General features: G+C 41.3%; 2 long non-coding RNA genes across 2 annotated transcripts; both read right to left on the bottom strand.

Moving 5' to 3' along the window:
- Positions 1-36,821: 36,821 nt before the first annotated feature.
- On the bottom strand, positions 36,822-37,321 carry LOC118566082. The gene is made up of 2 exons (XR_004932781.1): positions 37,204-37,321; positions 36,822-37,095 (listed from the first exon to the last, which is right to left on the bottom strand). It is a non-coding gene; the product is annotated as an uncharacterized LOC118566082 (long non-coding RNA).
- A 4,356-nt stretch (positions 37,322-41,677) lies between these two features.
- On the bottom strand, positions 41,678-69,780 carry LOC118566087. Its single transcript, XR_004932786.1, has 4 exons — positions 69,145-69,780; positions 68,735-68,815; positions 68,390-68,508; positions 41,678-41,773 (listed from the first exon to the last, which is right to left on the bottom strand). It is a non-coding gene; the product is annotated as an uncharacterized LOC118566087 (long non-coding RNA).
- Between the last annotated feature and the right edge of the window lie 2,309 nt (positions 69,781-72,089).

Raw genomic sequence — 72,089 nt, 5'->3', positions numbered from 1 at the left:
CTAATTCAACTCATTGTTCATATTTTCTACAGTAATTTCTTGTCCATAGTATGCTTGATTTTAAGTGTTAATTAAGTTTGTAAGTTGAAATGTTAACCTTACCATTTTCCTCTTTGGTTTTTCCCATTCCTGTGTTCTCTTACTATCTTTGATACGGCAACGTTCTTCTCGTCTCCCCTTTATCATCAACCTGCAGGCTGTATTAGCAAATGTCTCAGCATTTTAAATCTCTGATTTCGTCATTCAAAGACTTACTATTGGCAATCCTTCCGCATTAAGTACCTTCAATGTCATTCACGTTCAGTTTAACCGGACAGTAGGGTTGAGTTGTTACTTAACCCATTTTATTTCAGAAGTGCATTTTAAATCCAGCGATTTATACCAATTGTTATGCCCTTCACGAGCTCTGCTGCTCTGGCCAGGCATTCATAAAGTATTCTGTCAAATTCTCTTCACCTACTTTCATCGTGCACTGCCACGTGCTACGTTGTGTGCCTTGTCTCGTGCCCTGTCTCGTACCCCGCTCGTACCTGTCTCATACCCCTGCCATGTGCCTGCCATGTGCTCTGCCATGTGCCCTGCCATGTGCCCGGCCATGTGCCTGCCATGTGCCCGGCCATGTGCCCGGCCATGTGCCCGGCCATGTGCCCGCCATGTGCCTGCCATGTGCCTGCCATGTGCCTGCCATGTGCCCCGCCATGTGCCCGCCATGTGCCCGCCATGTGCCCTGCCATGTGCCCATCTCCTACTCCTCATGTACTCTGTATGTGCCTGTTTCGTGTCCTTCATGTCATGAGCATTCATTCTTTCATGTCCCCATGCATCAGCCTCATGCATCAGCCCCATGCATCAGCCCCATGCATCAGCCCCATGCATCAGCATGCAGCAACCCTGAGCACCGGCCGAGCACCTCACCATTCATCTCACCTCATCTCACCATCCATCTCACCGTTCCCCTCACCTCACCTCACCATTCACCTCACCTTCATCTCCCATTCCACATCACTGTTTTGTAGGCCTTCGCGGCAAACGGCCCTGTTTTGTAGGCCTTCGCGGCAAACGGCCCTGTTTTGGTAGGCCTTCGCGGCAACGGCCCTGTTTTGGTAGGCCTTCGCGGCAACGGCCCTGTTTTGGTAGGCCTTCGCGGCAACGGCCCTGTTTTGGTAAGCCTTCGCGGCAACGGCCCTGTTTGGTAGGCCTTCGCGGCAAACGGCCCTCTCATTAAGCTACGCTGCTTCTCCTTTTCATTCTTCTCTGCTGTCTGGAGCACGCTTTCTCTGTGGTGCCTGAATTAGCACAATGTTCAATTGGTGAATCGTCTTTGCTAGGTTGGTGAGACTTGATTGGGCTACTGGGCAAAATGAAGATAGAAAGAGGCTAAGGAACTATTTGCAAACAAAACAAAGAAAGGACAAACAAGGGTGGTTGATCAGGATAACTCTGTGAATCCTTGTTCACTGAGAGTCTGATTCCAAGAACATGGAATGGAGTTGAGACATTTGCCATGTATTTCAATCTATTCACAATGCGGGGCCCAAGTTAAACAGAACATTATTTGTTAAAATAATGGCTCGGACATGTTCCCCAGGCGTTGAGAGCCTTTCCAGATGCTGAAGCAGGCAGTCGAGTCTAGCAGACCTTGGATCAAGCGTGGCTGGCCAGGCACCTTTCCCAGCTGCTGGCTTGTGTGTTGGTCAGGGCCGACCAGGCCTCATGGTTGGCCTTCTTTGTCTGCTCTGTGAGAGCTGCTAAAGAAGTCTGCAGGAGTGAGCTGAAGAAAGAGAGCTCTTTGTCTGTGGGAGGAAGGTTTTTATTTGTAAAGAGGGTTTTCAGCAGGACCCCGGTGGGAAGAAAGGCCGTCCAAGCCTTGAGGGTCTCATGTTGCAGCAGGACAGAATTCCTGTTACCTTCCCCATACCACAGTTCAGAATTCAACCCGAGATCAATTATTTATCATGCCGTTATTGTATAACATTAGTTTAAACTAGAATCGTTCAACTTCTGAAGAAGTTGAAGAAGGCGCCCGCCTGGTGGTGGGCGTGACCATCAAAGGCAAAGCTTCCGAGTTCCTTGGTCGTAGGCTCTCATCGCTTGGGGATTTTAAATCAAACCTTCTGAGTGAAAAGGATTTGTCTTCATCAAAACCTGCCGACCGGGAAAACTTTGCGTCTGCAGAGCTGCAAACTGCGTATATCGATCTGAGACGCAGCTAATGAGCTAATTGGCGACAGCCGACGGTCAACGATTCCCATTCATTTGCTACGGTAGTCCTAAACCACTACTGACATAATACACTTTTTGGCCACAAGCATCATTTTGGGGGCGTTGTTTCCACCTCTTCTCTTAGAGCCGTTTTTGATAGAAAGAAGAAAAGGCAAAAACGGTCCAAACAAAAGGTCGTAACGTTTACATTTGTAACCTCTGCCTTACATAAACACTAGAATTAAATCTTAATAAATAAAAGTATAGACAATTATTTCAGTAACTCAATTCAGTAAGTGAAATACACTATATACAGGAGTTTGACAATGAAACTGAAACACCTCTCATTTTAACGTGGGAGGTTTCATGGCTAAATTGGACCAGCCTGGTGGATATTCTTCATTAATTGCACATTGAACCAATAAGAGCAGAGTGTGAAGGTCCAATTGGCAGGGTAAGAGCACAGTTTTGCTCAAAATATTGCAATGCACACAACATTATGGGTGACATGGGTGAGTTCAAAGGAGGACAAATTGTTGGTGCACATCTTGCTGGATGTGTCAAAACTTTCTTCAAGTGAATAAAAACAAAACTGAAGTAATAATATTTGGACCAATAGAATTGAATTGAATTGAATAGAGGAGAGATCAAAGGTTAGCACACAGCTTCAGTCGCTTCAGCTAGGAACCAATGATCAGGCCCGAAACCTGGGTGTAGTGATGGACTCAGACCTGAACCTCCAAAAGCATCTAAAGACAGTTACAAGGTCGGCTTTCTATCACCTGAGGAACATTTCCAGGATTAAAGGACTAATGTCTCAAAAGGATCTGGAAAAACTAATCCATGCGTTTATATTTAGTAGAATTGATTACTGCAACGCTGTTTTCACAGGTCTGCCTAAAAAGTGGATCAGACAGCTGCAGCTGATCCAGAACGCTGCTGCCCGCGTCCTCACTAAGACTAAGAAAGTAGAGCACATAACCCCAGTTCTAAAGTCCTTCCATGGCTCCCTGTATCTCAGAGAATAGACTTTAAAATACTTCTGTTAGTTTATAAATCCCTAAATGGCTTAGCACCTAAATACATCACAGACTTGTTATCAGTGTATCAATCATCCAGACCACTAAGGTCTTCTGGCTTCAGCCTACTCTGCATACCTAGAACACGAACTAAACATGGAGAAGCAGCATTTAGTTCCTATGCTCCGCTTATCTGGAACAAACTTCCACAAAAGTTTGACTGTTCTAGTTAAACTGTTTTACTGTTTTTAATGTTCTTCTTTGTTTCTACATTATATCTCTACTTGCTTTTATTCTATTTTCTATCTACATTTTATTCCTACTTGCGTTTATTTTGCTATAATTTAATCATGTAAAGCACTTTGCATTGTCTCTGTACTGAATTGTGCTATATAAATAAATTTCCCTTGCCTTGCATCTGTGACCAAGACAGCAAGTGTTTGTGATGTATCAAGAGCCACGGTGTCCAGGGTAATGTCAGCATTCCACGAAGAAGGACGAACCACATCCAACAGGATTAACTGTGGACGCACGAGGAAGCTGTCTGAAAGGGATGTTCGGGTGCTAACCCGGATTGTATCCAAAAAACATAAAACCACATAATTCTACTTATAACTAACTTTCTGAAATATAAATTAAAGGTCACCAATCAGTTCTAAAACATCTTTAGATGAACTCTTGTTGAGCCCTGGAGTATGGAGGACCAAGTCTTCCATATTTAAAAATAAATACAGAAATAAATAAATAATTTAATGTTTTCTTAAAACTTCTGAATACAAATTAAAATTACATAAATTAAACAAATTCATTTATCATCATTCATTTATATCAATTGTTCAAGTTATTTAATTGTTACTTGTAAAAAAAAAACGAAAAAAAAAAATTTAAAAAATTGAGCCCCCCCCTCTATTACACCAGAGGGCCCAAGCGGCCCCTTAGTACGCCTATGGCTTTGACCGGCCCTGGCTGGCTCTGCTGCATGGAAAAATCCCAACAACTACAGCTCAATTTGGGGAGGGTTTGGGGTTGTTGCCGGTCTGAGGTGATTTGCAAAAAATCTATAAATCATACACCAATGAGGGCTACATTTCCTGAATCCAGACAAAAAGACCCACATTTTGATGTATAATTTGTCTACGTAGAGTGAAAATTGAGCGAGTAGGCTGAAGTTGTTCGGTCTTTTTTACATAACTTTGACTTTGGGGTTGTTGCCGGTCTGCGGTGATTTGCGAAAAATCTATAAATCGTACACCAATGAGGGCTACATTTCCTGAATCCAGACAGAAATACCTACGTTTTGATGTATAATTTGTGCACGTAGATCGAAAATTGAGCGAGTATGCTAAAGTTGTTTGTTGTTTTTTAGACAATTTTGTCACCACGGTAGGTGAAAATGGCGTGATGAAAAAAATCTATAAGTCCTACACCAATGAGGTTTACATTTTCTGAATCCAGACAAAAAGACCTACGTTTTGATGTATAATTTGTCTATGTAGAGTGAAAATTGAGCGGGTAGGCTGAAGTTGTTCGGTCTTTTTCGCATAAGTTTCACTTTGGGGTTGTTGCCGGTCTGAGGTGATTTGCAAGAAATCTAAAAGACCTACACCAATGAGGGTTACATTTCCTGAATCCAGACAGAAATACCTACGTGTTGATGTATAATTTGTGCACGTAGAGTGAAAATTGAGCGAGTCGTTTGGTGTTTTTTGGAGAATTTTGTCACCATGGTAACTGAAAATGGCGTGATGAGAAAACGATAAAAGATATGCACATTCCGTTTTCACTTCTGAATAGTTCAAAGATAATCTACAAACTGGAAGCTAAACGATGTTCGTAGGTGAAAGCATGACGACACAGTAGAGGGTTGAAAATGACAATTTTTCGGTGGTTTTTTGCGAATTTTGTTCCAACCGTAAGTCGAAATGGCGTCAAGTACAAAAAGCCCTGATCGTGGCGTCGAGATGAACGTTTCGATATATAGTATGTGGGGGTAGACCCTATGGTTTGGGCTGTATTAACGGTGACGGAATATTAATAAACAATAATAATAAAGAAATCCTTATTAGGTGCATAACATAAGGCCTCCGCCATGCATTTTCAATGCATAGGCGGGCGCCTAATTACGGATCCTGTCTGCAGACTGGTGAGGCTAATTAAACTAATAAGTAATGAAGATCATCAGTTTTATCAGAATGTAGTAAGAATCTAAAGTATTTTCATTTCAAACATCATGGAATGAGCTTAATAGCTTAATCCGTTCATGACGGCATTTATTATGCGCTCGGCAGTTTATGCATTCATGAGTTAAGCAAACATTATTATAAATTATGTCTTAAGTCATGTTACCGTCTTCATCCTCTTCATTCATTCATCTTGTGGTCACTTCCTCTCCTAGATCTTCCTTTCACTATTCTCAGTTTGTCCTTTTTTAAATTAAACCTGTCGGCCTGCAAATCGAGTTCTAGGTATTGATCTCAACTTGGTTCCAGCATGGTTCCTGCCTGCAGTTCAGCTCTCGAATTCACAAGATATCAGTCTCATCCCATATCAGTTATTTTCAACCGTCAGCTGCCCTCCTTGCTCGGTCAGCTCAATCTCACAAATGCATCACTGCCAGAGTCATGCTTTATTTCCAGGCAGCTAGAGTTCGCTAAATTTGTTCTTTCCTTCTTGAACAGGATACTCTGGTTGAGAGCTGCCGTTCTGACCGTCTGGTCTGCTTCTCGCCTGGATCGAAATATATTTCTATAATGCCTTTCTGTCGTGGATGTGTTTACAAATGTACGGATGCTGCCATCCGTAGGTTTTGGGGGGGGTTCTTTATAATTGTTTCACAGATTCCTGATCACTCAAACAATGGGCTATGGTCATCATCATCATGCCTCACACATCGTTGTGAGCATCCATTCATTTAGCTGCTCAATGCCCTCTCGGCTCTAAGGTAATCTAACTGCAAATACTGGTGGTGGATTGAACTTTTCACATGTCTCGCCAGACCCTTCATGTTTCACTCTTTCGAATTGAGTTTATCATTCATAATCATCACAGTCCGTAACTCTCCTATCATATTGTTGATCTTTTATGCTTCTTTCATATCATCATTCATCACATGTATACTTTCGTTCATATCGTAACTCATATCGTCAGTTTATCCTGTCACTCATTCTGTTATGTATCCTTTCATGCATCTGTCATGCATTTGTTATGTATCCTGTTGCACTCTCTCGTACGTCTTGTCGCATCTGGTCCTGCATCTTGTAATGTGTTCTCTCATGCATGCGTCAAGCATTCTGTTATGCATAAGCAAGACATCTTCCGCAAGAAAAGCATCCATGCTCACATCTTCCGCAAGGAAGCTTACGCAAGAAATCTTCCGCAAGAAAAGCATCTATGCTCACATCTTCCGCAAGAAAGCATACGCAAGAGATCTTCCGCAAAAAGCATACGCAAGAGATCTTCCGCAAGAAAAGCATCCATGCTCACATCTTCCGCAAGAAAACTTAAGCAAGACATCTTCCGCAAGAAAAGCATCTCCGCTCACATCTTCCGCAAGAAAGCATAAGCAAGACGTCTTCCGCAAGAAAAGCATCTATGCTCACATCTTCAGCAAAAAGCATACGCAAGAGATCTTCCGCAAGAAAGCATAAGCAAGACATCTTCCGCAAGAAAAGCATCTATGCTCACATCTTCCGCAAGAAAGAATCTCTGCTCACATCTTCCGCAAGAAAGCATACGCAAGACATCTTCCGCAAGAAAGCATATGCAAGACATCTTCCGCAAGAAAGCATCTCTGCTCACTTCTCCTTGTTCATTTCTTTCATTTCATTCACCTAATCATCTCCCATTCAAATCACTATCCCGTCACACTGCCTTATGAGTCAGGCGCTCTGACCTCGGCATTTTTTGGGGGGAACATCCCTGTTCTCATACATCTACTTATGCATATTAAAGTATAATTCAGCATTAATGTTCCTGCCGAGGTCTGAGCGCCAAAGACTTAAAATATTGTATCAATAAAATCCTTCTAATTGCCATTTCTTTCTCTGTGAGTTTTTCAGATTGAAATGAAGCTGAAGGCGCAAGTTCAATCGAAGAAACTCATCGCCTGCCTCCATTCAATCAGAGTCCGATACGCCTCTGATGTGAGCCAATCAGCTACGAACCGCACCTCCATGAAGCCAATCAGCATCCCGCGCTCATCTTAAAAGCAACTTCAAATCCACGTCTCAGCCTGCTAACCAGCAAGCGCAAACGGATTGCATGTTGGATTTCGAATCAGATGTCCGATTCAACCCACCCCCAACCCCTTCTCCACCATCATAGCTGAGTTCATCTAGCTTCCAAGACGTTCCTCCATCCTCAACCCATCAGAGTGTTTTCTCCCTTCAGTCTTCATCACTCCCTATCGCCTGTTACTGGTCCGGCAGAAGACCACCATGTTGGGCCCGGTTCTGCCAGAGGTTTCTTCCCAAAGGGGAGTTTTTCTTCTCCACAGTCGCTTCAAGCTTGCTCATCATGGACAGTTCATGCAAACCTGTGTTTATCAAGTTGGACATCTATCTTAAACAGATCATCATATGGACTGAACAAACTTCTTCTATCTCCACTCCACCACCAGTTTCAGACCTGGGGGGAACATCCCTGTTCTCATACATCTACTTATGCATATTAAAGTATAATTCAGCATTAATGTTCCTGCCGAGGTCTGAGCGCCAAAGACTTAAAATATTGTATCAATAAAATCCTTCTAATTGCCATTTCTTTCTCTGTGAGTTTTTCAGATTGAAATTAACCATTATTAACCGTTATTTTGTTTACAGTTCAGCTTGGATTTTATTTACTGCGCAGCATAGCTTTGCTGTGCGCACTGCTGTGCGCAAATGCACACGCGTGCAGCTTAGAGGGAACAGAAACAGTTTGTCGCGTCAGTCAGTTCGAAACAGTTCCTGTATCGGTCACGTGACTTTCCCGTGTCGATATGCGCATCGACACGGGTTTTGCTCTATAAGCTCGACACATGCGCCGACGCATCGGTGTTGCCGGACCCATCATTACCTGACAGTCCTCACTTGGTCAGCTGGCTGCCTACCCAGCATCTTTTTCCCCATAAAAACTAGCTGTTATCTTTCAGGCATCATCATAGGTTATCATAATCTCCTTTTAAAATTGAAAAATGAAAACAAATAGTACAACTCTGACATAAAAAGCAGCAGCAAAATCCCTGCATTGTAGTCCATGGAGCCAAAAACAAATGTTATTTTCTTGGACCAAGAACAGCTGCTGTGAACATGTGAGCTGCCATTCTCTTACCTGCTGCTTAGAAGATTTAATGTGAAAGTAGTCAACCCATCTAATCATATCTGAAATGAATTGTAAATATACCAAATATGTGTGTGTGTGTGTGTGTGTGTGTGTGTGTGTGTGTGTGTGTGTGTGTGTGTGTGTGTGTCAGTGATTAACTGTAATATCATTAATTTAATATTCAGATGCTGGTACCAAAGAGCAAGTTATATATTTCACCTACTTGTGTATCTTTAGATTATCCTCACTTGGTCTTAACCCTAACAGTCAGAATATGGAGCCAGAATGGTCTCGATATTCACAAATACACATATGTGATTCATACATACACAGGACAAGATCCACACATGCACAGCTCTGGTCTTTAAACTTCACTGCATTTGTGTGTGGATTTTTGAGACTCTTCCTGCCGTCTCTAACCTGACCTTAGCCAGATGTATTTCGCTCCGCCTAGCTCCACTCATCCATCTGGGACAGATCCATAGGAATGGCGTTTCAGAAGGCTGGGCCTTATCAAAAATCCTTGCATATGATTGGATAAGCCACTTGTCTGTCATCTTTATCGACGTGCTATTTCAACCACTCACACCGAAGCCAATCCGTGAGGCTGATGAGAGCGACGCTGGAAAAAACAATTTTTATTTTTCAAATGTGTTTGCGGCTCTAGTGGCACACGTTTTATTGACAGTGAGCTGACAGGAACGGGGTGGAAGAGGGGGGAAGACAGGCAGCAAAGCGCCATGGGTCGGAGTCGATCCCGGGCTGACCGTGTCGAGGACTAAGGGCCTCCTAACATGGTTTGCGCTAACCGCTCCGCCACGGGCGCGCCCCGGAAAACAAAACTTGCCAAATCTGGTCGGGAGAAGGGGAAAACATCGTTTCCACCAACAAAAGCCTTCAGAGTCGTTCTCTGATGTTCTTTTAATGAAACAATATTAGGTACATTGGACAACACGGCATCAATGTTAATGCTTGCTTCCTCGAAGCGAACCGCCATCGCTTCTCCACTACATCACATCTATGAAACACCAGCCCTGCGTCCTGATTGGCTGGACAATAAAATTGGTTGGAGAAATTACACTCTATGGGAGAGGTCCCAGATGTATGTAAGTGACGCTAGGCGGAGCGATATCAATCTGGCTAGGGTCAGGTTATGCCGTTTCAGGATTCACACAAGCATTTTTTTTAAACAGAGAAGGGTTTGCAACCAATCAGAAGCCTCCCTTGTATAAGCCAATCACAGGAAAGTACTCCACGTGGGGTGACTTACTCATAAGCCAATCACATTCAACCTGTTCAGGAAGTGCGTAGTATGAGCACAATGCACTTTCAGACCTCAGCACGGATTCTGACGTCAGTGGAGCGGTAGGTAAAACATATAACTTGATATGCTTAGCATGTTGTCTTTTTGGTATGATACTTTGTTTTATTATTAATTTTAATTGGTTTATTAGTGCAACTGCAGCATAGTTCCTAAGAGATTCAGAGAAAGAGATAGTTTCATGTCAGGCTTCAGCGGGCAGCAGCCATTTTTCTCCTTCTCTCTCCGCAGGTGGTTGCTGATGAGCGGGGAGACGCCGAGCAGCAGGTGTCCGCCTCCACCCACCGGACTCGCAGCCGACATCGAAAGCCGCCTTTCTGCTCTCTTCAAGTCGCTCCGGAGCAGAAAGGCGGCTTTCGACGTCGGCTGCGAGGCCAGAGGGTGGAGGCGCCTCCCCGCTCATGAGGAACCACCTGCGGAGAGAGAGGGAGAAAAACGGCTGCTGCTCGCTGAAGCCTGACATGAAACTATCTCTTTCTCTGAATCCCTTAGGAACTATGCTGCAGTTGCACTAATAAACCAATTACAATTAATAACTAGAAACGTTCAATTTCTGAAGAAGTTGAAGAAGGCGCCCGCCTGGTGGTGCGCGTAACCGTCAAAGGCAAAGCTTCCGAGTTCCTTGGTCGTAGGCTTTTATCATTTGGGGATTTTAAATCAAATCTTCTGAGTGTGAAAAGGATTTGTCTTCGTCAAAACCAGCCGACAGGAGAAGGTCTGCATCCAAGCAGCATGGAAAATTGGTGTTATTAAAACATGATTAAATACTTCAATGTAACATGAAAAAATGAAATATGTGAATAAAAATGTTAAAGGCATTACAAACTACTAAAGGAAGTATAAACTCTGTGAAGCAGAAGTTGGTGAGACCTTCCTAGAGCTACTTCCGGTTAGCAACATGCTAACTGTTAGCCGCTAACATGGTTGTGTCCATAGACATAATATAAGAGTAGACCCCGCATTGACTGTCGCTGCGCAGGAATTACGGGCGCCACCTTGGGGCGGTCGACTTGATACCTAATCCTGCTGATTCAAGCTGACACACTAATGATGCCTCAGCACTGTGCGGCTCATTTTTGTTTAAATCGAGGGATTATTTATGTCAGGGCTCGAGGGATAACTTTCACAAGCAAGATGAAAAGACATTGTTTATATTTTTGATCAGAATGTAAGTTTTCTAATACTAGGAGATACAAAGTTGTTGTTAGACATTAGTGAATAAACAGCATATATATATATATATATATATATATATATATATATATATATATATATATATATATAGTGAACCCTCGCTATATTGCGGTTCACCTTTCACGGTCTCGCTGCTTCACGGATTTGCATTGATGAGCCATTCATTACAGTTCTCATCAGGTGGCGTGTCGGTTTATAAGAATCTTTTTTGAAAAAAAGAGTGACAACTACCGATAAAAATGTGTTCTTCTCCCGAAAAAAAAAAACTCACCTGCACCGCGGGGTTTAGAAGAAAAAAACGCTACAGAGCGGAGTCACGGATGCAGCGCCTCAGTCAAAAGAGCAGTGAAATACACACGAGTCACTATTTGTCCTACTGTACTTTGTATTTTTTTTATAATAATTTTTAATTTTCTCCCGTTCTAATCCAATGACTCGGGTCGCGGTGGGCCACGCTGATCTCCGCAATTTGAAGCCTTCAGTTCGTATTGATTAAAATTATTATTTTACAGCTTATTTGTATATAATAATAAAAAAAAAAAACGTTTATATAGTACTTTCATTTGTTAAACAAATGCTTGGGCCGGTAAAAAGGTTTTGTTCTATGGTTTCAATATACTATAGTGTATTTAATTGTATATAATAATTGTAAAAAAAATAAAGGTTACTACTTTACAGATTTCGCCCATCACGGGTTCTTTTTGGGAAGTATATGTACATATGTACATGTACAAATGTGTTTGTTTATATAGCAATAAAAAAATTATAAAAAATGTGTGCGTGGCTGTGTTTTGAAACATACATACATCATGTCAGAATATTCTATTACTTTTAACCCCACTAAGATTATTTAAACGCACTGGACCATTTGTTATAATAGCTATAGTTTTAAAGTTTTAAGCTAAACAAATGTGAAAATTAGTTCAACATTAAACGAGTTATAGTTGATTAAAATTGATTCTGCACCTGGTTAACACATTAGACTGAGCGGAGTTGTCGACCGCCCCAAGATGGCGCCCCTAAATCTTGTCAGCGCCTATAGGCGAGAGCGGTCGATGCGGGGTCTACTCTTTATATATGTCTATGGTTGTGTCCAGTATCACCGGGTGATTGTACTCTGTTAGTTTGGTCCAAATCCTGTACTGGGAAGTTCCTCAAAAAGGGTGCCAATACTTAATGTCACCAAAGCTCACCAAAGGCCATGTGTCAGATGCTGACACCCCACTCACAGAAAAAACTCAGTTAAATAGACGGAATGGTTAGTGCTTGGTTTGTGCACATTGTGCCGTTAAAATTAGCGTTTGTGCTGTTTTGGTTTTGAAGATATTAAAGAATATTTGTTAAGTTCATCTAGAGTTCACCATCCCATCATTTTGCTTTGAATCCAACCAAGCTGGTCAACTTCTTTAGTGCTTCGTTTGTGCAAATTTGTGCCGTTAAAATTAGCGTTTATGCTGCTTTGGTTTCGCAGATAATATAAGTTTTAATTCCGGCCGGTGACGTCACCACAGGTCGCCGCTGCAAAATAAAGCGCTACATTGTTATTCCTTTGCTGGTGCTGAGCTGGAGCCAAAGCAAACCAGAGTGGTCAACTTCTTTAGTGCTATGTTTGTGCATCTTTGTGCCGTTAAAATTAACGTTTGTGCTACTATGGTTTCGGAGATATTATGAATTTTAATATTGTTATACTTTATAGGCTGACCAGTGTGATTTATTTTTTGCAGTTTTTCTGTTATTGATTTTAGTTTGGGTATGTTTTCTGCGTTATATAAGCCTGTATACTTTAATTGCCCTTTTGTTAGGTGCAGACACCCCCAAATCTCCCTATTGTAGAGCAATAAATGTTTGCTATTCTAATTAATTCAGAGGAGTAATGAACTATGACTACTAAGATCAACTATAACCAAGTTATTGTTTGAAAATGTTATAAACATTATACTCTCGAAGAAGAATAAACCCTTCTGATTAGGAAAAATAGACTTTATGAAAACAGTTGAACATTCTAATAAATGAAATGCCTTTTTTGGCAATGTCACTTGACATTGCTATCTAAAGTAAAGTTCTTTAAATGAGATAAAATAAATCGCAATATTTATTCAGGAATAAAGTACAAAACAATATAACACACATTTTACAAAAGCAGCTAAAACAACTTGCATGATAAAAGAAAAATATAAAATTAATAACTGCTTTCTTGAGAAAAGTGTTGAGACCAAACGGTAGATCTGACCACATCTTTTTACACAAATGAGGAACATCATTAAGGACGCCAGCCATCCTGCACAGAGACTGTTCCAGCCTCTCCCCTCAGTCAGGAAACTAAAAAAGCAAACAAAAACATGTGTCCCAAGAGATCTTTGCCAATAAGCAGGAATATATAAATCATTTTATAAGAATGCTGTAGGGGGGGGGGGGGGGGCTCGGTAGATGACACAACTTCATAGTAATGTTACTGATTTATCAGTAGAAATATATTAAAAAGACTTACGTTTTTTCCAGTGACGGCAATAACATATGATTTACCGTAGCACTTTATTTTGAAGCGGCGGGCTGGGATGACGTCATCGGTTGAAATTAAAATTCATAATATCTCCGAAACCAAAGCAGCACAAACGATAATTTTAACGGCACAAACCTGCACAAACAAAGCACTAAAAGAAGTAGCCCTAGTTTGATCGGATTCGAAGCAAAATGGGGAGATGGTGAACTCTGGATGACCTTAACAAATATTCTTTAATATCTTCAAAACCAAAACAGCACAAACGGTAATTTTAACGGTACAAACCTGCACAAGCGAAGCACTAACCATTCCGTCTATTTAACGGAGTTTTTTCTGTGGGTGGGGTGTCAGCTTCAGGCAGCTCTTCCATCCCTCAGTGCCGTGTAGCCTTGCCACCGCATTTCTACCATAATATAAAACCGACATTAAATAAACGACTCACCGTCACGTAGTTGCAAGGAAAACACCCAATGGAACACCCTTCGTCTGGGTAAATTGGACTTGATTCAACAATATCCTTCAGTAATTTAGGAAAAACGGCAGCACAGCACAGCACAGCACAGCAAGCAATAGCAGCCACAAGACGGAGGAGTTCACCTCTGACCCGGAACTCAAAGAGTACTGCTTGTTGTCTGCTCACACAGCGCCACTCGTGGACAGTATAGGAACTGCAGGAACTAAGTACGTCTTTTTCAGTAATCATTGTTGAATGATGATAATGCATTTTTCTAGCGATGATTTTTGTCACGAGGACATAATGCAGTGTTGTGCTGGCAGCCATCCCAACTAATAAAAATAAGATTTAAGATTAAAATAGTACATTATAGTAGTAAAATAAATACAATTATTGTGGTTTAAGGACAAGTTTGGTACCTGCATTAAGGTTAATTTCAAAAGGTACTTGTCATTTTCAGACTAAAAAACATTCTAAAAAGATGTTCTAATTCAGTGAATATGACTGGATATTTAAACAGAAAATAATAATGAAATTAATTATTCTTTCAACTAGCAGTTTTTGAGTATGACTAAAATTCAAGGCAGTGAAGGAGGGTAACTGATAAGTGATGGCTGATGGTGGAGAGCTTGCAGGCCTGGCTTCGGTGGAGAAGCAGCAAACAACTGTGGCAGGAAATGTGACTTTCATTTCAATGCAATGCAATGCAAAACTGGAGAACAGTAGAAATCAGTAGAGTGAGAAAAACTGGCCCCGATGTCCTCCAGTAGCCTAAGCCTGATTGTAGGATGTCCCTGAACTCTCGTTACATTACAAAGTTTACAATAATAAGGAGAGCCAGCGAAATGCTTGAGGCAGGATTATACAGGAAAAGGAGGAGATTAAGTATAATATAAAATAAATTAATAAACAATACATAAAATACTTTAATGTTTTCTTAAAACGTCTGAATACAAACTGTCCCAAAACATGTTAAATAAATTCCTTTATCATCATTCATTTATACCAGTTGTTCAAGTTATTTAATTGTTACTTGTAAAAAAATATATATATATTATTGTAAATTAGAAATGTCCCATGCTCCTGAATGCAGCTTTCTGACGCTCGGGAACGCATCACACTGGTCTGAGAACGCAGCGCGGAGTAGAGGCACGTTACTGCTTAAGACAAAGCTTTGCCGTTTGTAAAACTCATGTCGGCTGGCACGGTTTATTGTTCTGTGTGAATGACAACAGACCACAACAAAATTAACGTTTGTGCTACTATGGTTTCGGAGATATTATGAATTTTAATATTGTTATACTTTATAGGCTGACCAGTGTGATTTATTTTTTGCAGTTTTTCTGTTATTGATTTTAGTTTGGGTATGTTTTCTGCGTTATATAAGCCTGTATACTTTAATTGCCCTTTTGTTAGGTGCAGACACCCCCAAATCTCCCTATTGTAGAGCAATAAATGTTTGCTATTCTAATTAATTCAGAGGAGTAATGAACTATGACTACTAAGATCAACTATAACCAAGTTATTGTTTGAAAATGTTATAATCATTATACTCTCGAAGAAGAATAAACCCTTCTGATTAGGAAAAATAGACTATATGAAAACAGTTGAACATTCTAATAAATGAATGCCTTTTTTGGCAATGTCACTTGACATTGCTATCTAAAGTAAAGTTCTTTAAATGAGATAAAATAAATCGCAATATTTATTCAGGAATAAATAATTCCAGGAATTAAATAAATTCCTTTATCATCATTCATTTATACCAGTTGTTCAAGTTATTTAATTGTTACTTGTAAAAAATATATATATATTATTGTAAATAAGAAATGTCCCATGCTCCTGAATGCAGCTTTCTGACGCTCGGGAACGCATCACACTGGTCTGAGAACGCAGCGCGGAGTAGAGGCACGTTACTGCTTAAGACAAAGCTTTGCCGTTTGTAAAACTCATGTCGGCTGGCACGGTTTATATTTCTGTGTGAATGACAACAGACCACAACAAATGAGGCTGCTAATGAGCCAACAGCCAACAGGAGAAGGTCTGCATCGAAGCAGCATGGAAAATTGGTGTTATTAAAACATGATTAAATACTTCAATGTAGCATGAAAAAATAAAATATGTGAATAAAAAGTTAAAGGCATGAGGTGAACTGTATTGATTTAAATTGAAAAATCGTTTTTTAAGCCAAAGGGAAATGAAATATTGGGTGAAAATGTAATTCTCTAAAATTGGCACAGCTTGGATTCGAACTTTCGATCTTCTGCTTTGCAGCCCGACACCTAACCCACTCGACCAAAACACCAGTGTCGTGCTCAGCCGAGCTTTATTGAGAGGTCAATTGTGTTAAGAAGTGTTTTTTGCGAATTTTGTTCCAAATGTAAGTCGAAACGGCGTCAAGTACAAAAAGCCCTGATCGCGGCGTCGAGACCAACGTTTCGATATATAGTATGTGGGGGTAGACCCTACGGTTCGGGCTGTATTAACGGTACTATAATAATAATAATAAAGAAACCCTTATTAGGTGCATAGCATAAGGCCTCCGCCATGCATTTTCAATGCATAGGCGGGCGCCTAATAAAACAAAGTATCATACCAAGCAGACAACAAGCTAAGCATATCAATGTTACGCCACTTCAGGACGTGACAGTTTGCATTAGTTCGGGACATGACAAACTGCATTTCCCATGAGGCAATGTGGTCAAAATGGCCACCAACTTCCATCATGCAACATGGTCAAGACGGCCGCTGGCCGGGATAACGTTGCCATGGTGATGGCTATTTAACCCGGCCGCACACTCCAATCTGCGTGCCTGGGCAGGAGTAGGAATTTAGGTTAATGCTTGTTACTCCAAGATGGAGTTGTTTTTATTTGCTGAATATTTTGCATGCATTGTTGAAGGTGATTTTGGCTGTGCTGATTTTGTGGTTCACAAGTGACTCCGCCACGGGTTGATTTTCCATCTTCTTTTCCCCTCTCTCCTGTTTATATTTTTGCTCCCCCTCTTATCTAAATGTCTTTGATAAAACTTAGTTTGCGGTCTTTCTTTAAACTCCTCAGTCAGCCGCTCCCCCTCTGGCCGAGGCACCGGCCCACTTTAGTGTAATCGTTGACTGCATCATCAGGGCCTCCCCTCACGCATCACGCAAGGTTGTAGGCCCTACGTCATCATAGTCGCCATCTTGGGAAATTGTAGCTAGGTAAACTGAACGAGCTAGTTGGAAAACATTAAAGCGTCCAGTGGGATTCTCAAAGCTGTTCTGTCTGTCTGTCAATGCTGCTACGTTAAATGCCGACGTCTTGAATGTGATGTTTAAACAACTGAGTGAACTAAGATTTGCTATTTCTTATTTTTTAATCAATTCTTTTTAGTTTTATTTCCACATTTATTTTGCATGTTAGTAGTGAGTAGTGTTTCAAGGTTGTTGAATCAGAGAATTACTGTAACAGGAAATTGCCATTGGTTCAATAAAAACAACAACTGTGGAATAGTAATTGTTTGTGCTCATTCCAATTCACAGTTGCATGGTTATTTAGAATTCAGAGCTACTTCCTTTGGGAGTTAACATCCAATATTAACACAGAGACATTTTCATTGGATTGGTGATAAAAAAAGGGTAACGGTTTAAACACACCTTCTAAAAATATCTAATAATTAACCTTTTCCTTAATACATTCCAACTCTCTCCTTGTCAGGATGCAGCTTGTAGGCTGCAAGCTGAACCTCCCTTCCTCTCTCTCTTCCCTGTGCAGCCTGATTGGTTCCACCTGTCAGGCTGCAATTATCACCGATTCGTTTCCACCTGTGGTCACCTCTATATATACTCACCTCATTCTGTTCTCGTTGCCGGTCCGTAGTGTTCTTCTCCTGCGCTGTTTCAGTCACTATCCTTTGTCAGCTCTGTTTTTGTTTAGTCAGCCACAAGACTTTGCTCCAGCTTTATTTTTGTTCAGTCACTGCCAGAGCCTCTGCTTCAGCTCTGTTCCAGATCACCCTCGGCCAAAGACCTCATTTCAGCCCAGCCTCAGCCTGAAACACTGTTCCAGCTAAGTCACAGCCAGAGACCCCTCTCCAACTCAGCCCGCAGTTTGGTTTCGCTGGTTCCGGTGTTCCGCTGTGGTCTCAGTCTTCGGCTCCTGTGCTCAGTCCTGGTTTCAAGTTCTCGGCTGCAGGGTTCCACCTCGGTCTCAAGTTCTCAACCCCTGGTGAGCTGCCTTGGTCTCAGGTTCTCAACTCCTGGTGAGCCGTATTGGTCTCAAGTTCTCGGCTGCTGGGTTCCATCTCGGGCTCAAGTTCTCAACTCCTTGCAAATCCCCGCTTTTCACAAGCGACGTAGACGCCGTCCAAACTCTGACTCAGCTCCGGTCCCGCTCTGCTTCGTAGCCGAGAGGCCATCCTCCCCTATTGTCCTGCGCAACTTTCAGCCGGATCTCCTCTCATGCCCACTCCTAGCAGCTCAAGGTAACATGTATCCACTCATGTTTTCATTCGTATTACATGCATTTCGCTCATCATGCTTCTGAACTGTCCGTCTGTTTAGGCAGAAGTATCCCATCCATTCTGTTTGTTTTCGTTTTCTTCTTCTTCCGGTTTTGGCGGTTGGCAACAGGCTTGTAGTAGCATTACTGCCACCTACTGGTTGCAGTATGGTTCGTGATGAACTCCATATATCTTCTCTTATTTCATAATTATGTCATTCTAATTCAACTCATTGTTCATATTTTCTACAGTCATTTCTTGTCCATAGTATGCTTGATTTTAAGTGTTAATTAAGTTTATAAGCTGAAATGTTAACCTTTTCATTCTCCTCTTTTGTTTTTTCCCATTTCTGTGTTCTCTTACTATCTTTGATATGGTAACGTTCTTCACTTCTCCCCTTTATCATCAACCTGCAGGCTGTATTAGCAAATGTCTTAGCATTTTAAATCTCTGATTTTGTCATTCAAAGACTTACTATTGGCAATCCTTCCACATTAAGTACCTTCAATGTCATTCACGTTCAGTTTAACCGGACAGTAGGGTTGAGTTGTTACTTAACCCATTTAATTTCAGAAGTGCATTTTAAATCCAGCGATTTATACCAATTGTTGTTAAAACCGCTGCAACTCTGGTGCAATTCGGCGTTTGTTTGGAACGGTCTGTACTGGTTCAGACCTCTTATTCATGCTGACCAGGCCACTTTGTCACTCTTGTCATTTCATCGGTCAGTTTAATGTTTTGCTAATCAATTACTTCAGGTGTTGTGAAATTATACATGTTAAAGTTGTTTAAATGTTCTTGTTTGTAGGTATTGTCTGATGAATGTCAGCTGGGAGCTGACGTCAGGATGGCTGTGGGGGATGATTTGAGTATTGGCGATCTTTTAACAGCAATTGCTCATGTATTTTAGGGATTGACATATTTCTTTTCAGGTTCAAGAATTTATTTTAAGATGAACATCCGAAGAGCATCACTGTGGGTGCTGTTGTCTGGTTGATAGTGTTGTGCAATTATACACTGTTTAAAGTTATTTAATGTTTCATAAATAACTCTCTGTCTGTTGGGTATTGTCTGGTGATGATCGGCTTTTGGGCTGATATCGAGACAATGGTTGAGAGGGATGAGTTTGAGCACTGGCAGTCTTTTGTCAGTAGAACCTGCACACACAGGGTAAAGGAGTAAAAGCTTCTTTTCAGGTTCAAGAAATTAGTAACAGGTAAAATGAACATCCGGAGAGCATCACTATGTGATACTGTTTGCCTGAATTAGCACAATGTTCGATTGGTGAATCCTCTCTGCTAGGCTGGTGAGACTTGACTGGGCTACTGGGCAAATGAAGATAGAAAGAGGCTAAGGAACTATTTGCAAACAAAACAAAGGACAAACCAGGGTGGTTGATCATGATCAGGATAACCAGGTGAATCCTTGTTCACTGAGGGTCTGATTCCAAGAACATGGAATGGAGTTGAGACATTTGCCATGTATTTCAATCCAGGCCTCCGACCAGGCCTCATGGTTTGGCCTTCTTTGTCTGCTCTGAGAGAGCTGCTAAAGAAGTCTGCAGGAGTGAGCTGAAGAAAAGAGAACTCTTTGTCTGTGGGGAAAGGTTTTTATTTATAAGGAGGGTTCTCAGCAGGACCCCTGGTGGGAAGAAAGGCCGTCCAAGCCTTGAGGGTCTCATGTTGCAGCAGGACAGATTTCCTGTTACCTTCCCCATACTACAGTTCAGAATTCAATCCGAGATCAATTATTTATCATGCCGTTATTGCATAACATTAGTTTTCAATTACGGATCCTGTATGTAGACTGGTGAGGGTAATCAAGCTAATAAGTAATGAAGATCACCAGTTTTATCAGAATGTAGTGCAGAATCTAAATAAAGTATTAATTTCATTTCAAACATCATGGAATGAGCTAAATAGCTTAATCCATTCATGACAGCATTTAGTATGCGTTCGGCAGTTTATGCATTCATGAGTTAAGCAAACATTATTTGATAAATTATGTCTTAAGACATGTTACCCATCTTCATCCTCTTCATTTATTCATCTTGTGGTCACTTCCTCTCATAGATCTTCCTTTCACTATTCTCAGTTTGTCCTTTCTCAAATTAAACCTGTCGGCTTGCAAATTGAGTTCTAGGTGTTGATCTCAACTTGGTTCCAGCATGGCTTCCTGCCTGCAGTTCAGCTTTCTAATTCACAAGATATCAGTCTCATTCCATATCAGTTATTTCCAACCGTCAGCTGCCATCCTTGCTCGGTCAGCTCAATCTCACAAATGCATCATTGCCAGAGTCAAGCTTTATTTCCAGGCAGCTCGAGTTCACTAAATTTGTTCTTTCCTTCTTGAACAGGATACTCTGGATGAGAGCTGCCGTTCTGACCGTCTGGTCTGCTTCTCGCCTGGATCGAAATATATTTCTATAATGCCTTTCTGTCGTGGATGTGTTTAAAAATTTACGGATGCTGCCATCCGTAGGTTTTGGGGGGGGGGGGGGGTTCTGTATAATTGTTTCACAGATTCCTGATCACTCAAACAATGGGCCATGGTCATCATCATCATGCCTCACACATCGTTCTGAGCATCCATTCATTTTAGCTGCTCAATGCCCTCTCAGCTTTAAGGTAATCTAACTGCAAATACTGGTGGTGGATTGAAACTTTTCACATGTCTCGCCAGACCCTTCATGTTTCACTCTTTCAGTGTGATCATGCGTTCGTTATGTATCCTGTTGCACTCTCTCGTACGTCTTGTCGCATCTGGTCCTGCGTCTTGTCATGTGTTCTCTCATGCAAGCGTCAAGCATTCTGTTATGCATCCTGTCATGCATCCCGTCACCTGTGTTGCATCTTGTCATGATCACTCATTTCTCTATGTGCATCATCTGCAAGACATCTTCCGCAAGAAAGCATACGCAAGACATCTTCCGCAAGAAAGCATACGCAAGACATCTTCCGCAAGAAAGCATACGCAAGACATCTTCCGCAAGAAAGCATACGCAAGACATCTTTCGCAAGAAAGCATCTCTGCTCACTTCTCCTTGTTCATTTCTTTCATTTCATTCACCTAATCATCTCCCATTCAAATCACTATCCCGTCACACTGCCTTATGAGCATACAGACGCTCTGACCTCGGCATTTTTGGGGGGAACATCCCTGTTCTCATACATCTACTTATGCATATTAAAGTATAATTCAGCATTAATGTTCCTGCCGAGGTCTGAGCGCCAAAGACTTAAAATATTGTGTCAATAAAATCCTTCTAATTGCCATTTCTTTCTCTGTGAGTTTTTCAGATTGAACTCACTTTAAGAACTAGCTCTGTGTGTGCGTGCTGTGTCCGGGTTCATCCCAGAAAAATATCATGACACTCCTGGTATATCTTTTCTCGCTTTCATATTTATGACATTCTAATATAACATGTTCTATTGTTTCATATTTTCCACAGTAATCACATTTGCCAGTAGTATGCTTTTGAATATTAAAAAGTGTATAAATTAGTCCCGTACGCCCAAATCTTAACCTCGTTATCACTCTCTCCTCCTTTCTATTTCGTATTCCATTTCTTCTTTCTCCTACGATCTTCTGAATTTTATAAAACCATCTTCCTGTTTTTTCTTCATCCAAGTATTTTCCCATTTTTTTCTGTAATAATACACTTTCCCCCAGATTTACTTGTTTTAACTGTAAAACTCTTTTGCCCTCTTTGCCATTTTATTGCCCTCTCGTTTCCTTCTCCAATATTTGCTGGAACCCACACAAATATAACTATCAAACCCCTATTTTGTATTCTGAATAATGCATGAAATATTTCTAATAAAATGTCCATCCTACTATATGATTGATTATATTTTAAACTTAATAATGCAGAGCTTGAATCTGAACAAGTTACTATTTTTAATGGTTTTATGTCTTCTACCCATTGTAAAGCTAATAATATTGCCAACATTTCTGCTGTGTATACTGACAATCTGTCTGTAATTAATTTTCCTATTTTTAAATTGAATTTTGATACTATAAAAGTTATTAATATTTTTCCAGTTATTTTGTATGCATCTGTATAAATTTGAATATATTGATAATAATTATTTAAATGTAACTGTACTGAATAACTATGTACAATGTAATATTTGTCTTGTTTTTTTCTTTTCCATTATTGACATATGTACTGTTGCTTCTGGTAGAATCCATGGTGGTATAATTGGTATTGGTGTTGTTTGAGTAATTTATACATCAGTCATTTTAAATTATTGTCTTTTCTTTTCAATTGTCCACCCAAAACTGCTCATTTCTTTATTTTCTTTTTCCCAACGTGGATTTAAAATTTCCCAAGTTGGATGATCAAAGTTATTACCTTGTAAATGTAACCAATAATTTATTTCTAGTTTTGTTCTTCTTAAATCTAACAGCATTTCTCCCATTTCTACTTTTATTGCTGCTGCTGATGTGGTTTAAATGCTCCAGTACAGAATCTTAATGCCTGACGTGGATAATGTCTAATTTAGCCAAATGTATTTTAACTGCTAAAACGTAAACTATACAACCAAGTCTATGTTTGATCTTGCCATACCTGTATACATCTGTTTTAGTTATTGCCTATCTTGTTCCCAGTCACTGCCAGCCTAGCATCTCAAAATATTTAAGATTTTCTTACATTTATCAACAACTTTTTGAATTTGTATATTCCATTTTAGTTTTTCATCAAACCAAAGCCCTAAACGTTTTATACACTTCTTGTAATTCTTGGTTATATAATTTCAATTTTATTTCCTTGTTTATTTTTTTCTGATTAAATATCATTACATTTGTTTTTTCAACTGAAAACTTAAATCCCCATTGCAACGCCCATTTCTCTATTTCAATAATAACCTCTTGTAATTTCTTTACAATGAAATCTACATTTTCCGTCTTTCACAAACAGCTCCATCATCTGCAAAAAAGTGAACATCCAATTTCTTTTCCAATATAATTAAATACATAATTGTCATACATAATTATCATAATTGGGAACAGTAACGGACTTATAATACTCCCATGTAGTTCCATTTACAACTATATATTTTCCTGAGATCATTTCACCAATTCTAACATGTATTTTCCTATTTGTTAAAAAGTTTTTAATCCATTTAAATATTTTCCCTTTAATACCCAACGTGTATAATTTAATTAATAATCCCTCAACCCACATCATATCATATAGGGCAGTGCCCTATGGTAACCGCGTCAGGCAGGGTCCTCAGCAGCAAGGCCTCAGTCAATCGTTCCCCCAAAATGTTTGTGATGTATGTGATGGATGGTTATACTAGAATTGTAATTTCCCTCTGGGATTATTAAAGTATTTCTGATTCTGATGCTTTTTCTATATCAAAAAATACTGCCACTACACTTTGTTTATTTGCTTATGCTCTTCTAATTTCATGTTCAAGACATAGAGTTGGGTCATTAGTACTCCTCCCTTTTTGAAAACCACTTTGATATTTTGACATGTGTCCTTTTATTATTTAAATAATATACTAGTCTATTATTAATGATTTTTTTCATTATTTTACATAGATTTGATGTTAAAGCTATTGGTCTGTAATTTTCTAGGTTAGCATTATCTTGGTTTAGCTATTCCTTCGAGTTCAACGGTAATTTTCCCCCCTCCCAAAATTTATTATATAATTGTAATATTATATTTTTCAATTTTTCACTAATTTGTCTTATCCTTCTATACCAAATTTGATCTTTACCTAGTGCTGTATTTTTTGTCTTCCTAAGTGCATAATTCAATTCGGCTTTCGTAAACTCAACATTCAACAAATTATTTGTTTCTTCAACACTCTAATAAATCTTTATATTTAGGTTTTGTATTTTCTCTTCCTTTTCTTCCCTCTTCACTAATATTATTTGAACTGTGAATTTTACTATTTTTTTGCCAATATTTCAACTTTATCCACATCTTTTCTTATATTTATATTATCTATTTTTAATATAGGATATTCAAACTCTCTTTATGCCATTCATTCTTTTAATTATTTTCCAAATTTTGTTTCTTTACTAATTGTGCTACAAAAATTTCTCCAATATTCTCTTTTTGCATTCTTAATAGTTCTCCTTACCATCGCTTGCTTTCTTTTATATTAAATTATTAATTTATTAAATTATTATGACGTTTTGTGACTTTTTCTTCTAATTCAATGAGGATTGATCAACTTCCTACGTTTTTTCCATTTATTGATTTTGACAATCTCTTTAAATTATTCACTTTTGCACCTACAATACTTCTCTTAATTTTATCAAGATCTTCATCTAGAGGTATCCCTTAAATCACTTCTAATTTTTTTGTTTTCTCCCATGATTTGTTTTCTCCAACACAGTTTTATCCTCATTTAAAGCCTTAATTTTTTGTTCTTCATTTTACAAACTACAAATAGGTTTCTATCTCTCAAAATCTTTACCAAATCTTTAACAATTTTCTTTTTTATTTCTATTGACACCACAATGGGGCTGATTTTATCCTGTTCTTCCTCATTCTTAAGTTTCAATAGCATTTTAAATTCCTCCCTCATCTCTTTCCTTCTAACTATCCTTTCTTCTTCTGAACTACTTCCTTCCAGTTCTTGTTAAAAAAAATAATGGATAACCCTTATGTCTAAATTTAATTGACTTGATGGATTATTTATTAACTGTCACACCCACATTTCAAAACTGACAGCCAGAAGTCTCGCCCTCCACTTCCGGTACAGGTCCCTCCCACCGCCCAATTTAATAATAATAATAATAATAATAATAATAATAATAATAATAATAAATTATTATTATTATTATTATTAGTAGTAGTAGTAGTAGTAGTAGTATAATTGTAGTGATTATTATTAGTAATATTTTTATTGTTGTGATTGTTTTAAATTATGTCTAATTAATTAATTCCTTTATGCACATACAATCTTGATGGTCAGGAAATGTGTGTTTCAGACTTATACTCTTTGTAAAGTTTGCTGAATAGGGCTCATACAGAACGTCAGAACATTAGTTTACACCACATCCCCCTTACTGAAGTTAGGTTGAGACATTACAGTTATAAGTTTCACACTAAATAAAAATACACTTTAAATTATTACCAATCACTTTGGGTCAACTAACTCTTATCCGGGAAACATTCTCTGTTCCATCTAACCAATAGTATTACATGCTCTTCCTATTATGTCAATATGCTTGCATATGAAACTTCTGTGCCAAACATTTTATATCAAACATATAACTCTGCACATTAGAATGATAACAGACTTTTTCTCGTTTCGCATCACAGATCAAGTCTTTTGGGTTTGATTACTTCTCTCCCATACCTAGTTCTGACAATACCTGGTGTTACTGGTGTAATACTCTCAGAAACTGTCTCTGTTGTAGTATCTTCACTTGACTGGATCTGCTGTTGCTCAGTCTGTATTGCAGTGTCCGGTATAGGTACAAGATGACTGCGGTTCCTTCTGATTGTTCCTTGTGGTCCCCTGATTACATAGGAGCGCGGAGTTGTATGAACTGTTGTCACCTTGCCTTGTGCTTTGGCATTTGTTATCCAGACTGGGTTTCCTGGTAACAGTTTGTCCAAATCTCTTGTTCTGTGTCTTTTGTTAAAACATTCAACCTGTCTCATCCTTCTCTCCCTCTCAGAGTGACACATCTGCTGCAAATCCGGTAAACATGGATGTAGTGTCTCTGTAAGTACAGGTAAAGTTGTACGGAGTCTACGCCCCATGAAAAGCTGAGCCGGGCTGTAGCCATTCGCAAGTGCTGTGTTCCTGTAGGCCAACAATGCTCTATATGGATCACTAGCTTTTTTCAGTAGATTTTTGACTGTCTGAACTGCCCTTTCAGCCTCACCGTTACTCTGTGGGTACCTAGGACTACTGGTTACATGTTCAAAACAGTACTCTTTTGCAAAATCTTTCATTTCCTGGCCTGAAAATTGCGTACCATTGTCAGTTATCAGTGTCTCTGGTATTCCATGGCGTGCAAAAAATGACTTTAAATGCTCTATAACATTGACGGATCGCGTTGGACTGAGCTGAGCTATTTCTACATATCTCGAAAAATAATCCACAAGTAACAAATAGTTTTGCTTTTTCAGTGTAAACAAATCAGCTCCCAACTTCTGCCATGGCCTGTCTGGCAGATCTATTGGCATCAGAGGCTCTCTCGGATTAGCTCTTTCCTGTATGCACTGTCTACATTTTAACACCAACTCACTGATCTGGTTACTTTTTTTTTTCCACGTTTATTTATGCTTTAACATGTGGCACAATGTACAGATAGAGCAACAGTTATACGGTTAACAATGTACCTTTAGCATACAAACATAATTGGGCTAGAACAAACCCAAATAAACCCACATACAAACACACAATACAAGAAAATAAAATAGATAAAGAAATAAGCAAATGATCAAGTCAAGGCAAGCACAATGAGATACCGGGGACAGATATATATATAAAAAAATAAATAAAATAAATAAGTAAAAGTAAAAAGGTCCACAGTATTAAAATATGTAAATATTTTTCCTCAGTCCATACACACTTAAAAAAAAAAACTTCTCAGGTGCCAGGGGACCCTACTGTTAATAAATCAGACAAACTTAACACAAAAGAGAAGACAAAAGAAAAAATAGCTAAGAATAATAAACATCAGCTACATACATGCAACTTTATCAGTCTGGAATATTAAGGAAATCAATCTTCCTAAGGCCTTTTAACAAGGGACTCCACAAACCCAAAAATCTTGCGGAAGAGCTTCTTAAGGTAAGACGGATCTTCTCAAGTTTAATAAAATACAATGTATCTCGAAGCCAGTGGATGTATGATGGGGGTTGAGGCGACTTCCATTTCATTATAATCACTCTCCGAGCCAGAAAGGTCAGGAAAGCCAAGGAGGACCTCTGAAGAGAGGACAAGATGGGCTGTGGAGGTGCAACCCCAAACAACGCAGTCAGGGGACAAAGCTCAAATTTTACGCCAAAAACGTCCGATAGAACAACAAAAACTTTAGACCAATAACTAGAAAGCTGAGGACAGAGCCAGATGGTGTGGATCAAATTGGCTGGAGAATGTTGGCATCTATCACAGGCTGGAGTAACGCTGGGGTAGAACTTGGCTAGACGTGCTTTAGTATAATAAGTGCGATACACAAGTTTGCACTGAATTAGATTATGTCTGGCACAAATAGAGGACTTGTGCACCAATGACAAGATAAGTGTCCAGAGATCCTCTGAAATGTCCCGTCCAAGATCTTCCTCCCAAAGTGATCTAAGGGAGTTCAGAGTGTGTGGACGCACAAGCGTAATTTGATTGTAAATAAGAGAAATGGCCCCCTTCAGTTTGACAATAGGTTTCAGAAAAGTGTCTAAAGGTGAATCCCCGGCAAGGTTGGGAAAATTTGAATAAGTAGAGCGGACAAAACTGCGCAATTGTAAATATCTAAAAAACTGACATCGCGGGATATCAAACTTCTCGGAGATTTGTTGGAATGAGGCAAAAGTATTATCAATGTACAGATCGTAAAAGGTTGAAATTCCTTTTCTCTGCCATGACAAGAAAATATCATCTGCGAGGGACGGCGGGAAGGTATGATTCAGGGCTATAGGGGCATAGACAGAAATAGATTGCAGACCAAAATGCCGCCTAAATTGCCTCCACAGTCTTAAGGATGCGTCAACTATTTTATTAGAGGTATAAGGATTAGTTGAAGATTGCAATGGTGAATGTAGTAAGGCTGCCAAGGACACAGGTTTTACAGAATTTGCCTCTATATTAAGCCAAGCCGGAGAGGAAGGCTGTCTGACCGGAGCCAGTATCTAAAAAGTCTAATGTTTGAAGCCCAATAGTAATATCTAAAGTTTGGCAAGGTCATCCGCCCAAGCTTTTTAGGTCTTTGTAAGAGTTCAGTGCGTATACGAGAGGCCTTCCCATTCCAAAGAAATTTAATAATTATACTATTGAGTTTATTGAAAAAGGACCGTGAAAGAAAAATAGGTATGCACTGAAATAGGTAGGAAAAACGTGGGAGGATGTTCATTTTGATTGAATTAACCCGAGCAACCAATGAGAGGCCAAGCATTGACCAACGATCAAAATCTTCCTTAACACGCAATAATAAAGGGGAAAAGTTAGCCTTAAAAAGATCCTTACATTTAGATGTAATCTGGATTCCTAAATAGGTAAAACTCTGATCTATTACCTTAAAAGGTAATGTACGCAGTGGGTAGCTCTTAGCTAAAACATTAACTGGGAATAATTCGCTTTTGCTGAGGTTTAATTTATAGCCTGACAGCTTCCCAAATTTGACAAGTGTGGCAAGTATAGCAGGAATAGAAGTACTCAAATTTGAAATATACAGGAGAAGATCATCAGCATATAAAGAGACCTTTGTTCCAATACCATTCCTCTTAATACCTATGATACTTGGATTACATCTAAGCGCAATTGCAAGGGGTTCAATTGCCAAAGCAAATAGTAAGGGACTCAGCGGGCAGCCCTGGCGCGTAGAGCGATTGAGGCGAAAGTAATCAGACTGACTATTATTTGTCCTAATTGATGCATGAGGGTCAGAATAAAGTAATTTAATCCAAGACAGAAACTTTCTTCCGAAACCAAATTTCTCAATCGAGTAGAATAAATATGGCCACTCAACTCTGTCAAAGGCCTTTTCGGCATCCATAGATATCACAACTTCTTCGGTACTGACGGAGGGTTGACTATATATTACATTAAAGAGTTGTCTTATGTTAGAAAAGGAATTCCTATTTTGTACAAAGCCAGTCTGATCTATCCCAACCACCGTGGGTAACACTTTTTCCAGTCTTAATGCTAATGTTTTTGCTAGCAACTTAAAGTCAACATTAAGTAAACTTATTGGGCGGTAGGAAGAACAAAGTAGAGGGTCTTTATGTTTTTTCACAAGTAAAGTGATAACTGCCTGATTAAGGGTCTGAGGTAGACACCCGGAGGCCAAAGATTCATTGTATACTGATCTGGTTACTTAATCCAGGCCACCACACTGCTTGACGAGCATGTGCTCTACATTAAACCACTCCCTGATGACCTTCATGTATTTTCTCTAAAACTGCATTTCTCATGTTAGCAGGGATAACTAACCTCGTGCCTCGCAGTAATAGATTATTGTGTACTCACAAAACTGCTCTTTCTGGCCAGTAATGCTTCACCACTCCTTGTAGCCGGTTCCTGTCTGGCCAGCCTTCTGTACAGTACTTCATGACCTGAGAACAGACGCTGTCGGACTGCAGTTGCTCTTTAAGATCTGCAAGATATTTGCTGCTTGTAGGAAGTCCCTCTAGCACAGAGTCAACATAAATGTTAGTGTCCTCCATCAGATCTGCATCTCGGCAAGTAATGCTGTTAGTAAGTGGTAAGCGTGAGAGTGTGTCAGCTGTGGTGAGGTTTTTGCCAGGGATGTGCTGTATGGTGTACGAGTACCTCATTAATCGCATATGAAATCTCTGTATTCGCGGTGGCAGCGCATCCAAAGCTTGTCCTCCCAGTAAGGTCACAAGTGGTTTGTGGTTCGTTTCAAGTTCAAAGTTCAATCCTAAAATGAAGTCATTAAATCTTTCACAGGCCCAAGTAAGAGCAAGCGCTTCTTTTTCTAGCTGGGCATATCGTTGCTCTGTTGGGGTCAATGAGCGCGACACATACGCCACAGGTTACCACACATCTCCTTCCTTCTTTAACAAAACTGCTCCCAGTCCGTATGATGAGGCATCCGCAGAGATCTTCTGAGGTTTATTCGGATCATAAAGTTGTAGCACTGGAGTAGACGACAATTCTTGCTTCAAGCTACAAAACGCTTTTCGTTGTTCATGCCCCCAGTACCACATGTTCTTAGTTGAAAGCAAATGTCTCAGTGGTTTGTCTTTTTCGGAAAGAGTTGGGATGAACTTCCCTAGTTGATTGACCATACCAAGGAAGCTCCTGAGCTCACTCACATTACTAGGCTCTTTTTTGTCCTGAACAGCCTTGGTTTTGTCTGGGTCGGGGCTCATTCCCTCCGATGAGATGATAAAACCCAGAAACTTGACTTCCCTTTTGCTGAACTCACATTTTGACATATTAAGAGTGACACCTGCCTGCTCCGCTTTTTGTAGGACCGCATGCAGCCTCGTATCATGCTCCTCCTTGGTGGTTCCCCAAACCAGGATATCGTCCATGTGACACATGACTCCCTCAAGGCCTGCTGTCACCTCCGTCACCATCATGTTCTGAAAATGTTCAGGCGCACTGGAAATACCAAATGGCAAGCGATTGAAATGATATCTACCAAGTGGTGTGATAAACGTGGTGAAGAGAGCAGATTCTTTAGACAGTGGTATTTGCCAAAATCCCATATTTGCATCAAGTTTTGAAAAATACTGTGTTCCTGTGAGCATGCCTAGTGTCTGGTCTACTAAGGGCAGAATGTATCTCTCGCGACACACTGACTCGTTCAGTGGTGTCATGTCAACACAGATACGCACCTTTTGCTTGTCCTTTTTGGGTGCTACAACCATGCCACAACACCAGTCTGTGGGCTCTTCCACACGACTGATCACTCCTAGTTTTTCCATCCTCTCCAGCTCTTCTTTAACTTTACCCATGAGAGGTAGTGGGACACGCGTCTGCACTTTGAGTGAGAAAGGCTTCAGTCTTGAACCTGATGGTGTAGGGTTTTTGAACAAGTCCGAGCCCTTCACACAGTTTCGGGTATGTCTTTTGTATGTCTTTTTTTGTATGTCTCTTGGTCAATACTGTCCACTTTTGCTATCAGCTTAAGTCTCACAGACGCTGTTCTGCTCAATAATGCCACGCGCAGATTTCTGACCACGTAGATCATCTCTGTTGTACACCTGTCAGCGAATGAAATAGTCTCTGTTATCGAGCCCAACACATTGAGCACATTACCACCTGGACCAAACAGTGGTTTCTCAGCTTTATCCAAATGTTCGTTCCATCTGTTTTAAGTTCTTTTATGTCTGCTCTGAAACAGCAGTGACATCTGCCCCTGAATCCAACTTGAACCTCACTTTAGTGCCTCTCACAACAATGTCTGCAAGCCACAGATCTTCTCCTTGATCAAGCTCACCTAAGAAAAGTCCATTAGCACTCTCAGCCACTTTATTTACAGCACTTTTGGACCTACATACTTTACTGTAGTGACCACGTCTGCTGCAGTTGTGACATTCCGCATTTTTAGCTGGGCACTGGGCTGCAGGGTGTGCTGGTGCTTTTCCACATTTCTAACATGTTTTATTGTCTTGTTTAGCATGTTGAGGTTTTTGGAATTTCAGCTGTTTTTGTTCTTTATTTTTTAACTTACTTGGCTTGAATTGTCTGGTGTGTACCGCATCCATTGCCGTCTTGCTCGCATTACTTTCGCATCGCAGGTCAGTCTGTTGCCGCTTTATTTTTTCGGACTGTGTTATGGGAGTTTTGGGTGGAATATTAAACAATAGTAACTGAGTTCCCATCTTTACTAAATGACGAGACGGTGGTATGACGTTCCAGCACTTTATTGAGAAACAGAGCAGAGATTCACATAGATGGAAAGTAATCGCACCCCACGGTTCCGCTGCAGTCTCTGTCTGCCCTGTCTCTTCCTGCCTCGCTTTTCGGGCTTCCCCTAATACTGCACCGTGGCCTTCCCATGAGACAAAACAAAGACAGTCTATCGTAAACAATCAGTATCCCTCAGCAGCTGCAGCATTTGGCCTTGCAATCAGAAAACAGTGGATCTCATACACAGACATCAGGTCTCCAGGCCTCCTCTGTCCGAGTGGTGTGAGGCCATAGTGACTTCAGAATAATAATTCTTATAACAGACTGCCTCGCCATTGTGATAGCTTTGGTTAGTGTGAGGTCTTTGTCGAGCTGCATCCTCTCTGACAGTGACGAATCTCTGAGACCCACGAGTCTATCTCTTAAAAGGTCATCGTGAAGTGCACCATATTCACAGTTCTGCACAAGGGCGTACAAAGCCGTGATAAACGAGTCAACTGGCTCTGCTAGCTGCTGTACTCGCTTGTTAAATTTTGCACGTTCATAGATCACATTCTTTCTGGGGTGAAAATGTCTATCAAATGCATTTTTGACTGCATTATACTGCTGGCGCTGCACATCGGTCAGGTCTAGTCCTCTTAGCACGTTGTCAGCCTCATCTCCCATGCAGTAAACTAACGTGTTCACTTGATTAGCATCGGTCAAATTATTCAGATTACTTGCAACTCTGAAGCGCTCAAAATGTCTGATCCACTTTTCCCACTCTTGGGGTTTTGCGAAGTCGAAAGGTTCCGGTGGTTTGATGGTGAAAGTTGCCGCCGGTGGAGCCGCCATTACAGGAGCTGCTGCCGCTGCTACGGGTCGGGCTGCTTCCGGTGAGTCTCCCTCTTCCATTGTCGTTAGCCAAATGCAAAACTGACTTTTTCACCTGTGTCTACTAACCAGGACCACTTCTGACACCATGTTGTGTTGGGTTCATACACACGAGGATGCCTGGTTTGAGTTCACATGGAGCCCTTTTATTCCCTTGCGTCTAGCTCGAATACACCAGTAACTTAACTCTAACTCTGCTGCCTTAATGCAGCTTTCAATCAACAGAAGACCATGGTCTGCCCCTGGTGGCAGTACACATATACATCAATGTAATAACATTAGTTTACACCACATTCTCCCTCCAAGCAATTGGCGGGGGTCTTAGCTAAAGTAATTTACTGACCCGCTCAGTAATACTGCTAAGAATAAAAAGTGTCTTCATATTGCGGTAGTTACTTTCTCGATGTGATGTTCAGGAGATCTATCGGGGAGGAGTATGTCAAGAGAGTACCCGCTCCAGTTTTGGACGTTACAGGAAGGTAGGATAATATCGAACCCGCACTTGCAGTCAACAAATTTGTTCCGGGCGTGATGAGATCACTTCATACAGCTAACGACAAACCGTCCCTTCGACGAACGTGACATGGCATTTCTAGGCTAGGTATTAAACACAAGAGGAGACCTCCCTCTATCTGAACGAACACACTCGTCAACACAAACTGGTATACCTGCTCCTCCCGAGAACTGTCCAGGTTCTGCCAGCAAAAATCAATACGATGCTGTCACGCCTGTTTTATCCTACGAGGAGATCGGTAAAACCACGCAAGGAGATCTCAACACCTCAGCAGCAACCATGTATATAAACCTGTCACCTCCCAGCTGAAAAAAGCACACACTGTTGAAAACCGCAACATGTCACAAGGAGGTTCTGCACGGCTCGCTACTAATGCTCAGAATCACAACGCCGGATCCACGCAGTCTCAACAAGAGCATGACGCCGATTTCACCAGTAAATTCCCTTTTCTAATTAATATTTTGTAATGTTTCTGTGTCTCAGTTCTTCTGGAGGGGCCTTTTGCGCTATGTGTTTAACTTGCGGCAGGGGAATTGCTCTATGACGCTATCGGTCTGTCTGATGCTACTGGTCAGGTGATACCCTAAGTGATGTTACGGGCCTGCACCCGCTCAGTTGCTGTAGTCATGGGGAATACCCTCATTCTGTCTGCATTATTATAATATATTTTAATTATTTCTTAGAGCCCATGGGTGTGGAGCTTGAAGATATCTTTTTAACACAATTGGATTACGGTAAGAATCTCATATTCACTTTCATTTTTAATATATCTGTGTATAATACTAATACATTGTTTGTTTGTTTTTTATTGATTTTCATAACTTTCATAACAACCCACCCCAAATCAACAAGCAGCACTACAGTGTCCACATAAAATAAAACAAAACAAAACGATATATACAGCCTACACGCACAAAATACAGACAGACATTCCCAGGCATGGTTCACAATGGTTGAAATTGTTGGACAGCCACATGAAAGATATACTGAATGTAAAAAAGAGAAGAAAACATAATAAAAAATTTACATTCTCTGCAAGAAAGATTGCAGTGGGTTCCAGATCCTCCAGGATTTGTCAGACGTTTGATGAAGGTCATGGGTCAATTTTTCAACTGAGATAATAGCAGAAATTTGTGATATCCACATATCAACTGTAGGGGCCTGTGGTGCAGACCATCTCAGTAGTATACATTTCTTGGCCAGAAATAAGAGGATTACAAGCAGATGTTTAGTATCTGCATTAAGTAGCATGTCTGGAGCATGATTAAAAAGACAGACAGAGGGAGTTAGTGAGAGCTGTTTACCAATGATCTCTTGTATCAACACATGAACCGCTTTCCAGAAAATTTGAATACAATTGCAAGACCAGAATAAATGGATAAATGTCCCCCTATGTATTTTGCATTGATGACAAAGATCTGAAGCATCAGGAAACATCCTCCAAAGGCGAACAGGTGTATAATAAGTCTGGTAAAAGAATTTGAAGTTCTGCTCATGTATAGAGATTGAGGTACAGTTGGGGAAGATCCCATTACAGATTTCTTTCCAATCTGTTAGGTCAAATGTCAACCCTAGGTCATGCTTCCACACCAGCTTCATAGCATCATAACCTGAGGAGTCAGAGCCAGACAATAAACTATATATCTTAGAGATGAATCCTTTAGGAGATTTGGTCATGACAACAATATTCTCTAACTCTGATAATTTTGTGCGTAATTTTCCTGTCCTCAGGAGAGAAGTCAAAAAATGGCAGATCCATAGGTATTTATAGAAATCTCTATTAGAAATACTGAAATTGGCTTTAATTTGTTCAAAGGATTTAACAGTGTCAGAGTCCAGTATGTCCATAATATTTGACAGTCCCTTAGATGACCAGTCAGACAAACCAATGCACCTAATCTCTGCCGGTAAATCTGGGTTCAAAGTTAACAAAGACCAAGAAGAGAGGGTGGGGGAGATATTTAGATATTTCTTCACATCTCGGCCAGCAGGCCAGCAAAGTATTATAAACAATGAAGTGACTTCTGAGATGGTCTATATCACTTATAAAGAAGAGAAAATTAAGTTTACTGGGGAGACAAGAGCGGGATTCCAGATCTAACCGTAAAGAGTTATTTCTATTCAAAAACCAATTTGATATGATTTTAAGTTGTGCTGACCAATAGTAAAGCTGCAGGGATGGTAACGACAAACCTCCAAGATGTTTTGGCTTAGTTAATATAGAAAACCTGACTCTTGGGTGTTTGTTGTTCCAGATAAAGCGAGATAGATGAGAATTTAGTGATTTGAAGTGTGCAGGGGGTAAATAGCAGGGAAGATTCTGATACAAATAGTTCAGTCATGGAAGAATGTTAATTTTTATAGTATTGCTTCTTCCTAATAAAGAGGTTGGCAGGGGAGCCCATTTTATTAAATAATTTTTTATCTTCTGAATTAAAGGTGAGTAATTAGTTTGAAAAAGATTATTCAGATCAGGTGTAATAAAAATACCCAGATACTTAAAGCCTCTCATAGACACTGGAAAAAGAGATGACATGAACTTTTCTGGGGGGATGCTGAAAGAGGTGGCGACAGATTTTCCTAAATTGATTTTATATCCTGACAAAGCACTGAACGTAGCCATGGATTCCAGAATAGCTGGAATTGATTTACCAGGATAGCACATATAAAAAAGTACATCATCTGTGAATAATGAGATGACATGATTTCTACCACCTATATTGATTCCAAATACATCCGAATTGGTCCTGATAATCTCGGCCAGAAGTTCAATAAACAATGTAAACAATAAAGGTGAACCCTTGCCTACAATGAACCTTGAAAGGCTCAGACACTGCATGAAAAGTGACATTTTCATCCCCGTAAACTACCGCAGATCTCCCTCATTTTCGGCAGTTGACAACAATTTGCAACCCGCGCTTGTCGCCGTTTGTCAGTGCCTCAAATTGTCGGAACCGGACAATGACGTATGTGGAGAGCGATCAGCTGTACTAATGGCCCTAATTAGCATATGAATGCAGCGAACCCGCATGGCTGGCCAGGTCTGGCTTGAATAACTTACTCAGTATTGGATCAAACCACTACTTTCAAACAAGTAAAATCGCTCGTGATTGGCAGCAAAACCACACGTGGCCAGGCCAGGCTTGAATGTTCTTACTGAGTATTGGATCAAACCACGTAAGTAAAATCACTCGTGATTGGTTGGCATATATATATATATATATATATATATATATATATATATATATATATATATATATATATATATATATATATATATATATATATATATATATATATTTATTTTTTTTATTTATTTATTTATTCATATTATGCTGTATATTCATGTTATCCTATGCAGGCTACTACACTATTATTAGGCTACCATCAAGGACATGAATGAATTTATACAGGAAATGAACATTTGCCAGGAAGATGTTTATGCAAAGAAAGAGCTTTATTAAAACAAACACAACTATATACAACGCGAGGATCTGCCCACACATGGGTATCCAAAAACTACGTTCTTTCCGAGGCAGGTCCGTTGTGCAGACGCCTACTGTCCGTGGCTCTGTACTTCGGCGTCGCCTCTAACCGGAACTGCAGCTTCACACAGAGTTCAGAGAGATCCGGCCTACGAAATGACGGCGGCCGTACAATCCATCCAGAGACCCCGCCAATGACGCCATCTTCAGCCTCGATTCCAGCAGCTGTAGAAAAAAAAACAATGAATCAGTACTATGCGATGGGATGCACTGCATATGGACACAACACATTTATCAATGCACCTGAAAAATAGTCACCAAATAAAGTCTTACCCTCTTTCTTCTCGCTCGACTCCGAGATGAATTCTTGGCAGCGTCCGCCAGCAATGAGTTCTCTGGCTGCGTATATCTAAAGCTCCTGCGTACCGTCTCATAATACGTCTTACAGGCGGTTGGAAAACAATTAAATGAGAGTGGTATGAATAAAATTCAAACGCAAGTCAGAGTAACATTAAACAAGGAAGGAGAAACAGTAAAACAAGTCACTTACACACAATGTCGTCTTTATCAACATCGTGTAAATCTGGACTTGCAGATATTGCTCCGAGCAAATAGGTCACCGCCTCATTATGAGGCGTGCTTAGTCTGTGAAAACAAAATGTACAGTTATGATCGGTATCTATCCTATGGTATCTATACGTATCCATTTCCTTTTACCGCAGAATGAAAGCATATTCTTTAAATCTTACCCTTGCTCCAGTTCATAGCGCCTGCAATTTGTCTCCGAGTTGTGAAGACGGCGTACTGCTTCCTGTGAATCACAAAAAATACACTTTAATAAAGCTTGTTCTTGCAAGGCGTCCAGCCATTGATCACGTACCAGCTGTTGTGGTTTTATTTCATCTTCAGGCTCAGAAGAGGACACAAACACACAGGAGCGGAGGGCTCAGCACGTTTTTTTTCCCTTCTTCTTCTTCTTGTTAGAGGAGTGTGAATGAAGGAGAGGGGAGAGAGCGTGAGAGTGAAAGTACCTTTTTTTCATATCTTTTGGCTTTCTTCACTGTTTCACTGGGTGTGCTTTTTATATTATTGGTTTATTTGTTTTTTGGGATTACTTGGTTTGAGTGTTCACAGGTTTCGTTTGGGGCGTGGCCGTCAGGCCTGCCTGGGTGGCTAGCAGCTGCTAGCACCATGGTGGTAGGTGTGGGAGGTTTCTCCACGCTGACACGGAGAAATGGCATCAAGGTGGGTGCTGGCTCTCCGTGCAGCGTGGAGGAAGTTTGTTTGGCTGTAGGGGAGGTGATTGGACACGGGTTCATCAAGTCGGCAGCTCGAATGAGTGGAGCTGTCGTATTGTTTGTTGAGAAGGTGGAGCAAGCTCAACAATTGGTGGAAGTAGGCATTTCTGTTAATGGACTGTTTTTACAGGTTTCACCACTAACACTGCCTGCAACTAAGGTAACACTATCAAATGTGCCTCTGTTCATCAGTGATGATTTTTTGATTAAAGAACTGTATCGACACGGTAAGGTGGTGTCACCAATTAAAAAAATCATGTCAGGGTGTAAATCACCTTTATTGAAACATGTTGTCTCGCATAGGAGGACACTGTTTATGCTGCTAAACAGGCGGGATGAAGAGCTAAATTTGCGCTTTCATGTGAAGATAGATGGATTTGATTACATTTTATTTGCAATTTCTTCTCACATGAAGTGTTTTGGTTGTGGCCAGGAGGGTCATGTTGTAAAGGTGTGTCCCGATGGGGCCGGGCGGGCCCCGTAGGGGCTGCTGCTGAGCAGGTGGGGCCCCCACCTGGTGAGACTGCAGCTGCGAGTGAGGCTGCAGCTGCGGAGGGGGAGCCCTCTGCTGCTGGGGCTGCTGCGGGGGAGCCCACAGCTGCTGAGGAGGAGCCAGCTGCGGCTACTGCGGCTGCTGCGGAGGAGGAGCCGGCAGGAGGTATTTTTGAGGGACCAGTAGTGGATAGTGAGAAAACTTTGAAAATAAGTGTATGTGTGAAAAAGGATGGGAGCACAGTGTTGTGTGTTGATGGGGTGAATGGTGGTGAGGGGGAAAGCGAAGTGGGGGAGAGAGACGGTTTGCAGGGAGAGCAGATGGGAATGAGGTGCGATGAGGGGTATTTAGTATGTGGAGGTCAGGGAGGGAAAGGAAAGGTGGAGGTAAACGGACAGGTCGACGGTTCAGGAAAGAACAGTGCAGAGGCGTTTTCTTGAGCTGTAGTGGAGGGAGAGACAGGTGAGGCAGAGGAGGTGATGGAGCTGGAGGCTTCTGCTCCAAAAAAGAGACAAAGCAAAAGGAAGAATGTGGTGGCTGCTGCGCAGGCCAGTAAGCAGGCCAGCAAGCTGGCTGCAGAAAGAAAGGAGGTGTCGGATAGCAGCGACACTGAGAGCTGGTTCTCTGACACCAGTGAGGTTTCTGTGTCACAATCAAGCAGTAAATAACCTAGATACAATGCAGAATCTTTTAGAACATTTCTGCAGCAAACTAAAGGATTTAGAGGAATACAAATTGAAACATATTTTCCTAACTTAAGATTATTTTATTTCTCAGCAAGACATCACATCAGGAACAAGGAAGTGTCAGGTTTATCAGATCAGGAAGTTTTTAGGTTAAAGAAAATTATGTCCAAAGTAAGAAAACAGTTTTGATTAGAATGATGCACAGTAGCACTTTATTATTATTTCTTTTTATAGTTTTTTGGCATGTTGTTTTTAGCTTCTTACCCATTATGGATTCTTTTAAAATAGCGTCTTTGAATCTTAACGGGGCAAGGGAGGCTGAAAAACGTGCTTTGATTTATCAAATGCTGAACCAAAAGGGAAATTGATGTAATTTACATACAAGAAACTCATAGTGATCTTTTAACTGAAGCAGACTGGTGTAGAGAGTGGAGGGGAGAGGTCTTTTTAAGCCACGGCACCTCCCAGAGTGCGGGCGTTGGCTTCCTCTTTTCTAAAGCTTTCACCCCAAACTCTACAGAAGTTGAACACGTTATTAAGGGGAGGTGTCTTTTAGTCAAAGCAAAGTTTTTTTTTTAACAAATTGGGGAAAGGTTGGGTGATTGTGGGTCTGAGGATTATGTTTTTATAGGTGGGGATTTTAATTGTACTGAAAACGAGTTTTTAGACCGTAATCATGCAGAGCCGCACCCAGCCGCCCAACACGCTCTGATGCAGCTTGGTGGACGTATGGAGAAGGATGCATGCAGGCTCCAGGCAGTACACGTGGTCTCACATTAAGGAAAACAGAATCTCTTTAGCTCGTCTTGATCGTTTTTATTGTTTTGAACAACATTTTAATGTGTTTAAAACGTGCCAGATTTTACCAGTAGGTTTTACGGATCATTCCCTGGTTTTAGGTAATGTTTTTATTAGAAACATTTTACCTAAGAGTGCTTACTGGCATTTTAACTCAGCTTTAACATATGATCGTAGTTTTAAAGAAACTGAGTTATTTCTGGACTGGTTTTAGACAGAGAAAGAGTGATTTTACATGTCTGCAACAGTGGTGGGACCACGGTAAAGTTCAAATAAAACTGCTGTGTCAGCAGCACAATCTCAATGTTACTTGTGACATCACCAGATCTATTAAGGATCTGGAGATAAATATTGTGGAATTAGAACATTTGAGTGAATCCACAGGAAATCGAGAGTACATTGAAGCTCTCAAATCTCAAAAGCTAGTTTTAGCAAACCTGCTGGAGACTAAAGTTCAAGGCGCATTGGTCAGGTCCCGGATCCAGAACATCACGGATATGGATGCGCCTTCCAGCTTTTTCTTAAACTTGGAGAGAAAGTGTGGTCAGAGGAAGCTGATCCACTCTCTACTGTCAGACACGGGACAGCAGTTAAGTGAACCGGGGCAGATCAGGAGGAGGGCGGTGGAGTTCTACTCTTCGCTATTCCGTAGCGAGTACAAGGAGAATGATGAACTGTTCGAGGAGTTCTGTAGTGGACTGGCTCAGGTCGCTGAGGGGACCATCACCAAGCTAGAGCGCCCCTTGGGGGCTCAAGAGCTTCACGCGGCCCTCCAGAGCATGCAGGGCCAGAAGGCCCCAGGCATCGACGGGTTCACCGTCGAGTTTTACAAGGCATACTGGGACATCTTAGCAGGGGACCTGCTGGATGTTTTCAATGAAAGCCTGACCACTGGTTTGCTCCCGCTGTCATGCCGCAGGGCAGTCATCACACTCCTGCCAAAAAAAGGCATTTTGCAGGACATAAAGAACTGACGTCCCGTGTCTCTTCTGTGCACGGATTACAAAATCCTATCCAAGGCCCTTGCAAGCAGGATGAGAGGAGCAATGGAACAGGTCATCCACCGGGACCAGACCTACTGCGTTCCCAGCAGGTCCATGGTAGATAACATCTACCTAATTCGGGATGTTTTGGAGGTCTCCGGTTCATTGGGTTTGAATACGGCCTTGATCGCATTAGATCAAGAAAAGGCATTTGACCACTTCCTCTGGGAAACCATGGAGAGGTTTGGGTTCGGCGCTGGTTTTATAGCCAAGATCCAGGTGATGTACAATAATATTGAGAGTGTGCTGAAGATCAATGGTAGCCTGTGTGCTCATTTTAGAGTGTGTAGAAGCGTTCGACAGGGCTGTGCTCTCTCGGGGATGCTCTACGCACTCTCCCTGGAACCCCTCCTCCAGAAAATACGTCCAAGTGTTCAAGGTCTGGTTTTCCCCGGTTTTAGTAGAAAGATGGTTTTATCTGCTGACGATGTTGTCGTTTTTATAAAAGACCAACAAGACGTCTATGTTTTAAACAAAATTACCAATCATTTTTCTATCCTGTCTGCCTCGAGGGTGAACTGGGTTAAGAGTGAAGCCTTCGCCACAGGTGAGTGGCATGGAGGGCGTCCGGTTCTCCCTCAAAATCTGCAATGGAAGACAGACGGCTTTAAGTACCTTGGGGTTTATCTGGGAGACAAAACCACTGTACAGAAAAACTGGGAAGACATGGAAACAAAAGTCAAGACTAAACTTGCTAAGTGGAAATGGCTACACCCTCAGATGTCATATAGAGGCAGGGTGTTGGTTTTAAACAATTTAGTTGCTTCACAGCTGTGGCACAAGCTTTCTGTCTTGGACCCACCGCCGGGATTGCTGGAAAAGTTACAGTTTGAGATGGTCGAGTTCTTTTGGAATGGTTTACACTGGGTGCCATAGTCTGTTTTGTTTTTAGCAAAGGAGGAGGGGGGCCAGGGCCTGGTCCACCTGGCAAGCAGAACAGCTACTTACCGTATGCAGTTTCTCCAGAAGTACCTGGCAGGGCCTCCTGACACCGTGTGGAGAGATGTGGCCAGTTGTATTCTCAGACGTGTAAATAACTTGGGGCTGGATGCTGCTCTGCTTCTAACCGATTTTAGTTTTTTAAAGTTAAAAGGGATGCCTCAGTTTTATCAGGGTGTTTTTAAATCCTGTGCTCTTTTTAAAATAAAAACACCAGAAACGTTTAACTCTCTGCATTGGTTTTTAGAAGAACCTGTGGTCTGTGGAGCGAGACTGGACGTCTGTGGCAGCAAAGTACCGGGTCTGTCGGACGCGCTGTGCAGGTCCGGGACAGTGACCCTAAGGCATCTGGTGGAGGTGGCAGGACCAAACCTTGACAACGTCAGAGATGTTGGTTTGCTGCTCGGAGTCCGGTGTGCCAGGTTGTTACAGCGATACTTGGACTTGGTGAGAGAGAGGATGACAGCTGGAGAGAGGCGTCTGTTGCAGCTGTTTTTTTCGAGAGAAAACCCACCAGACCCTGCAGACCCATTCCCGGACATCCACCTAGATCCTGATCTTACGGAGGAAAGTGGCCCTCTGCTACAAAACATAAACTCAAATATGAAATTGTGCAGCACAGGACCAAAAGTGCTGTACAGGACATTGGTCAAGATTTTCAACAAGAGAACTCTGCAAAAAAAGCCAGAGAGCGTGTGGGACGACAAGTTTGGAGGACAAAAACCCCAGTGGAGGTCTCTATATAAGCCTCTGATTAGAAAAAGAACTGGTGATCTTCAATGGAGAATCCTTCACGGAGCCATTGCAACAAACTCGTTTTTATCAGTCATTACATCCGGGGTTTTAAATGAGTGTCCTTTTTACAGTATGTCAGAGAATGTTTTTCACGTTTTTATGGATTGTGTACGATTGTCGACTTTTTTTAACCTTTTAATGAGTGTTTTTAACCTCTTTGGTGTAGTTTTTAACACTTCTCTTTTTATTAATGGTGTACGTTACTGTAAGGCCTATAAGTTAAAGGTATACTATGCAACCGGGGTTGCATAGTATACATTTTCTGTTTGGCATAGTATACCACTTTTACTTTCGCCCTCTGGGGGGAGCGAGGCTCCTCCCAGAGGGCGAAAGTAAAAGTGCACTGTCATAAAGATGCTCAGCTGTTCTGGTTTCTCCATCAAGCCAGGCGCGGCTGTTTTGAGCTTAGCAGACAGGTGAACGCAACGAAAAGTCAAAAAAACGGCAGTACAAACAATGACTAACACAGTGAAAGTATGAACATCAGGGTTTCCCGCAGCTCTATCTTGGCGAGGCGGCCTCGCCGCGGCCGCCGGGGTAGCGTCTCGCCAACATTCAAAAAAAAAAATTAATAATAATAATAATTATAATAAAACTTGATATGCTTGCATGTTTATTTGAGGTTAACACGCGGTTCTTTGTTGCTTTCGCGCGTGCATATAGTGAATGGCAGGGCAAAAACACATGGAGTTCTCGCCGTAAAGCAAGACCGACTCTCGCGGTCTTGCACGAGACTTCTGAGCCTGTGAGTGCGGGCTGAGGGCTCTTGCAATTGCAAGTGCGGTATTTCCCCCACAGACCACCAGGGCGGCCGAGAAAACCTTTGTTCGACCTGAAATGACTCATCTAATCATTCAAAACGGTATGGAACACATTAATTAACTGAAAAATGTTGCATAGTATGCCTTTAAAATCCGAAATTTAAAATTTTTTAACTGCCGAAGCAAAGATGGCTATTTATATATCTCGAAGGGACAGACTGCAGGCTGGACCTCATCTTGATGCCGTGGCTCTGTGGAAGTGCAACGTAAAGGCCAGGATCAGACTGGAGTTTCACTTCCACAGAGCCACTGGCAACTTGAATGATTTTGTGCAATTGTGGGGTTTTAAGGAGGTTTTATGCAAGGTTTCTGATCAGAGTGTACTAATATATAACAAGCACCTTATGTAAATAATTACCTCTTTAAAGTTGTTCTGATCATTGTTTAGCAGTGATTTGTTATTTTATTGTATCAATAAATGTTTTGTTAAAATCTAAAATCTTCTCTTCTATCATGGCGGATCGCAACAACTTTAAGGTGCATACCGCCACCTACTGTTCATGAGTGTGTAGCAACACTGTTTTACATCTATTAAATTTTATTTGTTAATTTTGTATTCTGAAGATAATAAATAATAAATAAATAATGCTTTACTTAATCTATGAATATCCTTTGTATTTCCTTTATTTCCCAATAATCCTTTAAGACTCCATTCTTGGCCTGTCCTTTTATTCCCAACAAGTTTGTAAAATTGTTGAAGTTACATTTTCATCCATACTACTTTTAATTTTCATCCAGTATACTAAACCTAATTTCATTCTTCTGAATTCCAGTGGAGTTTCTACAGTCTCTACTAAAACAGCGTTGATAGGTGTTGTTTTCACTGCTCCTGTGCATATACGTAAAGCCCTACTTTGTAATCTATCTATTCTTTGTAATGCTGTTTTAGCTGCTGCTCCATAAATAAAACTGCCATAATGTATTATTGATCTCATGAGAGCCCTATATATGTTTAATAATGATTGTCTATCTGCACCCCAATTATTTCCAGCCACAATAAACCCCGCCTGATCTGGGTTTATTATTTTAGGGAGGATGTTTTCCAATCTCTGGGCCAATACTTTTGCCACAATTTTATAGTCAACATTAAGCAAACTAATAGGTCTAAAGGAGGAACAATCGAGGGGACCTTTACCCTCTTTTAAAAGATAACTGATGGAGGCATGTTTCCACAAGGTGGGGATGCCATTACTTTAACAGCGGGCCATTATTTTAACAGCGGGCATGAATATTGTTTGAATCTCTGGCCAAAATAACTTAAAGAATTCCAATGGAAACCCATCAGGTCCAGGACATTTTCTGTTTGGCATAGATTTAATTGCAACCCAAACTTCCTCCAGAGCGATAGCAGCATCTAAGTAGGCACAATCCTCTCCCGTGACAGAAGATAGAGATAAACTGCTCAAATAGGCAGAGATATCTTCCGGGTCAGCCACGTCCGTATTGTATAGAGATATATAAAAATCCTGAAAAGTACTATTTATTATTATTGGGACATATGCAACGCCCTTGTTCTGCATTCTTATGTTAATTAAGCGACTATTTCCTTGATTTTTCAATAAGTGGGAAAGCATGCGACTGGGCTTATTACTAAATTTATAGTGTTTCTGTTTAGTATAAAGTAGCATTTTCTGAACTTGAGAAGTGTAGTCCAATTATTTCCAGCCACAGCCTTCAGTAAATGTATAACTTCTAACTAAATAACACATTTTACGAAGTGATCAGTCCACAAGTGAAAAACCAGGAGACTTGTCAATGAAACTTCTGGCCATGATGCTTTTGTCATGGCAATCAACCTTCAAGATTTCTGACAATGCCATCACATCACTTCTTCTGTGCATCAAACATTTCATGTTGATTCTTGGAAATGTTGTCTGTGTGTGCTAATTCCCTCACTGCCTTTGCAAGCAATATTCCAAAGACTTTATTCTCCTTGAGGAAATGGACTGGTGTCCTCCGTGACAACTTCTTACAGTATATGGTTTGTCCAAAATGTATGACAGTATACATGCTTACTGAAACCTACGAGCTCAGACGCGATGGCACAAAGGTTTGTAAGACTTGTGGTCACATACCATTCTACAATCACCCACAGCTAAAGTCTGCATTAAGGAAGAAATGTGGCTCTGTCTTGCTAAGAAAGGCGAAACATCCCCCTGCAACACTGATTTGCGTTTGTATAGCTCACAGCATTTTCATTTACATGTTAAAGCCTCCCCTAGAATTAGGAGGAGGGGGGTCATGGGGGGACAACTCCCAAGGAAGGCCCACGTCAATTTCTGACAATTCATGGCAGTTTTCGGTGTTGAATGCAAATTACCGTGAACAGCCGTTAACCTGAACTTCCACGACAATCTACAGTGCCGCATAGTGACGAAAATCACACTTTTTATGCAGTGAGATATCAAGCCATTTGTGTTAACTGAGGCTGTTGGGTCTGTATAAAAGCTTTTAACCAGATTGTTGAAATTTGGGCCCAGTCCGAATTTATGTAACACCTGAAAAATAAACTGCCACTCAACTCGGTCAAAAGCCTTCTCGGCATCGAGGGAAACAATTACTGCTGGCTCTTTGAGTATTAAGGTACTGAACAACATTAAGAACACGTCGTATATTGTCTGTGCCATATTTCATTTTTATAAACCCCGCCTGATCTGGGTTTATTATTTTAGGGAGGATGTTTTCCAATCTCTGGGCCAATACTTTTCCCACAATTTTATAGTCAACATTAAGCAAACTAATAGGTCTAAAGGAGGAACAATCGAGGGGACCTTTACCCTCTTTTAAAAGATAACTGATGGAGGCATGTCTCCACGAGGTGGGGATGCCATTACTTTAACAGCGGGCCATTACTTTAACAGCGGGCATGAATATTGTTTGAATCTCTGGCCAAAATAACTTAAAGAATTCCAATGGAAACCCATCAGGTCCAGGACATTTTCTGTTTGGCATAGATTTAATTGCAACCCAAACTTCCTCCAGAGCGATAGCAGCATCTAAGTAGGCACAATCCTCTCCCGTGACAGAAGATAGAGATAAACTGCTCAAATAGGCAGAGATATCTTCCGGGTCAGCCACGTCCGTATTGTATAGAGATATATAAAAATCCTGAAAAGTACTATTTATTATTATTGGGACATATGCAACGCCCTTGTTCTGCATTCTTATCATGTTAATTAAGCGACTATTTCCTTGATTTTTCAATAAGTGGGAAAGCATGCGACTGGGCTTATTACTAAATATATAGTGTTTCTGTTTAGAATAAAGTAGCATTTTCTGAACTTGAGAAGTGTAGTCTATATTAAGCTCAGACTTAACAGCCATTAGTGCCTTTAAATTTGACAATGTTGGTGATTGTTTATGCATTTTCTCTAGTCGGATAACCTCTTTTTCGAGGTTGTTTCTCCTCTCCACTAAAGTCGCTTTTTGGTGAGAGCAATAAGATAAGATGACCGCACAAAGTACCTTTTGCTGCATCCCAGAATATAGCCGAAGATACAGGAGAATTTTTGTTGTCAAGCCAGAACTGCAATAGGGTACTCCGGACAAAGTTGCAAAAGGATTCATTCAAAGGATGTATTGAATTTCATTGGAATATTGCATTGGAACCACTTGCTGTGGCAATAAGGGCGCACCCGCGCATTAAAGGTCTTTGAGTCGTGGTGTTGAAACACTCATTAGTTTATACGCCGATGATTATATATTATATTTGCACAACACTGTAGAATCTGTCCCTTTCCTGCTCAGCTTGATTACATCTTTCAGTAAAATTTCCGGGTATACAATAAATTGGTCAAAGAGTGAGTTGATGCCACTTTCCAATTCGTCCTATTTTTTTTTTTTTACAAAAAGTCCCATTCAAAGTGCTTGCGAGCCATCTCACCTACCTCGATCCTACTATACCCCAAGACCCCAAACTTATATTCAAGCTAAATTTTGCAGAGTTTATGACATGTTTAAAGCAAAATATCGAGTACTGGAAGACTTTACCTCTGTCAATGATCGGACACATTAATTCAATCAAAATGATCGCCCTACCTAGGTTTTTGTATTTATGTCAAATTCTTCCTATTTATCTTACAGCAACTTTCTACAAGGACTTGGATTCGATCATTCAATCCTACATATGGAACAGGAAAAATCCCAGGATTTCTAAAGCTCATTTACAGAAGCCAGGGAGGTCTGGGCCTACCTGTGTTTAAACACTATTACTGGGCTGCCAACCAGAGCATTATTGTATTGGCAACAAGGCTCCCCTGGTAACTCAATAACTAGTATCCCTCTGTGGCTCAAAATGGAATCCAATCTGGTGAATAATTCCTCCCTACCAGCTCTGCTGTTTGCCCGCCTTGAAAAACCAGAAGCCTATCGAAATATGAGCTTTGTGTTAAGACAGGAAGTAAGGATTCTAAATCAGATCAGGTCTTTCCTTGCACTACCAAATACAGCACAGACGCTGTTTTGCTTTAACCACAGTTTTTTGCCTCCCTGGCAGGACAAAGCTTATCACGATTGGAGAGAAAAGGGGTTGGTGTCGATTAAGGACATGTATATTGGCAATAAGTTTGCATCATTCAGTCTATTGAAAGAAAAATACAATCTGCCCCATTTACACTTTTTTGGATATCTGCAGGCCAGGCATTACATTAGCGTTACCGCACATAAATGGTGTTGGTTGTCACCATTGCTGCTGTGCCACTCAAGTCCACTTTAACAGATGAAGCAACTGCCTTCACATCGTTTTCTTTCAGAGTCCGACCAAAATAAGGCTTTAGTAAGTTTATATGACAAAGCTGAGTTGGTCGCTTACGGTCTGGGGTAGAAACCATGTAGTCTTGTTCAGACACTTGTCTCAGCACAGAATATGGACCATAAAACTTTGCCTGAAATGGTGAACCCTGAATGGGAAGTAAGGCAAGCACCTTATCTCCTAGGTGAAACCCTCTTCTTTCAGCCTTCTGGTCAAACCATTGTTTCATTTTTCTCTGAGCTTTTTTAAGATTCTCAGAAGCTAGTTTGCCAGCCAAGAAAAGTCTGCGACGAAAACCATTAATATAGTCAAACAGGTTGGATGGTGGATCGGAACTTTCCAAGTTTGTTTTTAGAATAGCAAGAGGACCACGCACACAATGTCCAAAGACAAGTTCATTTGGACTGAACCCTGTGCTTTCTTGCACAACTTCACGAGCTGCCAGAAGAAGCCAAGGCAGACCTTCTTCCCAGTCTCTACTCAACTCTGTGCAGTATGCTTGCAACAATGCTTTCAGGGTTTGGTGAAAACGCTCTAGCGCCCCCTGGCTTTGAGCATGATAAGCACTGCTTTGTTGATGGACTACACCAAGTTGTTTCAAAATCTCAGCAAACATGTGTGAAGTGAAATTGGTCCCTCTGTCTGTCTGAATGGTCTTTGGAATCCCAAACACTGAAATAAAATTAGACAAAGCTTTGACCACCAACTTTGTCGTAATTGTTTTCAGAGCATAGGCTGCAGGGTAACGAGTGCTTTTACACATAACTGTCAGTCAATACACAGATCCTGACTTTGAAGGAATCAGTGGGCCAACACAGTCTATGATCAAGTCTTCAAAAGGTTTACCAGCAACAGGTATGGGAAAAAGTGGAGCTGGTTTCAGGATCTGATTAGGTTTCCCAGTTAACTGGCAAGTGTGACAGGTTTTCACAAAGTAAGCAACATCTTTTTTCAGACGTGGCCAATAAAAATGTCGTAAAACTCGATTATAAGTTTTATTGACTCCTAAGTGTCCAGACAATTCTCCATGAGCAGATTTCAAAACCAGATTTCTGAACTTGACTGGGACAACGGCTTGATAAACTGGACCAACAATTTCCCGGTCACTGTAGGGCAACCATTTACGCATCAACAAATCCTCTTGTAGAAAATACCCACATGACACTTTTGTGTCCTGTTCAGCTGTCTGGACTTGATCAAACAGAGCAGCTAAGGTTTTGTCCTCCTGTTGGGCTGCAATAAACTCACTGAGTGACAAAGGAACAGGAAGAGTTGGCAAACAGGCAGTCTTCTCAAGAACAGAATCAGGCTTACTAGACTCAACCTCCATAACAGCCAAAGAACGAGTGATGGCACGAGTTACTGCACAAGCTGGAAAAACCTCAGGAAAGTCTTGAGCACATACGTCTGACACAGAAACGGATGGACAAGCTCGGACCACTGGAGGAGGAGTAACATCTCGCCACACACGTCCACCTGCCAGATTGTTTCCTAGAATGAGAGACACACCCTCCACAGGCAAAGAAGGACGAACAGCTATCGTCACTGCTCCTTGTACCAATTCTGACTGCAAGTAGATCTTATGAAGAGGCACAGAGAAAGTTTCCATCCCAATACCTCTAATTAAGACACTACAACCAGTGTCAGACAATGGAGAAAATGGCAAAACAGATTCCAATATGAAAGATTCTGATGCTCCGGTGTCACGCAGAATCTTCACAGCCACTTTATTTGAACTGCCACTCAAAGAAACAAACCCATGTGTGATGAAAGGAGCATAGTCTTGTCCGACATCCTTCTCACAAATCTGGAGATCACTATCAGTCATTTTTGAAAAAAACTTAGAGTCAACAGGTGCAGCTAAAACATTTGGTCTCACACTTTCAATTTTAGCTGGAAGTACAGACTCCACCGAAGGCAACTGTGAAACACTGGCTAAAGCAACAGGTTTACGATGATTCTGTTTACTCCTATCTGGTCTAGTTTTGACATTAAGAGGACACTCATTTTTCCAATGTCCCTTCTGGCGACAATAGTTACAGTTTGAGTCTGCTTTAGATTTTAGTGTAGGTTCCACTCTGGTCTTACCAGAGAACCACTCATGATGAGATTCGTTGAAGCTATGGCCATTCCAATTGTAATCCCTCACAGCTTTATGGATCAGAACGTACTCATCTGCCAAGACAGCGGCTTTAGCAGCAGTTTTTACCTTTTGTTCATTAACATATGTGGCAACCCGGTCTGGTATAATGTTTTTGAACTGTTCCAACACCATTAAATCACAAAGGGATTCAAAATCATTCACACCTTCAGCTGATAACCACCAACAAAACTGGGTGTTTAGTTCTCTGACCAGATCTATGTTAGTCTGTTTTTCAGCCTTTCTGCAGTTCCTAAATTGTTGTCTGTACTGTTCAGGAACCAGTTCATAAGCCTTCAAAACAGCTTCTTTAACAGATTTGTATACCTTTCTTTGAGCTGAAGTTAATGAAACATAAGCTTCTTGGGCCTTACCCACCAACACACTTTGCAGCAGAATGGAACAATCTAGATCACTCCACTCATGGTCCTCTACCATGTCCTCAAACAAAGAGAAAAAAACATCAGGATCGTGTTCATTAAAGTTAGGTAACAGCTTCAACATACTAACCAAGTTGTGTCCAGTAAACCCATCACCACCTTAAGACAGATTAAAAGATCCACCACTTAACCTGCCCTCAGACCTCAACTTCAAACGCTCAGCTTCCAGAGATAATTTCTTAACCTCCAACTCATGTGCTAGCCTTTTCTCTTCTTGTTCACGTACTAGCCTTTTTTTCTTGTAAAGCTAATTTTCTCTCTTCAAGCTCATGTGCTAGCCGCAATTTTTCCAACTCAAACTGCATTTCCATCTCAGTTCTCCTAGATTGAAACTGTAACCGAGACTCTTGAGATACTATCGGACCTGATGAGTCATCATCCAATTTTGAGGCACCAGTTAAAGAATCTGTACCCTGGGACGGTACATCTGTCACATCAGCATCTGTAAGAGAAGCAGTAAAGACATTTAGTTGTAAAAGTTTGTCTTCTAAAAAATTCCTCAATTGAGGTTTCCTTAATCCTTTTGCAGCTTCAGTGTCAATTTCAAAGTGTTCAGCTACTTGATGCATCTGCTCCTTAGTAAGTTTTTCCAAAAGTTCTAAAGTTGGGGTAGCCAAAAAAGAACCCAAAGTATCCATTTTCAAACAAAAACAATCCAGCAAACCAACTTCCAAGACAAACTAGTTATTCTTTTTTTTTTCTTTTTCTTTTAACCAACTATCAGGAAGTGCATGACTGGTACGACCAAATGGCAAATCTCCCTTTACCTACAGCTAACTAATTGACAAAAACCCTGACTAAACTTAGCCTAGTCTTCAGGCCTTCCTCCAAGAGCAAAGGATTGGATTGGATTGAATCAGAAGAGTCAAGATGGCTGACGGAGCAACAGCGTGTGTTTCTGTCATCCCAGCTTCATGTCGATCTAGACAAAAACCTGAGATCTACAGGACTGTGGATGGCAAAATAATTGTGGAGGATGAGCTCTTAAACTTCCTGGCTGTGAAAATCAGAACTCTGAGCCAGGATGAGATAGTGTTGTTGGCTATTAAGACTTTTGACACAGAGTCTATAGAGGCCTCCAAGAAAGTGCTGTTTGATCTGTGCACTACTACGCAGCGAAATATAGCGCACAAAGGAGCGCAAAAAGACATGAACAACATCAAAAGCTGCTTAAAGGTCCTAAATGAATGTGGGGAAAATGTGCCACGTTTTGTCTCTCATTATTTGGATGATTTGCCTTCTGTTACCTTCTCAAACATGGATGTCTGCGGTCTGCTCAAGAGAATGGAGCAACTGCACGCTGAGGTTGGAGCCATGAAGTGCGCACTAAAACTGCAGGTGGATGTATGTGAAGACCTTCGTGTGATCACAACAGATGTGAGCCGCCGGATTTCCAGCCTGGAATGTGCAGCGGATGCGGTACCTAAGGAGCAGGTTGGGTGTGGATCTGCACCTGTTACCTGTGGTGGCGGCGAACACGGAAGCGACGGACGCAGTGACAGCGACCGCAAGGTCGGTGAGCGCAGATGCGCCGAAGTAAACGCTGGGAACCCGCCAGTCACTCAGGCTGCAGGGCTTGCAGCAAATGCTGGGAGGAGGGATCGAGCGAGCGCACTGCGCCTCGAAGCTGCCCCTGGAGATGGCGAGATCTCTGGGCAAATTACGTGTCCGCCTGAATCCCCAAAGTGGAGTGCTGTTGTGAGGAGAGGAAAGCGACCAGCGGGATTACGCGGTACTACACCTGGAGTAAAAAAAACTGCTAAAAGTATGGCTATTGTGGGCACTGTCATGGTTGAGTTTTGGTTTGGCTTTGTTTTTCTGTAACTTTCATTTTTTCATCTCTTTTGGGTTGGGTTTGACTTTTTTTATTGTTAGTTTTCAGTCATCAGTTATTTTCTGTCAATTTTCACTTCACCTCCTCAACAGTCAGTCACACCTGATAATCATTTACCAGCCAATTAGCCAGACCCTTGTTCCACCTGTGAAGTGCTCTATTTAAACCTCCCTCTGCCTTCAGTTCAGCACTGGGCCGTCATCATTCCACACCTCTCCATGCCAGTCCCCGGTTTGCCTTGGAAGCTTTGTTTTGCTCCTGTTGTTAAGGTTAGTCCTGTCAGTCACTCTAAAGACTGTTTGTTCCTGGAGAGGTTCTGCTCTGTGTCCTGGTGTCTCCAGAGAACTGTTAACTGGACTAGCCATCCTGGAAAGGCTCTGCTCTGTGCCCTGGTGTCTCTCAAGTTCTGCTAACCTGACTAGCCGCACTGGAGAAGCTCAACTCTGTGCCCTGGTGTCTCTCAAGTTCTGCTAACCTGACTAGCCGCCCTGGTGAAGCTCAGCTCTGTGCCCTGGTGTCTACAATGAACTGCTAACCTGAGTGCTATGAGGCCTGCTAGCCGAGCAGCACCTAGCAAGTGTGGACTCTCTGTCTCCGGGCCGTCAGCTCCTGCCATCACATTCATCCCTGACCTTCTGCAGTCCTGAACCTCCGGTCTTCATCACTCACCACCCAGCATGCTTCCTTCAATAAAAACTCAAACTTTTAGTCCTGTGTGTGCGTCCTGAGTTCATCGGTAAACAAAACCCTGACAGGCACAGGGTCAGTAAAAAACAAAAACTGTGACAACAAAACTGGTGAGTGTTTTTGCTTCTAAATTCTCGCCTGACCTGAATGTAAAGACATTAACTGACTATCTTCAGGACCAGCTGGGTCGTGAGGTTACATGTCTGAAAATAAGCTCTGATAATAGCAGGTTTGCTTCTTTCAAAGTTTCATCTGAATGTAATGAAGTGGCGGAGATGTATAATCCTGATCTCTGGCCAGTGGGAGCTTATGTAAGGCGTTTTTATGAGCCACGTAGGGCTGGAGCTACGGGTATGAGCAGTGCGGTTCCTCCAGGGATGCAGATGAGTGGGGCCTCCTTGGCATGTGGCACTGAGGCCAAATAAACCTGAAAACATGGCTCTTAAAGTTCTGTCATATAACTGCCGCGGCCTGCGCTTGGGCCAGAGTATAGAGGACAAAGCTCGCCGGGTTGTTGTAGATCAACTTCTGAGTCAATGTGATGTGCTGTGTCTACAAGAGACTTTTCTGACAAAGCAGGACTTAAAAGGACTGAACTCCATAAATGAGCGTTTTCACGGGGCTGGGGAGTCCAGTGTTGATATTGGTGATGGAATAATACGAGGACGGATTGCCGGTGGTGTGGCAACATTATGGGATAAGAGACTGGATCCTTGGGTTAAAATAATCCGACTGGAAGTGGACTGGTGCATAGCAATACACCTGACACAAAATGACAGGGAATGTGTTATCTTGAATGTGTACACCCCATATGAGTGCCTTGCAAATGAAACCGAGTATCTTAACAAACTTGCTTTTATTAACTCTTTTATACAAGATAACAAGTTTTCAAATGTATTTGTTATTGGTGACATGAACTCTGATATTGCTGATAGTAAATCTATATTTGGTACTCATTTAAACCAGTTTTGTGAGGATAGTGGGTTAATTCTCTCAACTAAAGTCCTGCTGCCTACGGATAGTTTTACATACATTAGTTAGGCATGGCATACAACCTCATGGTTGGATCACTGTGTAACCACAGCAGATGCACATGCCTCATTGACTGACATGAAAATCCTGTATGAATTCTCTGCTGCTGATCATATTCCATTTGGGATGCAGATATATTTACAGTGGTTACCAATGATAGAAAAGCACAACTCTGAAAGTAGCAAATTACACTTAGACTGGAGCTCACTCTCAAATGAGGAACTGCTGTCCTATTCGATGCGCACAGATAACTCACTTAGGAATATCTACCTGCCTAGAGAAGCAGTCAGCTGTAGAGATGCTAATTGTAAAAATTCTGAGCACATTGGATCCATTTGTTTTGTGTATAATGAAATAGTTAATGTTTTGATTGCACCAGCTAAACTCTTTCATAAACAAATAAAGAAAAATAAGATCAGGCCAGGTTGGAATACCCACGTGGCTGAATTTTTTAATAGAGCTCGGGAGGCTTCTAAGGAATGGATCCAGGCAGGGAGACCGAGGTTTGGGCCTGTCTTTGAACATAAAAAGTTTACCAATGCCCAATACAAGTACGCTGTGCGGTATATTAAAGGTGGAACCAGCAATGAGGACTGATTCAATGGCCAGAAAACTCTTTTGTAACAATACACAAGACTTTTGGAAAGAAGTTAGAGGTATGACATCCCACAAAACATCCCTGCCCTGTGCAGTTGATGGCATATCAGGCACTGCTAATATTCTGGAGCTGTGGCATCAACATTACAGTAGATTATTTAATTGTATTCATAGTGAACCATACACTGTAAATAACATTGACCATATAGATGAAATCCTGCCTTATGAAGTTCATAAAGCTATTTCCAAATTGTCTAACAATAAAGCCACTGGGTTGGATGGAGTGTCAGCAGAGCATTTAAAGTATGCAAGTGCAAGGCTAGCTCCTCTACTTTCCATCTGTTTTACAGCATTTTTTATACACGTTTTTTTACCTCTATTTTCAGTGTCCTGTTAGTACCCGTTATCAAGGATAAAACTGGGAAGATTGGCAGTTCTGATAATTACCGTCCGATAGCGCTGGCCAGTATAGTTTCAAAAATTATAGAGTCAATCCTGCTGGACAGGATTTTAGAGGTTATCAAGTCTACAGATAACCAGTTTGGTTTTAAGGCTAGGCTGGGCACAGATATGTGTATATATGCTCTAAAAGAGATTATTTATAAATATAATAAGCAGAACTCTTCAGTTTTTATGTGTTTCCTGGATGCATCGAAAGCATTTGATAGGGTAAATCACAGAAAATTATTCATGAAACTGGCACAAAAAGGTGTACCAGAGTATATCGTTCGTATTTTGAATTATTGGTATGCTCAACAAACACTACAGATTAAATGGGGGGACTGTGTCTCAGATCCTTTCAAAGTTAGTAATGGGGTGAGGCAGGGCGGGATTTTATCCCCAGTTCTCTTTAATTTGTATCTGGACGAACTGTCAACCAAGTTGAGAGCTTGTAACACTGGTTGTGTGGCTGGTAACTCTGTACTGAATCACCTAATGTATGCAGATGATTTAGTAATATTTAGTCCAAGTACTGCTGGGTTACAGCAATTACTTAACATCTGCTCTGAGTATGGTCTGGAACACGACATTAAGTACAATCCATCTAAAAGTGTGGTCATGATCTGTAGGACTAAAGAAGACAAATCTATCGCATTTCCAGATTTTCGGCTGTCAAATGCTGTGCTGGGTGTTACAAACAAAACCAAGTATCTTGGGCACATCATCACAGAAGATCTGTCAGACGATGATGATATCTATAGACAATGTAGAATGTTGTATGCTCAAGCTAATACCCTTGCACGTAATTTTGGTGCATGTACTGATGAAGTCAAAGTGGAACTGTTTAATGCATATTGTACTTCTCTGTACACTGCTCACCTGTGGTCTACTTACAGAAAAACCAACCTGCAAAGGCTGCAGGTGGCCTATAATGATGCTTTGCGGGTACTTTTAAAACGGCCAAGATGGTCTAGTGCGAGTGAGATGTTTGTCACAGCAAGAGTCAATACCATACAAGCTGTTTTAAGAAAGTTAATGTATAAGTTTATCTGCAGGTTAAATGCATCTGGCAATGATGTTATCTTGTCACTTGCTGACACCACACGTAGTGCAATCCGATACCAATCTAAGTTGTGGAGACACTGGTATTCCTGCCTTCTTAAAGCACCTGTCTAATTGATAATGGTACTTGTATTGTGTTTTTTTTTCTCCTTCTTATCCATTTATTCATGTTTTTATGTATGTATTTATTGGACCATGAGTCCGGAATAAAGTTTATCTATCTATCTATCTATCTATCTATCTATCTATCTATTAGGTCTAAAATCGAGAACTTTGACACTCTTCCACGTGAGCACGGTGTTTTTGACATCCTTGGGAGTCCCCCTGATTCTAGACATCTCATTACTAGAATTGTACACCTACTTGGTGACCGTACGGTCACACACACCACAAAAATCAAGGAGGCCTCGGAAAACGAGCTAGGGATAACAATACCTGAACCCTTATGGAACAGATGCCTTTCTAAAATTCACTCCTGCTCAATTAACAGCAGGCGTCAGATAATTCAGTTTAAAATCACGCATCGGCTACATTATTCAAAGGTCAGATTGCATAAGATTTATCCCTCTGTCTCCCCAACATGTGACAGGTGTAACATTTATGAAGGTACACTATCTCATGCTTTTTGGTCCTGTCCTTTATTAATGGATTTTTGGTCTAAAGTGTTTGATTGGTACTCTAAGGCGTACAGGACTCCCATACAACCTGAACCAGAACTCATAATTTTCGGATGCCCTCGGGTGCAGGGGACTATACCCGCTGCAATGCGGCAACCATTAGAACTGGGACTGATTGTTGCCAAGCGGCTAATCCTGAGGGACTGGAGGTCATCTATTCCCCCTTCATTTCGCCTTTGGATGACGGACATGATGTCCATAATACAGATTTAATAATAATAATAATAATAATAATAATAATTATTATTATTATTATTATTATTATTATTATTATTATTATTATTATTATTATTATCAGTCGCCCCCTACCATGCATGTGACTAAGTACACATTTCTTGTGTGTGTACAGCATTTGTCGGCTGGAATGTTTTGTGTGTGATCTGTGCATCTGGGTTTTATTTGTTCTGTCTCTTTATCTGTATGCTTTAAACCATGAAAACTTAAAATAAAATTTATAAAAAAATAAATAAATAAATCGACCCCAAAGCCATCGCTGACAGAACGCTATGATTCCTCGGTTATTATTATAAATTCCCCCTCGCCAGTCTGCAAAGCTCTCTGCTCCGAGGACCCGGCGGCGGTACCAGCTGTCCCACAAGCTTGCACCGTCTCCCGTTCCGGGCAAACGTCAGCTCTCCAGGTCACCTCGCAAAACTACCTGCGCCAAACGGTGAAATCAGATCAGGGAACGCTTCCCGCAGCAAAACCGTCGCCCTCGTAAGTTTACTAATGTTTATAACTCTGAAACTATGCTTCGATTACATTTTCTCGAATTAGCCCCGTTTAAAAACTGTCTCTTTCTGCTTATTATCCACAGCAGCTCCCCTGTCTGTAAAAGAAAACAGTAACGCCGAAGCCGTACAAGAACAACACCAGCAGCCTTCATCACACAGTGAGTTAGCGATTAGTTATGCAGTTTTTGTTTTGTTGCATCTTAAACTATGCCTTGATTTTATTTTCTTGAATTAGCCCTCTCTCTCTCTCTCTCTCTCTCTCTCTCGGTATGTGTGGGGGATGTGCTTGTGGCGCAGCGCGACAATACTTAGTTTTCGGCCTAGATGGCCCTTGTTCGAATCAGACCTGTGCTCCTATGCATGTCTCTCTCCCTCCACTCCTCCACCACTTTTATCTGTATATATCTTAAAGTATACCTTGATTATATTTTCTCGAACTCGCCCGTTTAAAATCCTATGTTTCTCTGTCTGCTTTCTATTTATTTATTTAATAATTTATTTTTTGCAGCAGCAGCATCCAAGACCAGCCGGGAAAGGCCCTCCTTAAGAAGTAAGAGGAAAAGTGAGTGCTTAATAAAACTACGTTCCACAGTACAGAGTTTCCAACGACTTATTTCAAGGATAATTACCAAAGCAGTTACAGCTTGGCACATTATCTTATTTATTATCTTATTTTCAAAGCTTTCAAAGAATTAGCTAGCCGTATAATAAATTAATAAATTGCTTTGTCGTTCTTTTCTCTATTAATTGTTGTATTTACAACTAATTTATAATATCATAATAAATCAATGTATTTTCATGTCTTTCCATATATTAAATCACGTTTTTCTACAATTAGGTTGCCGCATAATAAATTACCGTGTCATTTTTCTCTTGTTTATTCAACAAATTCCATTCTCCCGTCGCAAAGCAACGTTCTACCGCTGGAAATCTGCTGGGCTTCTGAGATCCTGCATGTTTCTGCTGGATGAACTCTCCAAGGCGCCGACGCTACAGTAGAGTTAGCCATTTAAATTGTGACCTCTGTAAAAATAGATAATCAGCAAATGAGAGATGCTTTGAATGAAATTGTACAAGCTGTTAACAAACTCTGTAATCTCCCTGTGCAGCCTGCATCTGAATTTGTCAATCTAACCCCAAATTCCCCTGTCAAACCTCAGACGAGTCAAGATTGGGATCTTGAATGTTTACTCTCTGTAGAAAGAGCCATCAAACAATTAAACAATTCTTTCTCTCAACCACTCTCGCCTGAAAATAACTTGTTACACTTTCAACAGCAAGTTACAAATGCTTTAACACTAGAGAGCCCAGAGAGAATTTTCGTCAGCCTCCAGTCCCCCCAACCAGACCCGGCTGCAGAAACAAATTACAGAGGGGGGGGCATTCCTGTTTTTCAGGGGGGCACACTTTTTCAAAAAACATTTTATATGTATAAAATAGGCTGAACAGTGGCTCTGTGACTATTCCTACAGCGTTGAGAAAGAAATTCTCAATAAAATCCCAAAATCTAAAAAAATTTAACAAACAAAAAGTAATAGTGTATTCAGTGTTGCCAAATTAAGCAGGTTTCCAATCAATTAGGCTTCTTTTGAACACATTGAGCTGGAACTAAGATAGCTTATGGGCAGGTTGTAAAAAATTGGGAAGCTTTTCACATTTGTTGGGCTTTTAGAAAGAATTACTAACAAAATATATCAAAATAGTTGTCAATGTCTGGCAGAAAACTAAAACCATTTTAATAAAATACCATCTCCTTGAAATCCTTTTACTGGTCAATTTAAAATGAGTCAAATCTGTTGAATCTGACATTAACAATGAATCGTTATAATGAATAATATTGATCGTTATAATAAAATAATGTCAGGATGCAGCTTGTTGGCTGCATGCTGAGCCTCTTTCCCTCTCTCTTTCCTGCGCAGCCTGATTGGTTCCACCTGTCAGGCTGCAATCAACCTCCAACTGCTCCCACCTGGTTCCACCTTTATTTATACTCACCTCAGTCTGCCCTTGCTCGCCGGTCCGTAGTGTTCACTCCTGCTCAGTCTCTGCCAGTATCCTGTGTCAGCTCAGTTTTTGTTGCAGTCAGCCTGAAGACGCTGCTTCAACTTGGTTTTTGTTCAAGTCATTTCCCTAAGACTCTGCTCCATCGGAAGTTCTCGCTGCTGTTCCACGTTCTCAAGTTCCTGAGTTGTTCCACGTTCTCAAGTTCCTGAGCTGTTCCACGTTCTCAAGTTCCCACAGCTGCTCCACGTTCTCAAGTTCTGCAGCGTTTTCCACAGTCTCAAGTTCTGCAGCTGCCAGACGGTCAGGTCCGCGACTGCTCCACGTTCTTAAGTTCTGCAGCTGTTTCCACGTTCTCAAGTTCCTGAGCTGTTCCACATTCTCAAGTTCCCGCTGCTGTTCCATGTTCTCAAGTTCTGCAGCTGCTCGACGGTCAAGTCCGCAACTGCTCCACGTTCCCAAGTTCTGCAGCTGTTTCCACGTTCTCAAGTTCCTGAGCTGTTCCACGTTCTCAAGTTCCTGAGCTGTTCCACGTTCTCAAGTTCCTGAGCTGTTCCACGTTCTCAAGTTCCCGCTGCTGTTCCACGTTCTCAAGTTCTGCAGCTGTTCCACGGTTTCAAGTCCTCCGCTCCAGAGTTTCCTCCCGGTCAGTCACCCATTACTCCTCCTGTCAGCCAGCTTCTGCACCCTTCATCTCCGTCCATAAAAGACGCTGGTTCCTCTCATCATAGACCCTCCATTCTGTTCAATAAACTCACTTCAAGAACTAGCTCTGTGTGTGCGTGCTGTGTCCGGGTTCATCCAAAGACAAATCGTGACAAATAATGGTTAATCAAGTGTCACTATGAAATTGTATTTGTCAATGTAAACGCCCCGAGAGGAGTTGAGTTCTACTGATCAACTTAAAAATATTTCATGGCTGTGTGAAAGAGAAATGTTTGATTGAACTCTGTAAGAGAAATTAAGTTTATATTAAGCTAGATTTACTACTCATGTTGGGAAGCTATTGATGATTTTTTTCTGGTTGATTTATCATGATTGTTAAAGTGATCATGTGTGTTATTTGGTTGTGTCATTGTGTTTTGTGCGGAGGCCGTATGTATTAAGTTTTTTCTTTGCTTCAGCGCAGTTGTGTGCTAATGGCATGTTCTTATGTGTTCAATAGTTCTGTGGTTTCAACACTAGAGAGTTTAAGATTTGGGCTTGTTTTTTTCTTTTAAGTTGGGCAGGTTGTAATGAACAATAAAATAGGACCCAAGATTCGACACAGCACAGGTCAGTGGTTGGTAACAGGCTTTATTTAGGATGTTACGAGCGTGGCGCATGGAGCACGCGGGTAGCTCTCAAACCGGTAATCCCCTGTTAGTGGGTTTATGAGCTTGGGGACCGGCTCGACAGGAAACAAAGGGTCACGGTCCAATTTCGGACGGGGTTTGCAGGGGCTAGAGTCGTTGAGCTGCTGGAGGTCCACTGGGATCTTTGACCGGTGATGGTCTGGGAGTAATGTGCAGTAATCCAAATCCAGGCAGAGGTACAAGGAGGGAAATCCAGAGGGCAGGTCCAGGTCCAACCCAAGGTCCAAAAAACTGGCAGACACACAGACGTAAGGGGTTAGGCAGACTCGAAAAACTCACGGACAGACTAGGGTCAGGTTCACAGGTAGGCAATCCAAGGCGAAGGCAGATGCAGAAATCCAGGGACAGGTTGGGTCAGGTTTCCAGACATGGGCAGACAGAACCAGTTGAGGGATTAGGCAGTCTCGGTAGTTAAGGCAGAACAGGTCAGGTACAAACTAGCAGACAGAACAGGGAACGCTGGAAAGAACTCTATAGCAGGCTATGAGACGACCTGGCACTGGAAGCTGATTTGGACAGTTTATATGGAGGTGAAAACAGCTGAAGCCAGTGAAGGATAATTGCAAGCAGGGTGGAGAGGAGCAGGTGTGCAGAGTTGTAGATAAACCAGCTCCAGTGCCAAGAACATCACACAGGTTTTATGCTGGTTTGGGTTACTGGAAACTAACTGTGAGATAGGGCAACCTGCAGTGTTGTGTCTTGACTCAAAGGTCAAGCATAAGCTACACGCTGATAAACATGAGTGCTGGTGTCAGGCTGAACACTGACTGAAGTAAAAATTCATGCTAGAAGAGGTTCTGTAATTACAGCAGCTAAGGGAACAAAGCAGAGTTCCCCTCTGCATACAATGAAACCAAGGTTTCTTCAGTTTGGCAGTTTTGCTGCTTGGTTCTGCTCCTTGAGGCTCCTAGCTGTCCTAGCTAACCTCCTAGCGTGAATGTTTACTCCAGTGTTGACTTCAATGCTTTCAAACAGAAATTAATAGCGCTGCTTCCAGCTTGCTCTTCTTTGCTTCGTTGTCACTTGTTGTAATTGTTTGGTAATAAGACCGAATATCCATCCCGCACTACCGGTGACCACTGCCGAGCCGCGGCATCTCTGAAGGATAGGAACGTGCGACCCACCCCTCTCCAGCTGTAATTGGCTAGCGTGTTGCCTTCAGTCGTTGATTTGACTGGTTTAATTGTATGACTGACAAATCAAAGATAGTACTAATAGGACGATGGCCACTCCGAGGTTAAAAAAAGAAGGAAAAAAAAACAGATTTCAATCCAGGGCACTGGAAATAGGTTTCAAGCTCGCAAAATCAAGCAAGACGGAAAACTACAAGTCGCCTCCAAAGTTTCCTCTGTTTGGTGGATATTGGTATGCTGATGACAATCAGAGACTGCACAGTCCAACAGGGTCGCAGAACAAAATCGAGCTGGAAAATGAGTGTGTATAAGCTGATGGCTTTCATTGCAATTCTGTTTATAAAGGCAGCACAGGGGAGTGTTGGCGCCATGCAGGATTTGTGGTCCAAAGACTTTTGTAATTTACACATCAAAGCCACAGTGCCTCGAAACCGGTTTCAAGATATAAGGAAATATCTGCGCTTTGACAACAAAGACACTTGTTTGGAACGTGTGAAAACGGACAAATTTGCTGCAATTTCAACCATCTGGCAACAGTTTGTACAGAACTGTGTATTGTCCTACAGTCCAGGGCAACATATTACTGTTGATGAGCATTTATTTTCATCAAAGGTTTGTTGTCCCTTTCTGCAATACATTTCATCCAAGCCTGATAAATTTGGAATTAAGTTTTGGATTGCAGTGGATCTGGACACAAAATACATGTGTAATGCTATCCCCTATTTGGGAAAAGATCCCTCCCGCCCCACAAGAGAAACTGTGAAACTGATGGAGCCATTTATGGACCAGGGCAGGACTGTAACTATGGACAATTTCTTCTCCGTCTCTGGCCAACAGGCTCCTTCAGCGGAACACAACTCTGCTTGGCACCATGAGCAGAACTTGGCTGTAGCTACCAGCAACAGCAAAAGAAACTTCAGGACGCCAGCTGTACTCTACACAGCTGTTTACATCTGGAAGTGCCTTACTGACAGTGTATGCAACAAAAAAGAAGAAATCTGTTTGCCTGCTGAGCACCATGTATCAGAAAGTGGAGATTGGGGAGACTCAAAAACAGAAACCAAACACTGTTATTTACTATAACCACTTGAAATGCGGTGTGGACATTATGGACCAGAAATTACGGACTTATTCAGTGTGTGCAGGAACACTGAGATGGCCCGTGGCTGTCTTTTACCTACTTGACATGGCTGCAACAAACGTGCATGTTTTGTACAAGGAATGCACAGGATCTAAAGACAGTCGACGAAAGTTCATTCTGCGACTTGCAGATTAATTTCATTACAGGTTTATGCAGGAAAAGGCAATACAAGAAGAAAAGATGAGACAGCATCGTGAGATGAAGAGATGTTCTCGTGGTAAAACAACACAGTGCCAGGTGCGCAATCTCTGCAATAGGAACCACAGCACTGAGCGTTGTGTGCATTGCACAAAGTATACCTGTCGCAAATGCAGGAAGGACTCACGTTGGGTTTGTGGAAACTGCTAAATGGGACAATTGTAGCTTCATATGTAGTGCTTTTCCTAGGGTGAAATAAATGTTACTCCAATACTGATGTCATACTGTTTGTAATTTTCTAAGCTGAAATGTTGAATGACATGAAAAGGCGAGACAAGACAAAATACAAGTGTTCTCTAAGTTGTTCTTTCTTTCACATAGTGAGCTTTGCAATATAAATGAGTCTGTTGGTGAATAGACAATATAAATAGGCTCTGCCTTGCCTTGTTGGAAAAGCATGGTTATGACCTGTTCTCAGCTCAGGAACTAGGACCCATATGATATCTGGTTGTTCAATAGGTTTGCCTAAATAAAAGATTTAGATATGACTTATCAATATATTCCTGCAAAAAGGTCTGATGTTGCAGGGGCAGCTAATGAAAAGTGCTTGGAACATGCTCTTGTTCTGATGTCAGTTTCAGCCTTTATCCAGTCTCATGTAGAAGGGCTGGTCATATCACAGGTTATTTGCAGTATAATAGGGACAGTTAGCAAGGTAGAGTGAATATACAAACTTGAAGAGGGGAAGGGGGCTTGCAGGAAAACTGAAATTCTCTGGGACTTCTAGTCCTTCAAAATTCATGTCTTCCTCATTTTCTTTCTCCATTTCCAACCAAACCATTCACATACCAGTTTATGCCCAAATCCGCCTTTCCAAATCCAATATATTTCTATATGTTTTGTGTTTCCTGCGCCGCTCCAAGTCCAAATCCTCCACAGACTTCGCGCCACCGCCTCCTCCCACACCCTGTGCAAATCTGGTCTGAAGGTTGGTTATATACTGACAGGAGCAGATGGATCAGATTAGTGGTAATGAGAAATGGGAGGAGCTAAACAGATGTATGACATGAGTAATCACACCAGGCATCAGTGCCGAGATCATGACACAGTTAACGCCTACTGTGAAAAAAGAACATCAGCAAAGATTTTCAGAAAATTATAAAGATCTATTCCTCTAGCTGGTTGTTTTGGCAAACAAAAACACATTTTAAAATAATAGTAACAAAACTCAAATAATAATCTCAAAACTACTACTACTAATAATAATAATCATAATGAAAATGTGTAATTACATATGTTTTAGGTTTCTTAAAGTTTATCAAATAATTCACGGTCTGTTAGGTATTGTGAATTTCAGGCCAAATGGCTTTGATATTAGGACAATAAATGAAAGAGTGATTCGAGGCCTGGGCATTATTCTAACAGCAAACTCTGCACACAAATGGAATAAATGAGTTACAACTTCTCTTATAGGAGCAATTAGTGAAATTCCATAATTTTAAATAGAAATATTTAAATATTTCTGCATGGAGTTTGCATGTTCTCCCTGTGCATGCGTGGGTTCTCTCCGGGTACTCCGGCTTCCTCCCACAGACCAAAAACATGACTGTTAGGTTAATTGGCTTCTCCAAATTGTCCTTAGGTGTGAATGGTTGTTTGTCCTGTTTGTCTCTCTGTGTTGCCCTGCGACAGACTGGCGACCTGTCCAGGGTGTACCCCGCCTCTCGCCCGGTGAACGCTGGAGATAGGCACCAGCAACCCCGCGACCCCATGAGGGACAAAGCGGTTTGGAAAATGGATGGATGGATGGATAAATAGAAATAACTGAAAAATAGTTTTGTGAAGAACTAAAGGTATCTTTTTAGACGGACTATGGTCAAACATCATAGGTGCCGGGTGCTGGAACGAGGTAGAAATAGGTGTGGCTTGATACACATCTTGTTTTTGTCTGCAGACAGTGCTCAAGCATCCACCTAGAGGTGAAAAATCACCCATCATTCCTTTAAAGTTTAAGAATTTAGTAACAGACATAAATACAAATACAGGAAACAATGTTATATACTGTAGTTCACCTGCATCTCTCCGGAGCTGCTGGCAGGCAGCAAATAAAATAGAGACCGATCCCTACTGGATCGGTCTCTATTTTATTTTTAAGGTTTTGTAGAATATCAGGCGGCCTCCTGCTGTGAGGGGCAGTTCCTTAGGGAAGGGGAGTCTGACACTCTTTTAGTGTTTCTTATAGCTATCGTACATTTGTTTTTCTCCTGGCTGAACTCCAACGATAATAATGGCTTCACATGGTGGTGAAAAACATAAAAAAAACACTACCAATAAATGACACAAACTACAAGGTCACAAACACAAAACGGGCACAACTAAAATCTGGATATTGTTCAACAGCTAAACATTATTTCAGCAAAGCACCAGGTCAACGGCTGCACCTCATCCCCTGAAAACTGGAACTGTTCTGATAAATAACGTGTGGTCAAAATACTTGTTAAAGACTCAAAATTAAATGTTTAGGACTCAACTTGAGACTTGCATGACCTGACATCTGGTGGAATTTGGGCCATTAATGTCTTCACCTGGGACTTGATGGACTTGGGTGGAAATAATACGTCCTTACTTTGTGACATGGAAATCAATATATTTGTCTCACCTCTGGTATTTATGTCATAACTTGTTTCAGTATAAGAGGCTCAAAAACAGGCATGTAGCATAATATAACATTTTAATTGAGTCATTTCCACATCCATCAATTTTCTGCACCATTCAGCATGAGAGCAGGAGCTACCACCTATTCTAGCATACAAAAGAACAGGGATGTCATTTACATTCAGTAGATGCATTTTACAAATGTGATCCCTGCATCATGTTCTATCACACAGCACAGCATTTTCCAATAAACGCTTTTTCCTCTTTTATTTTATAACAGAATATTTGTATTGCATTCTGTCAGTGCATTCCAGTCTGTTTCTCTTTCTTTTGATAAAAGCCTTCCTTCCCAAAAGTATACGTTTTCCTCTTATTTTTAGATTATGAAAAATATTGTGGGCTTTGTGGTACATCCACTCAAGCTTTTTCCGTTCTATCTTCCAGTAGAATTGAGGAACACAAATTAGAGTTTCAAGAAGAGGATAGGTAAAGTGTAGTGACTGACCTACTGACATTACACTCAGATATAGGTGGCGGCATGACCAAGTGCTCCGAGTGATGACTGACATTTTTGAGCAGGCCAGGAGAAGACCACAGCCGACCAAGCCACAATTACCATCAATGCAATTCGTCAGGGCAGCAGAAAAGCCATCCTCTGTTAAAAGAGCCAGGACCAACATCCTCCAGGGGGCACAGGGGTGGGAGATGTCAGTCGACCTGGGAAAAAAGCTCACTTTCCCACCCATCGTCCAGACCACCTTGAGGCCTGACGTTGTCATCTGGTCAGAACAAGCGAAGAAAATCATCCTGGTGGAACTGACTGTGCCTTGGGAGGAAGGCTGTGAGGAGGCCCATGAGAGGAAGAACCTAAAATACCAGGACCTCATCATGGACTGCAAAGACAAAGGCTGGCAAGCATGGCTGTTTCCAGTGGAGGTCGGGTGCAGAGGGTTCCCAGCACAGTCAATGTGGTCTGTGCTCACTGTACTTGGCATATCTGGTAAGGAGAGGAAGACAGCTGTGCGCAGGATTGGGGAGGCAGCAGAGAGAGCCTCATGCTGGTTGTGGTTTAAGAGGGAGGAGGGGGGCTGGAGGCCTGGAGATGATGGGCAGTGACCTGGCCATCACTACGGACCCGCCAGCTGGAGGGTGTAGCGGTTAAGGGTCGAAACACCCCGAGAAGGTTGGGCACCATCTGATAACATCAGCTCCAGGCCAAAAGCTACCCATAGTCACTTTAGGGAGTGGCTGTATGTATAGCATCACGTGATGTATTCAACAAGTGAGGCAGTACAGTTAATCGGATAAAGTTTTGAAGCTTTGCTACTCTTTAATGTTCAAAAACGTTTGATGTGATTTGTTTATTAGGCATTATATTGTGTGCATTTTGTTAATATTTGAAGAATGAAAAACTAATAGCTATCCAAAACCGACTGGTACCATGGGAAACATTAATTGTTCAGCAATTTCCCTCAGGGATTATTAAAGTATTTCTGATTCTGATTCCCTTAACCCCCTAAGCCCAGAGGGTTTCAGGAAATTAGCTGAAATTACAAATGTGATTTAAATAAAGTACAGCTCCAAAGTCATAAAGCGTGTTTCATAAAAAAATACCATTGTGCACAGTATAAAATGAATAGAAAATGAAATTAATTGTATAATTTTATCTCCAATCAGAGGTATTTTATTGAAAACAAGAATTATTAATCCCAAACTGTCTTAAAATGTACAAAAAACATAAATTTAGGTACAAGTGGCTCAGTGTCAGGGTCTCATAGACTGTGCCACATGTCCTCGGTGTCATCAGGAAGAGGTGTAACCTGACTAACCTGCTTTGAAGCTTTTTCCTTCTTTTTATTGGTCTGGATGAGCTGTTCCTTTGTCTTGGAGCAGAACGAACCTTGCACTCCCCAGGTCTTGAGGCTGACTGTAGCTGCATAAAAGGTGGCTCATCACCTTCACCATTGTCGCATTAGTACCGGTAAAATATGTGTTGAAGAACACATATTATCTTCAAATAACACTAAAAATGAAGTTGCGTCTGACACTGACTTATAATTATCATAGGAACATAATTCTTTTTTTAATCAAATTTTATTAAAGCAACATAATTCTTAGACAGTTATGACACATCGGGTTTATAACTGCAGATCTTTGCAGTATGGAATTCTCACCTTGAAAAAGATAAAGGCTCAGCTGAAATGACGAGGACCGGGGTCTGCTGTATTCCAGGTGGTCCTGTAACATCCTCCTAGCTGTGAAAATGTACAAAAAGTAGTTTATTAATGTAGCCCACCTAAAGGTAAGGGCCCCTGAGTTCTTATATAACTCAAATACTAGTAATTTGTAAAACCCTAATTAGTTGCTCTACTGAATAAAGTTACACTATTTTACCTCTTCAGTAATGATAACCTCAAACACACAGATACACAGCAATGGCAATAATCAAACTGATATGAATGAATAAACCTTGAATTTACTGAACACTAGTACAGATTTAAACAATCAACAACAAATTCAAATGTCCTATACTGAAACCCCCTTCGTTGCAGGCCTGTTGGGTGAGTTGAGAGCGATGAGGTACCTTTACTTTTGATCTTTCACACACTCGCGAAGGTCGACCAGCCCTGGGATGTCCAAGACGGCGTGGATCACACTCACGGGCTTCCTGATATCAACACGTATCCGCTCTGCCCTCCGCTCCTCTCCGACTCCGGGAAACACAAATCCACTTAGGTCACTCTTCAAACCTATTTGCTCCCTTACCGAAAATGTTCATGCCACAAACCGGGAACATAAATAGTTTTCTTTCGTCGGGTTGACTTCACCAGTCACACACGCGGAGCATTCACCGGGCTAGCGAATGCTAAAACGGAGCTCGGTCGGCTATATTCCAGGGTTGTCCTCGGTCTGAAAACATCCACGAGTTCTTCAAAAACGTGGAGAAGTAGGTCTCCATCAGCGACTATTGGATTAACAGTCCAGAAACTACTATAACCACCACATAAATCCCACGCGCTTCCCTTCGTCCTCTCACTCGCGCGCACCAAAACAAGAAAAACAACTGAGCCCTCCTTCACTTCCGGCCACACACAGTCAAGTCCAAACAGGAGTAAAACGAGTGACAGTAGTACACATGCACATCACTTCCCATAGACCTTCAAAATAAAATGCATTAACAATAATGCAAAAATACTTCTGACTTACTCTGATACTTTTAAACAATGTGCTGCCTTGACAGCATTTTTTCTTTGATATTTTAAGGATATTGCGTTAATGGCATTGTAAGTTTTTTGTAATTGCAATAAGTTCGAAGGCTTTTATTTTGAAGGATTACTGTGTTGTTCGCAACGAACTTCCTGTTTGATCATTTCCGGTTTTCTCCGTGAGCTGCAGCAAGCATGGCTGAATGTGTTTTGTCTTCAGCATCTAATCCTGTGCCATCCGCTAGAAATTAAGTTGAAGCAATGCTGTAAGTGTTATTTTCTGATAAAAGACATGTTGTGTAAGATGTATCAGATATCATTTTGTTAAGATGCTAATGTTTAGTTATGGGGCGGATATTCTTGTTTAACCATCCATAGTGAATTGCATATAACTGCAGAGTTTATGTATGTGCTGTAAGTTTCTTTGGACACATAACTAAGTTTGTATTGTTTGTGTATTTGTCCTGTTTACAGTTTTCACCCAGCTTATGATAAGGGGAAGTCAACAGTAAATGCTCAATCTTACTACACGTCTCCCTCTCATCAATTTGCTGTGGTTTACCTCGGTGTTTAGTCGGAGTTGTTACACTTTTGGATGAGAACACTATAGTGAAAAAGCAAGATTCAAGGTTTCAAGTGGAAAATGGCATCCAGTAGCAGGTCATCTTTGTCCTCCAGTACGAAGACGTCAAAATCTTCAACCAGTGTAGCTCGTGCTAGAGCCAAAGCAGAGGCTGCCAAGGTAAGAGCCTCATATGCAAGCCATGAAGCTAAACTCAAACTGGAGAAGGCTGTCAAAGAGGCAGAAAAAGCTAAAAGAGATGCTCAAAGTCAACTGGAATCTGTGCAAATTGACACAGAGCTGGAAATGTTAAAGTTTCAAAAAGAGGCTGCTGCAGCAGCAGCTGAAGCTCAAGTCTTAGAACAGGCTGAGGCAGTTCAGGTTTTGGATGAAACGGGGATGTCTGATTCGGACAAAGTGAAAATTGAACGCACCGGCGAGTATGTTAAGTCTCAAATTGAACTAAAAAATTCAGTTCAAGCTCCTTCGCAGCATGTTGACTCACATGTTAATGACCTTCCAAAAGTGAGACACAGTATAAAAACAGAGAAATCTGAAAACGTTGAACCTTGAGAACCAGTGTTGTCATCCAAACCTCATTTAAAGGCTAACAGCAAAAAAGACAGCCAGCCTGTTTGTCCTAATTATGTCCCATTGGCTGCCAGGTATGGAGAACCAGTAAACAGGATATTGACGTCAGAGCCATTAGCAGAGTTTTTGGCCAGACGCGACCTTGTCAGTTCAGGTCTTTACCAATTTGATGATAAGCCTGAAAATTATCGAGCCTGGTACTCTTCGTTTAACAGTGCTGTTAGTGAAGTTCGTCTCACAGCAACTCAGGAATTGGACCTTATGACTAAATGGCTTGGAAGAGTCAAGTGAACAAGTTAAGCGACTACGTTCGGTTCATATTGGAGATCCTCAGGCAGCTTTGAACAAAGCATGGGAGAGACTTCGTGAGTGTTATGCTGCTCCAGAGGTCATTGAAAGATCTCTGTTTCAAAGACTGGAAAGCTTCCCTAAAATCTCAGCTAAGGATAACGTCAGGTTACGAGACCTTGGGGATTTACTGATGGAAATCCAAGGAGCCAAAGAGGATGGATATCTTACTGGACTTGCATACCTAGATACTTCGCGTGGAATCAGCCCAATTATTGAAAAACTTCCATTTGCACTACAAGAGAAATGGATCTCTGTGGGCTCGTGGTATAAAGAACAGAATCAAGGTCGATTCCCTCCTTTTGGCTATTTTTCTGATTTTGTGTGCTATGAAGCAAAGAAGAGAAATGACCCAAGTTTCATGAATCAAGGAAACACAGTCGCATTTGTCAAATCAGAGAGAGGAATGAGTAAGAGTTTTAACTCACACAAACCAGTTTTGGTTTCAAAAACTGATGTCTTAACCAATGATGATCTCAGCAAGACCTGTCCATTACACAATAAGCCACATCCTCTAAGGAAGTGCAGGGTTTTCAGGAATAAATCATTCAGTGACAGAATGGCCTTTCTGAAGGAGAAAGGAATTTGTTTTAAGTGTTGCTCCTCTGTCTCACATTTTGCACGAGATTGCAAAGCCTTCTTAAAATGTTCTGAGTGCAACAGTCTAAATCATGATACAGTCATGCATCCTGAGCCACCCACCAAGTCAGTCAAAGTTCCTTCACCCCAGCAGATCGATGGCGGGGAGGGTGATGGTCAAGTCAGTGAGGATATCATTTCGAACAGTTGTACAGAAGTTTGTGGTCCAAATGCATTGGGGCG

The sequence above is a fragment of the Fundulus heteroclitus genome, chromosome 15 (assembly GCF_011125445.2).
Source record: "Fundulus heteroclitus isolate FHET01 chromosome 15, MU-UCD_Fhet_4.1, whole genome shotgun sequence".
Lineage (NCBI taxonomy): Eukaryota > Metazoa > Chordata > Actinopteri > Cyprinodontiformes > Fundulidae > Fundulus > Fundulus heteroclitus.
The sequence above is the reverse complement of the archived record's forward strand: the minus strand, read 5'-3'. Positions and strand labels throughout refer to the sequence as shown.